The sequence below is a fragment of the Erythrolamprus reginae genome, chromosome 7 (genome assembly GCF_031021105.1).
Source record: "Erythrolamprus reginae isolate rEryReg1 chromosome 7, rEryReg1.hap1, whole genome shotgun sequence".
Classification (NCBI taxonomy): Eukaryota; Metazoa; Chordata; class Lepidosauria; order Squamata; family Dipsadidae; genus Erythrolamprus; species Erythrolamprus reginae.
The window spans coordinates 71,379,730-71,451,818 of record NC_091956.1 but is presented as its reverse complement, the minus strand read 5'-3'; positions in this window follow the sequence as shown (position 1 = coordinate 71,451,818).

Below are 72,089 nucleotides of genomic sequence, written 5' to 3'. Positions count from 1 at the left end.
CTATTGCAACAAAGTCACAGAGCGATGCTAAATCACTGCCATCCGAATAACTTCACAGAATTCTAATTGTGGTTTTAAAATGACATCAAGACTGCTTCAGTTCTGTAAGAAGTTTAAAACCTCTGCTTAGGAATTTCAAGCAGCTTAACCAAACATTTTCAATAATTCTTTGAATTCCAGAGAAAATAAGTAGAAATAGTATTCTTAATCTGAAATAAAAAGAACATGATAGTCATAAGCAATATTTGAAAAGCAAGACAACAGAATTTTTAGAACTATTAATGACAAAGGATTAAATTGTCATCTAACAATAAAAATAATCATTAGCCCAAAATATCAGCCACACAGTAGTTGCACATTCCCTATATTTCAATAGAACGTAACATGTCGAAGCATCTTGTGAATTAGCTTGGCAATAAGTCGGTACTCAGAAGGCGGTTCTTTCTACTTATTCTTGGCCAGAAGATCTCGGTTTTGCCATAATCTTCCCAGCACTTCCTCTATGGGGTTATTCAGGTTCAAACAAAACATTACTTTAAAGACATAACTAGCAGTATGCCTTTTTATTCCCCTGTTGAAAAAGAAATATAGGGGACTTACTCAAAAATATGTGTGGGAGAATAAATGTGGGAATAGGGAGCTTTAATTCTTTGCCTCCTACTGCTATTCAAACCTAGATCACGGGTGGGCTTCCAATTTGTATTATTCTTCCCAAATCTATTCAAACTTATATTCCATTCCCTCTTCCATTGTCTTCATTCTGCATAAAAGGGTAGCAATTGAAAGACTGTGACAGGCAAAAAATTCAGAAAGACATACCATCCACAAATGCAAGACATCTAGCTTGTTCATAGCAGGGAGTTGTGCAAAATTAAATGAACCTAATATGAATAAAGACAAAGTTGGAGAAATAGATCGTTAGAAGATCATGTATGAATGCATGGATTATTAATTCCATTTGGTTTCTCTGGTTATTCATATTCTCAGCAAGAGATTTCCCAAAAATCATTGCTCTGGCTGGCATATCAATTTATGGAATGCATGTTTGTTAGTGATTTTATTTAACGAGAAAGCACTTAGCTTTCCTTTAAATTCAGATGTACATACAATTAACTTTTCTTCATGAACCTGAGGCTAGGCTGTGATTGTGCCATATACATAGATCTTTCTCACAGGGTGGGATAAACATTATTGACAATTGGCAACTACACAGTGATCAAAATCTACAACTTAAGCTGGCCAACTCTGATGTTTTGATGATCATGCACTAAAGCAGTGTTTCCCAACCTTGGCAACTTGAAAATATTTGGACTTCAACTCCCAGAATTCCCCAACCAGCAAATGCTGGCTGGGGACTTCTGGGAGTTGAAGTCCAGATATCTTCAAGTTGCCAAAGTTGGGAAACACTGCACTAAAGTATTTGAATGAAGATTTACTATTTTATCATTAAATATGCTAGATAGGACAGATATGAATCAATGTTGATGCACTTTAAACATCCAAATGATAATAAAAGTTAATAATATTATAAAATCAGATCTTTCTATAAATAAATATAAAACCTTTTCTTTCAACTGCAACATTTTCTAAGTCTTTTTCATACTTTCATGGGGAAAATCAGAAAGCAGGAATGTGCATTCTTTGAAGGTTGTAGCACTGATAATGTTATCTAGTTTGGATAATAGAATAGAATAGAATATGTTAAAGGGTCAAATAAGGTCCAGGAGGGAAGTGTTTTTAATAGGAAAGTGAACACAAGAACAAGGGGACACAATCTGAAGTTAGTTGGGGGAAAGATCAAAAGCAACATGAGAAAATATTATTTTACTGAAAGAGTAGTAGATCCTTGGAACAAACTTCCAGCAGACGTGGTTGGTAAATCCACAGTAACTGAATTTAAACAAGCCTGGGATAAACATATATCCATTGTAAGATAAAATACAGGAAATAGTGTAAGAGCAGACTAGATGGACCATGAGGTCTTTTTCTGCCGTCAGTCTTCTATGTTTCTATGTTTCTAGAATAGAATAGAATTCTTTATTGGCCAAGTATGATTGAGCACACAAGGAATTTGTCTTTGGTGCATTTGTCTTTGGTGCTTTGATAATGAAATGTCTGTAAGAAAACAAACAAACTCAGAAAGTTTCAACTCTGAGTTACAAATATTCCCCTTTAGAGTTTCGATCTTTTCTTCAACGTGTATTGTTGAACACTGTTCATGCTACTAACTTACTTACGTTACTTAACTTGGGTTAGTTGTTAACCTGATATATCTAATCCTACGTAGCTTCTGCTCTGGCAATCTCACACTACTTACCAGAGTTTACAAAACTTTTGCCAGACCCATCCTCGAATACAGCTCATCCGTTTGGAACCCATATCGCATCTCTGACATCAACACCCTTGAAAATGTCCAAAGATACCAGAAGAGCCCTTCACTCCTCCACTCGAAACAGAATACCCTACGAGACTAGACTTTCAATCCTGGGCCTAGAAAGCCTAGAACTAAGACGCCTTAAACAAGATCTAAGTATTGCCCACAAGATCATATGCTGCAACGTCCTGCCTGTCGGCGACTACTTCAGCTTCAACCACAATAACACAAGGTTGACTCAGCCTTCCATCCTTCTGAGGTGGGTAAAATGAGGACCCGGATTGTGGGGGCAATAGGCTGGCTCTGTTAAAAAGTGCTATTGCTAACATGTTGTAAGCCGCCCTGAGTCTAAGGAGAAGGGCGGCATAAAAATCGAATAAATAAATAAAATAAATATAACAGGTGTAGTGCAATCCTTTGCATAACTATTTAAAACTAAGTTTGTGTTCAGACTGTATAGCAGTCTGGGTTCAGAGTGTAAAGCCGTTTTTCCTTATGTAGAGACTTCTAGCCTCTATCAGCTCTAAGCTTGGTTATTTCCTGCAGTTACACTATAATCCAAATCCATTGAAGGACATTTGGTGAATAACTGTATAAATATTGAATGGAAACCCAAAAAAAGCAATCCAAAACAGAGGTGGGTTCCTACCAGTTCTAACTGGATTTTTAGAACCATTAGTAGTTCGGTGATGACACCACGGACCCAGTTCTGTCGATTTCTCTGTGAGTGCTGCCATGTTGGATTTTGCTTCTGCACATGTGCAGAAGCTATTTTTTATTGCTGTAGCTGCGCGACCATGCACAAAGCACAAACGCACACACGACACGACCCTTAGCAAACCGGCAGCAAAAAGATCCAGAACCCACCCCTGAATCCAAAGCACAGGTTTTAAAAAGTAATTTTCACCTATTTTGCTACTACAGTGGTATAGCATAGGAGACTCAAAAGTTTATTATGTGTAACTTTAGTCTGTAGGCAAGGCTGATGGTAGATTATTACCAGTCTTTTAACATACTATCAATATGTTAATATATTTTCCTGCAATATTGATTTTAAGGCATACTTCCTTGTGTTGATATTTTTGGAGAGATATTATAAGTAATTTTAATATCCAAGGTGTTCTGCCAGTGTGTCCCAACCACCCGTAATTACAGGGTAATTAGTCCAGAAAAACAGACACCACATGATAGAAGGAAAAACCAAAAGTCTTTATCAACAGAAAAGCAGAACAAACTCCCTTTTTAAATGTCAAAGGGATTTTCTGGTACACACAAGGCACAGGTTAAATGTAATCCAATTTCTCACCCAGTAACTGGGAAATTGAGTCCAAATTCCAAAGTCCAGAAAGTCCACACACAGTCTTGAACAGGGAAACAGCAAAACCACGATCTTGATGAACTATGAATCAGTTAAACTTCCACAAGGCTAAACCAGCACGCTGTTCTTTTTATCTGTAGCACTAATTACAGCAACCCCACCCAACCCAGGTGGCCTCACTTATCTCCTGTAATAATCCTTCAGTTGTTCTCTCCTATGCATCACTCTACGCATGCATGGGTCTGTCATAAGTTCTTGTTCAGAATCCAGGGATGATAAGGATGATTGATCTCCTCCTGGGCTTTCTGCCAAACTCCCCCTTCCCTGCTACTCACACTTCCTTCGTCAGAGGAGCCTTCGTTGGGAGATTCTATCGGAAGCAAAACAGACCTGGGGCATGTGGATATTTCCCCCACATCCACCTCCACATTCCTTGGGGCAGGAGCTGGGCCAGAGCCAACCACAACACCAAGGATTGTTAATGTATTGTTTGTTTCATAGAATTGTACCACAGATCCCTTATGACTTTAGTAGAGATATTTAGGACAATTGTATACTGATCATTGACTTTAAAAAAAAAAAATCTAGCTTTCATGAGAGAATTCTTAAACCAGCTCAGTGGTCACAAAACTTGTGCAAATCTGGCTGCAGGATGGTAAACAAAAACAAACACAGAGATTGATGTAATGGCTGTGTCTCCATTTTTAAAATAAAAACCCATCTGTTTCTTAAATGAATGTTTTTAAATATAAAGGTTGAAGAGAATGTTATTTTAGTTTATTTATAAAAATGAACATGGTAAACTTAATCTAAATTTCTGTCATTCCCCTTCCTCATCTTCAGCTCATCTGTAGTATCATCCCCTAACCCCCAACTCTTTACCCTTAGACTATCCACGGTTGACCTCACCAAGTTCCTAAGAGGTCAGTAAGGGGCGTACATAAGTGCACCAGAGTGCCTACCGTCCCCTGTCCTATAGTCTCTCCCATATCTCATATACCTTCTATACCTATATCTTTCTCTGCTATTCTCTCATAGTTATTGTCCTGCGGGGCTCTCTGGTAGGAGCCTCCCGAAAATCCAAGAGTACAAATTTCAGACACACACACACACGTTTGAAAATTCAAAACAATGTTCTTTATCACAAAATTAAAAATAAACTAAGCACTCTTTTTGTATTGCAAAGAGCACTCATCCCAAAACAACCAGGTAGTCTGTACAATTTCCCTTAAGCAGTCATTAAATACTTAGCTAGCAGCTGTGAAGAAACTTCACACCCCTTCTTCTTCCAACGAAGTGAGACACACACACACGTTGCTCTGCTTTGGTTTCAAAGGTGTGAAAAATCAACAAAGTCCAGAAAACAGCAACACATGATTCCTGAAGAACTGCGATCAGATACTCTTTCACAACGGCCAAACCCACACGCTTCTATTTATAGCAGCAGCCCTAATTATTGGAGCCCCACCCAACCACAGGTGGCCTCATTTTCTCTTGTAATAATCCTTCAGTTGTTGTCTCCTATGCATCACTCTACGCATGCATGGATGTGTCATTAATTCTTGTTCAGAATCCAAGGATGATACAGATGATTGATCTCCTCCTGAGATTTCTGCCAAACTCCCTTCTTCCCTGTCACTCATGCTTCCTTGGTCAGAGGAAGCTTTGTCGACAGATTCCATCGGGAGCAAAACAGGCCTGCGGCATGTGGACGTTTCCCCCACATCCACCTGCACATTCCTTGGGGCAGGAGATGGGCCAGAGCTAACCACAACTGTTATATTTTACACCTTTATTTTCTCCTCTATTCTCCCTTTACATTCTACCTAATTATATCCTCTATAACCCTCATTGTGTATTATTGTGGATTGGACAAAACAAATAAATAATTAAAATAAAAACCATTTGTTTCTTTTTTGCTTGATAAATTCTAGAGAATTCAAAAAGATCCTGTCACCACTGAGCTGATTTAAGAAAAGAATTTTCTAATCTGAAAATATCAGTACCTATATTTTCTTAGATAGATGGGCATATCCTTCTAGATTTTCCCTTTAGTAAAAGCTAGTCAGAGTAGGAAAGTATTTGCTTGCCAGCTGCCCAGACTACCTAGCTTATTGTGTTTCCATATTTGCTGACCTTGAAGATAACAAATAGGTGTAAAGGACATTCCGTCCTTTCCATTGCTATCGCTATGGTTCTTTGTTATATTGCAGGAGAAGCATTAACATTATAATGTGAGAACAGTAGAACTGGTAAAAGAGATGCCCAAATCTCCTGGATATATTAAAACATTGCCTATTAAAGCTTTGGCTTTTACTTGCTGTCTTAAATAAAGAACAAGATTTTAACCCCATCCAGGCCATAACTATGCATACGGCATCCACTATTAGAGAGCACTCGTTAAGCAGCTTTTTTCATCTTCTAGTACTGCTATGTAAGTAAAGAGAATACAGAATGTAGTAGAAACCCTTCCAGCGCACAAAATGTTTCCACATGAATTGCTAAACTGTGTGCAATTTTACTTATATCTTGCCCATATTTAGAGGAGTAAAAATGCTATTCATCAGTGCTTGCTGCTTGGAATTTATAGCTGAAGGTTTTACCTGAACAGATTAACTCATGACTCTGTTTCAAGTTTTAGAAAAGCAAATTTTATTTTTATTTATTTATCTATTCATTTTTACAATACACAAATACATAGGAAGAAAAATAGACATGTGGTAATATATATAAGGGTAAAAGTGAACTTAGAGGAGAGGATATATGAAAGGAAGATAATATATAAGATAGGTGAAAGAAAGGAAAGACAATTGGACAGGGGACGAAAGACACACCAGTGCACTTATGTACGCCCCTTACTGGCCTCTTAGGAACCTGGAGAAGTCAATCGTGGAGAGTCTAAGGGAGAAATGTTGGGGGTTAGGGGTTGACACTATTGAGTCCGGTAATGAGTTCCACGCTTCGATAACTCGGTTGTTGAAATCATATTTTTTACAGTCAAGTTTGGAGCGGTTCGTATTAAGTTTGGATCTGTTGCGTGCTCTTGTGTTGTTGCGGTTGAAGCTGAAGTAGTCATTGACCGGTAGGACGTTGCAGCATATGATCTTGTGGGCAATACTCAAATCGTGTTTTAGGCGCCGTAGTTCTAGGCTTTCTAGGCCCAGGATTGTTAGTCTATTTTCGTAGGATATTCTGTTTTGAGTGGAGGAGTGAAGGGCTCTTCTGGTGAAATATCTTTGGACATTTTCAAGGGTGTTGATGTCTGAGATGTGTTATGGGTTCCAGACAGATGAGCAGTAGTCTAGGATGGGTCTGGCAAAAGTTTTGTAGGCTCTTGTGATTAGTGTGAGATTGCCTGAGCAGAAGCTGCGTAGGATCAGGTTAACAACTCTAGAAGCTTTTTTTGGTGATATTGTTGCAGTGGGCTTTAGCACTTAGGTCATTCGATATTAGTATTCCAAGGTCTTTTACTGAGTGTGGGTTAGCAGTGAGAGATTGTTTATTCAGTTTGTATGTGCGGTTTGGATTCTTTTTGCCGATGTGGCAATGAAGAGTAGAGGCTTAGCCAAAAGAAAGCATGGCGGGTAGGGGTGGGCTACTAGCTGGAACGCCTAATTGGACTCACCTCTGTGGCTCTGGAGGTACCGTGATTTCAAGAGGAATTATGCTTTGCACCTGTGCAGATAGCAAAATTGTGCACAGAGACACACGTGTGCCCATGTTCCATTGAATTTATTTGCTTCCGCTCGAACTCATGGTATCTCCAGAGCCCGGAGGTGAGCCAATTAAGTGTTCTGGCTAGCAGCCTTAAGAAGTAGTTTGGCTTGACAAAAAGTGACCAGCTCCAAATCACTAACTGGGGTTCTGGAATTGAAATTAGATCTGAATTTAGGCCTCCCTAGTGCCAGTCTTACACTTTAGCCACTATATAATCATCACACTGGTTCCCTTATTTCTGATTGAGGTGAGCATCCCAGGATGTACTTACATGAGCCCCTTATGAGACGAAATATAAATCCTTTATTACCAATTTTTTAAATACAGCATACTTACAAAAGAGGTTTTTATTTTTATAAATTTTCAAAAATAAAATTTATATAATCAGCTATTGAAAATTACCATGGAAATTGGCTACTAAATCACATGTAGAGAAGAATAATGGCCAGCTGGCATTGTATACCTAATCCAACAACACTGTTAGACAATCTCCATTAATCAAAAGGTACAAAAAAAAACCTGATTAAGTTTTTTTTTCAATGTGCTTACTTGATGTGGTTATATAAAAGCCATGGGATCAGGACAAGGGAGATAAAATTTGGATAAACATCAATCAAATACCAAATAATATTTTTGTTTTATATTTTTATTAAGCATCATGAAGAAATCCAAAAGCAAACTGGAGGGGTGGGAAGTAGGACAAAAATAAATGTTCAGTAAGTGAATAAAGAAAATGTTAGAAGCATCATAGAATTAGATAATTTTCATTTATTTTATTAATTTTTACATAGCAATAACACTTATGTACTGCGTCATCTGCACCTCTATAACTGTCTAGTTTGGTGCTGCAACCCAACAGGACCGACACAGACTTCAGAGGATAATCAGAACTGCAGAAAAAGCAATTGCTGCCAACCTGCCTTCCATTGAGAACCTGTATATTGCACGAGTCAAAAAGAGGGCGGGGAAAATATTTACTGACCCCTCACATCCTGGACACAAACTGTTTCAACTCCTACCCTCAAAACGTCGCTACAGAGCACTGCACACCAAGACAACTAGACACAAGAACAGTTTTTTTCCGAACGCCATCACTCTACTAAACAAATAATTCCCTCAACACTGTCAGACTTTCTACTAAATCTGCACTTCTATTCTACTAGTTTTTCTCATCATTCCTATCACCCATCTCCTCCCTTGTTGACTGTATGACTGTAACTTGTTGCTTATATCCTAAGATTTTTATTAATATTGCCTCTTCATTGCTTATTTGACCCCTATGACAATCATTAAGTGTCGTACCACATGATTCTTGACAAATGTATATTTTATTTTATGTACGCTGAGAGCATATGCACCAAGACAAATTCTTTGTGTGTCCAATCACACTTGGCCAATAAAATTCTATTCTATTCTATTCTATTCTATTCTAGTGCTTTTAACAGTCTTCTCTAAGTGGTTTACAGAGTCAGCATATTGCCCCCATATTGCCCTGGGGTTCTCATTTTACCAACCTCAGAACAATGGAAGGCTGAGTCAACTTTGAGCCAGTGGGATTTGAACTGCCGAACTGCAGCTAGAAGTCAGCTGAAGTAGCCTGCAGTGCTGCACTCTAACCACTGTGGCACTTCAGCAATAATGACTGCATATATTATTTCATTTTTAAAGCCAATGCTGATTTGTTGTTCAGAGCTAAGTAAATATCTTCTGTAAGAAAACATGAGACCTATTATGAAATAAGTTTAGGAATTACAGTGATTGGTACAGTAAATTGAATCCCAAATAATATTTCATGCCTTAGTTTAGGAATCCACATAAATTCATGGGGAAAAAATTAAGCATTTACATAATTTTTTCCTGCAATTATTTTTATGAATAAAATACAATGCAGTGTTATTAGTCATACATCACATGATGATGTGTGACTAACAACAAAGAGCTGTAGTGGTTAGAATGATGTACTGCAGGCTAATGTTGGGAAATGTTAGTAGTTTGATCCTAACCCGCTGAAGGTTGACACAGCCTTCCATCCTTCCAAGATCAGTAAAATAAGGACCCAGATTGTTGGGGAAAATAGGTTGACTCTGTAAACCAGGGGTCCCCAAACTTTTTACACAGGGGGCCAGTTCACTGTCCCTCAGACTGTTGGAGGGCCGGACTATAAAAAAAAACCTATGAACAAATCCCTATGCACACTGCACATACCTTATTTAAAGTAAAAAACAAAATGGGAACAAATACAATATTTAAAATAAAGAAGAATAAGTAATTACATAATTAATAATTAAGTAATAAAGTAATTTATACTTCTTTATTAACAAGTAAATTTAAACTTAAATCAACAAACTCCATTTCTCCTTCCTTCCTTCTCTCCTTCCTCTCCACTTCTCTCTTCCCTCTTCCTTTTCTCTCATTTGTTTCATTTTCCTCTCCCTCGTTCTTTCCCGCCATCATTTTCTCATTTTTCTCTTTTTCTCTCTCTCTTTCCATCTCTCCCTCTTCCTTTCTCTCTCCCTCTCTATCTCTCCCTCTTTCTCTCTCTCTCTCTTCTCTCTTTCTCTCACTCACTCTCTTTCTAACTCTCCCTCTTTGTATCTCTCACACTTTCTCTCTCTCCCCCTCTCTCTGTTTCTCCCTTTCTATCTCTCCTCTTCATTTCTCTCTCCCTCTCTATTTCTCCCTCTTATTATATCGATCAGTAAAATCTCGTGTGCTGCCGCGGGCTGGTTAAAAGACCTCAGCGGGCCGCATCCGGCCCACGGGCCGTAGTTTGGGGACCGCTGCTGTAAACTGCTTAGAGAGGGTTGTAAAGCACTATCAAGCAGTATATAAGTGCTTTTGCTATGATAGCAGCCATTAGTGCAAGAGCAAATTAAATGGGGTAGTGGGATTCCTTCTTCTTAATTGCAGATGGATAATTTCCTTAGATCAGTGTTGGCGAACCTATGGCATGGGTTCCATAGGTGGCACGTAGAGCCATATCTGCTGGAACTGTGCACCTGACCGTTCCGGCTGCATCCCAATACCCCTCCTAACCTAGCTACTAATTTCTGTTCACATCCAATCTTCTGTGGGGAAAATGCTTGCAGTTTTGATACGTAGCATCATAGAATCTGCTTTCTCTATACCTCTTATGCTTTTGTGTTTAAAATCTCTTTTTCATACGGATGCTTTTAATAGTTCCTTTTCTTAACCTTGTCAATAGCCATACTTAGAAACAGTCCATTCACAGAGCAGGGAAGTACTTGGTTTTTATGATTATATAAATGCTAGGCTTCATTTTGTTTCATAGCACAAAAAGTCTAGGGACTACTGAACAGTATTTTTAGTGGACATGGCCACCCTGAAAATATACAAATGTTTCTCATTGAGTTGTTTCTTATTGGGACTAGCAGCCACAGATGTTGCACAGATGATCCGAGTGTCTTCTACTTGGGAGGCACTTGCTTCTACAAACACCAGATGCTTCTAAATTTTTAAATCATGCAACAAGGTCAATATTTTATAAATACAACCAGGGAATTTTTCCAGTCAATTGTATCATTTTCCCCTCATGTTTTTCATTTTTATATTAAAGGGTGATCCTCATAATTGTGTTAATGTGCTTTACTGTAGTCTGTGGGACAGCCCAAAAATATGCTGGCACAGTTTACGCTACCTCATTTTGAATTTCCATGCTACCTTTGCAAATATACCACTGTCTAGTACTGTCCTCATAGATATAGTGTAAAGCTTAAGGAAAATGATTCATAGAATATCTGGCATTACTGACTAGTGAGTCTATGCTATCCCTCCATAGCTGGATTACAACATTCCTGTCAAACAGACAACAAGTGGTCAAAATAGGAACCACCATATCCACCCCCGTCCCAGTTAAAAGCGGTGTTCCCTAAGGTAGTGTACTGGGACCAACGCTCTTTATTCTCTACATCAATGACCTTTGTGATTACATCACAAGCAACTGTGTCCTCTTCGCCGACAATGTAAAACTCTTCAACACCACCAATAACACAACTACTCTCCGAAAAGACCTTGACGCTGTTTCTGAGTGGTCTAACACATGGCAACTCCAAATCTCAACTAGCAAATGCTCTGTCCTACACATTGGGAAGAAGAATCTGAACTCCAAATACGAACTGAATAATCAAATTATCACAGATAATCCCCACTGGGTTAAAGACCTTGGTATACTAATAACAAAAGATTTAAGTGCCAAAGCCCACTACAGCAATATAGCCAAGAAGGCTTCAAGAGTTGTAAACCTAATCCTACGTAGCTTCTTCTCTGACAATCTCACACTACTTACCAGAGCTTACAAAACTTTTGCCAGACCCATCCTCGAATATAGCTCATCTGTTTGGAACCCATATCGCATCTCAGACATTAACGCCCTTGAAAATGTCCAAAGATACTTCACCGGAAGAGCCCTTGGTTGATGCAGGCAGGATTCCCTTGGATACCATTTGTTGGAGGTCAAGGGAAAGGGAGGGTTTTGCCTTGTCTTTCTGTTCAAGTTCCCCATGTACAATTGGTAGGCAAACATGTGATACAGAATGCTGGGCTTTGGTCTGATTCAGCATGGCTCTGCTTATGTTCTTAAATATAACTTTGAAAATGAGGAGTTAAGACATATATCAAGATATTTGGTATATAATAAAAGCTTCAGTTTTAAATTAAAATAAAAGATATTAAATCTCCACTGCATTGTCACTTGGGGGGAGGCGTGTGTGTTTGTAGAAAAAAAGCTGTGAATTTTGGACTTCCCTTAAAAATCAAACATGTATATGTGTGTGTGTGTGTGTGTGTGTGTCACTTTTTTTTTTTTTGCTGAATTTGAAAATTAAGGGAGACTAGGATAGATCTATTTTGGCCTTATTTCAGCTAGCCATACCCACTGGGACTTGAACCTGCAACCTTTGCCTTGTAGGGCAGAGAATTATCCTGTAGGCTACAGTATCCAATCCCTTCAGCTCTGCACCAGGGAAGGGTTACATATTTTTGTGTCGAATCACCCTGGTGTATTGAAGGAACATCACAGCTCCTTTATTTGCCTCTCGGCCCAACCCAGGGCCATTTCCAAGGCAGTTAATTTAATTGATAGCCGATAATTCTATCTGTATGTGTCACATGTTTTTTTGCTGAATTTGAAAATTAAGGGAGACTAGGATATATATATATATATATATATATATATATATATATATATATATATATATATATATATATATACACATACATACATGCATATGTACATACACTTTTTGCTTGAATATACAAGTACCTTTGTGTATACAGCCATTTAAATTCCCAATCAAGTATGATTAGTATTGTGTCTTTCTTTCAATAATGACTTTCCCCCCCTCATTACTGTAAGCATCCCTGTTTTTTTTAAACTAACATACTGATCGGATATATGGGCTGAATCTCCAAAAATATGAGATATTGTTTCCAGTATGCCACTTCCGTATGTAGGGCTTTTTGCTTATCATGATATTTAGTTGCTTTCTTAAGGCAAGAATGCAAATATTCAATATTATATATTATATAAAATAAGGGAAGGTAAAATAAGCCGTTCACATAAGGGCCAATGAGGTCAACACTTAAGTCTATGTTTTGTAAAAGTCCAGGTGGGTTTTGTACGTGTCAAGAGAAAAGACATCATCATGTTCTTTTCCAGGTGATCAAATATTTGGGGGTAGGTCTGATATTTACCTTAGGAAGAATTTCATCTTATAGCTGGGGACTTAAATGGCATATGATTGATGGTGTCTCATAGTTCTTCATGTTCTCATTCTATCTCTCAAAGCCAAGCCATGCAGACAATGAAAGTTATTGTCTAGAAGGCCTTGACTAACTCACATAAATCTTAAAAATGCACTATGAAACCTAAGCTGGGTAATTAATGTCAAAGAAATTTATGAACAAAAATTTAAACTTATACTCACCAATATTCTGTTTGTTTCTTCCAATAGACATGATTGATAATCCAGGTCTGTAGATCGTCAGATCAAAGTGTGTGTTTGTTTGTTTGTTTGTTTGTTTGTTTTTCATTCATTCATTCATTCATTCATTCATTCATTCAAATTTTATGCCATCCAACTCCCTAGGGACTCTAGGCAGTTCACAGCAAAAATAAAAAACATCAATAATAGTACAAAAATCTCTTAAAAGAGTTAATCTATTAGTGCAGAATGTAGCTGCGAGAGCAGTCATTTATTTATTTATTTATTTATTTATTTATTATTTGGATTTGTATGCCGCCCTCTCCGAAGACTCGGGGCGGCTCACAACAAGTGAAAACAAATAATAAATAATCCAATTAATTAAAATATTTAAAGATTTAAAAAACCCCATATCCTAACAGACACACACACAAGCATACCATGTATAAATTAAACGTGCCCAGGGGGAGATGTTTAATTCCCCATGCCTGACGGCAAAGGTGGGTTTTGAGGAGTTTACGGAAGGCAGGAAGAGTAAGGGCAGTTCTGATCTCCGGGGGGAGTTGGTTCCAGAGAGCCGGTGCTGCCACAGAGAGGGCTCTTCCTCTGGGGCCCGCCAACCGACATTGTTTAGTTGACGGGACCCGGAGGAGGCCCACTCTGTGGGACCTAATCGGTCGCTGGGATTCGTGCGGCAGAAGGTGGTCTCGGAGATATTCTGGTCCGATGCCATGAAGGGCTTTAAAGGTCATAACCAACACTTTGAATTGTGACCGGAAACTGATCGGCAGCCAATGCAGACTGCGGAGTGATGATGAAACATGGGCATACCTAGGTAAGCCCATGACTGCTCTCGCAGCTGCATTCTGCACGATCTGAAGCTTCCAAACACTTTTCAAAGGTAGCCCCATGTAGAGAGCGTTACAGTAGTCGAACCTCGAGGTGATGAGGGCATGAGTGACTGTGAGCAATGAGTCCCGGTCCAGATAGGGCCGCAACTGGTGCACCAGGCGAACCTGGGCAAATGCCCCCCTCGCCACAGCTGAGAGATGGTTTTCTAATGTGAGCTGTGGATCGAGGAGGACGCCCAAGTTGCGGACCAGGTATGCCCATGTTACACCAACACTCCGCAGTCTGCATTGGTTGCCAATCAATTTCCGGTCACAATGCAAAGTGTTGGTTATGACCTATAAAGCCCTTCATGGCATCGGACCAGAATATCTCCGAGACCGCCTTCTGCTGCACGAATCCCAGCGACCAATTAGGTCCCACAGAGTGGGCCTTCTCTGGGTCCTGTCAACTAAACAATGTCAGTTGGCGGGCCCCAGGGGAAGAGCCTTCTCTGTGGCGGCCCTGACTCTCTGGAACCAGCTCCCCCCAGAGATTAGAACTGCCCCTACCCTCCTTGCCTTTCGTAAACTTCTCAAAACCCACCTTTGTCATCATGCATTGGGGAACTGAGATATTTCCCCCGGGCCTATATAATTTATGTATGGTATGTTTGTATGTATGTGTTTTTAATAATGGGGTTTTAAAATGTTTTAAATTGTAAATTATTAGATTTGTCATGAACTGTTTTATTGTGTTGTGAGCCGCCACGAGGCTACGGAGAGGGGCGGCATACATATCTAATAGATTGATAGATAGATAGATAGATAGATAGATAGATAGATAGATAGATAGATAGATAGATAGATAGATAGATAGATAGACATGCCCTCTTTTCAAAAGTCAGGATAATAATAAGAAGTTATTTTCCCATCCTTTCTTAGTTATTGATAATCAAAAATTATGTGATTACCCCACAATGGCATTACTTTTATTTTAGGATAGTTATACAATGTTCATATATACTTTAGGAAAAATTTCATCTTCTTGTTAGTGACTTTTAAATGGCACATGTATACACCTGAACTCTTCCATGATAGTCATTAAAAATTTGATGTTCTCCAAAAACATGTTTCATGCCAATCTGACTAACAGTTAGTCTGTTAGTGAGATTAGTCAATTATCAGTTAGTCAAATTGGCAGGAAACATGGAATTTGTATTTGAACATGTTTTGGAGGACATCAAATAAGTATTGACTATCATGGGAAAGCTCAGGTTTATATTTGACAGATGTAAATAATGGACTATTAAACCATTTTATTTTAGGTTATTTGTAGTTCTCAGTTATTTGAAGAAAATAACAAAGAAATTATTGTTCATTAAATAAATACAAGAAGCATGATAAATTTATCCAGTAAAAAGTTGTGTAAAATTAAGAGGATCTTACTTCTAATTAACTTGATTTGGTGCAACTTATATAAACTTGTGCAGTTACCTGTTGTGGTTAGCTCTGGCCCAGCTCCTGCCCCAAGGACTGTGGATGTGGGGGAGACATCCACATGCTGCAGGCCTGTTTTGCCCCCGGTGGAATCTGCTGATGAAGGCTCCTCTGACCAAGAAGACATGAGTGACAGGGAGGAGGAGAGTGTGGCAGACAGCTCAGAAGGAGATCAATTATCTATCTCCTCCTTGGATTCAGAACAAGAGTTAATGATACAGCCACGCATGCGGAGAGTGATGCATAGGCAACAACAACTGAGAGATTATTATCAAAGAAAAGGAGGCCACCTGTGGTTGGGTGGGGCTGTGGTAATTAGTGAGGCTGCTATAAATAGCAGCCGGTGGATTTGGCCATTGTGGAGGATTATCTGATCCTTGTGTTTCATGACTGCTTTACTGACTTTGACCTTTTGTGTGCTGATTTTTCCCCGCTTGGAAACTAAACCAGAGCAAAGTGTGTTTCACTTTGTGAAAAAAGAAGGACTGTGAATTGCCTCACAGCTGCAAGCTAAGTATCACAGAACTGATAAGGGACTTGTACAAATTACCCATTTGTTTGGAGACCAGTGCTCTTTGTTATACCAAAAGAGGGCTTAGGTTAAGTGAATTTTCATTATAAAGAACATTGTTTTGAATTTTCAAACGTGTGTGTGTCTGAAATTTGCACCTGTGAATTTTGGGGAGGATTCTACCAGAGAGCCCGACAGAACAGTTACCATTACCAAATAGCTATATAGCAGTTAAAACTGGGAGGATTGGATGGTCCAGAAATTTCATCCCTACATCTCCATCTGAAAATTCAGTATCATCCTGATACTAGCAAACAAAAACACATTTAAGTAAATTATTTAAATGGAAGACAATAATGATGGCCATATGGTATAATCAAAACAGGTACAAAAATGGAGCAAGGAAGAAAAAATTAACAATCTTAGCCAGAAATAAATCACGTATTAGACATTTCCACAATAGTTTTTTTTACAATTATCTCAGAGCCCTAAAGAAAAAAATTAATTTGAGAAAGAGAAGGGTGCAGCAGTTCAAAGTAGAAGCTTCTTTTTAGTGTTATTTCTGAAGTATTTTCCATTTTGTATATTTTACATACTTTCCTGATCTGTGAAGGTTGTTATCTTGGATTTATTCCACAGTTTTCTCTGTTGCTTTAGAAATTGTGTTTTTCTCATTAACACAGTCATGTTTCCATTGTTACTAAATAGGCCTCTGTAGACCATTTAATGAAACATGTATCTAGATTACGAGCTCTTCAAGGAAAGCATGTTCAATGACTTCCAGTCACATACAGAGCTCATGAAATCCTCACAACAGCTGGAACTTTGAAAAGCCTTTGAAAAGTAGAGATAATGATGAATGGTGAATGCTTTGCAGATTTAGGAGCCCTACTGGTGCAGTGCTTAGAATGCAGTGTTGCAGGTTAAATCTGCTCACAATCTGGAGTTCAATTCTGATGAATTCAAGGTTGAGTCATCCTTCTATCCTTCCAAAGTCGCTAAAATGAGGACCCAGATTGTTGGAGGCAATATGCTGATGCTGTAAATTGCTGAGAGAGTGCTACAAAGCATTATGAAGTGGTATATAAGTGCTATTGCTACTGATCTTACTCTACTTTTTCTTTTTCACTACCCTATCAATATATAAGTATTACATGACAAGTTTAATTATTGCGCTCATGTTCCAATTTCTAAATGGATCCTTAGCTTCCAAATTCTTTTTCAATTTTTTAAAATTATTTTTCTTTATTGGAATTCCTTATATACTGTTCACAGGTAGTTCACAGACAATTAAAAATGCAATTATTATTTTTTGCTCCACCTGTTCCCCCCTCCCTTCTAATTATGTAGTAGTAACTACATCTCTAGTCTTTTTTTTCCAAAATCTGCCCAGTGCCTGCAAGACTGAAGGTTCAATTGCCATTCCAATACGTGGAATGGAAGAGGAACTTTTGTTTGTTTGTTTAATTAAGGTAGCAAAATTTATCGGGAGTGTTCATTTTCCCTGCAATATTTAGGCTGTTGCTTTTCTAAACAGAGATGGTTCAGCTAGAGGCTAAAGGCTGGATAACATTTACGGGACAATTAGGCTATCCACATCTCCATATCCTGAGATTATGCCCCAATTACTATGATCTAATGATCTAATGATGATCTAATGAGATAAGAAAGATTCACATAGGGAGAAATGCATGAACTTACTGTGCTAATTTACTACTAATGTCTGAAAAGCTATGAAAAAATAATACCTATATTACTTTTTCATAGCTTTTCAGACATTAGTAGTAAATTAGCACAGAAATACAATGATGCCTAATGCGTCCGCTTCTTTTTTCATGTTTATCTTTTTATGTCACTGTAACATGACATCATGGGAAAAGAATTTTGCTATTGTCTTCATGATTTTGACAGGTAGCTTGCTTATTTATTCAATTTACATGTCTGCTCCCCTCAAACACATGGTTCTGGAGGGACAGCAAAAAATAAAAACATAATAATAACACAATAGAGTTCTTACATAACTAAGACATGACCTATGCAAAAACTAATACAGTGATACCTCATCTTACAAACCCCTCATCATACAAACTTTTCGAGATACAAACCCGGGGTTTAAGGGGTTTTTGCCTCTTCTTCCAAACTATTTTCACCTTACAAACCCAAGCTGCCGCCAGTGGGATGCCCTGCCTCCGGAATTCTGTTGCCAGCGAAGCGCCTGTTTTTGCACTGCTGGGATTCCCCTGAGGCTCCCCTCCATGGGAAACACCACCTCCGGACTTCCATGTTTTTGTGATGCTGAAGGGGAATACCAGCAGTGCAAAAACAGGTGCTTTGCTGGCAAGGGAAGTCTGGAAATGGGGTTTTCCAGCGAGGGGAGCCTCAGTGAAATTGCAGCATCACAAAAACATGGAGGTTCAGAGATGGGGTTTCGAGGACTTCCGTGTTTTTGTGATGCTGCAATTTCACTGAGGCTCCCCTCGCTGGGAAACCCCACCTCCATTTTTGCGCTGCTGGGATTCCCCTGCTTGGATTCCCCTGCAGCATCACAAAAACACAGAAGTCCGGAGGTGGGGTTTCCCATGGAGGGGAGCCTCAGGGGAATCCCAGCAGTGCAAAAACGGGAGCTTCGACTGGCAAAAGGGGTGAGTTTTGGGCTTGCACGCATTAATCACTTTTCCATTGATTCCTATGGGAAACATTGTTTTGTCTTACAAACTTTTCACCTTACAAACCTTGTCCCGGAACCAATTAAGTTCGTAAGACCAGGTATCACTGTACTTTGTTTTACTCATGTAAATGGTGGACTGATCCAAACTGGGCCCATTATATATGTACGATAGGCTTAGACCTTGTTTAAGATTTTATCCCCTCAAACTATCATAACCCACCCACCCTCAAAACAATTTTTCTCTAGAAATGGGGCACTGCTACAATCCTACATATTTAATGTAACATATACAGTTGGATACGACTATCACAACCTATATGTAATTTAATTATTTCTACATTTTCTCAGTGGCAATGTGATATGAATGATTTGATCACCTGAGAACAAAACAAAACCAGGTGTGTTTTTTGCAGATAGTATCAAGAGACTTTATTTTTGCACCGCACAGATTGATAAAAGTTTATATGTCCCTATTTAAATTAATGCATTTGCCTGATACTAAGTATCCCACAGATATATTATAAATTAGAAAACGAACAAAATATAAAACCAAGAACATATGGAATCTCGAGGGAAGTTTTCTCCTCCTTCTATATTGCCTACAAAACTCACTGTTGATAATACACGCCAACACTCCATATGACATTTTATTTCATCTTCAACAGTCTCTGGAAAGCAATATGCAGTGCAACTTAAATACATTCCCATATGCCAAGCTTTAATGGTGACCTCAGCAATATTCAGGAAAAAAAGGAATTCCATATCAGTGGACTGCTTAGAATATATCAATATGCAAATATGAGAGCAGCTGTGAATGAGAAAGAAATTGGGAAATTGAGTAAAATTGGGATCTAGTAATATTAAGGGTAATTGAGAAGATTGGACTTCAGATTGAGTTGCTAACACTATAAATTCACATGCATTTTGATCAAGGACATAAGTAATTCATACTGAATTTAGGCATGTTGAAACGCAAGATTGAATGTGTCCTAAAATTCTATTGGTGAAAAGAGTAAAAAAAAAAGAAGTGTTATGCTTCATATAATCTAATAATCTAACAAACCTAATTCTACGTAGCTTCTGCTCTGGCAATCTCACACTACTTACCAGAGCTTACAAAACTTTTGCCAGACCCATCCTCGAATACAGCTCATCTGTTTGGAACCCATATCGCATCTCAGACATTAACACCCTTGAAAATGTCCAAAGATACTTCACCAGAAGAGCCCTTCACTCCTCCACTCGAAACAGAATACCCTACGAGACTAGACTTTCAATCCTGGGCCTAGAAAGTTTAGAACTAAGACGCCTTAAACAAGATGTAAGTAATGCCCACAAGATCATATGCTGCAACGTCCTGCCTATCGGCGACTACTTCAGCTTCAACCACAACAACACAAGAGCACACAACAGATTTAAACTTAATATTAACCGCTCCAAACTTGACTGTAAAAAATATGACTTCAGTAACCGAGTTGTCGAAGCGTGGAACTCATTACCGGACTCTATAGTGTCGTCCCCAAACCCCCAACACTTTACACTTAGATTATCTACGGTTGACCTATCCAGATTCCTAAGAGGTCAGTAAGGGGCGAGTCCAAGTGCACTAGAGTGCCTTCCGTCCCCTGTCCTATTGCTCTCCTATATCTCCTATACCTGTCTTCTATTCCTATATCTCTTCTTCTATTCTTTCATTGATATGTTCTATTACTATATCTTCTTTTCTATTCTTTCTTAGATATATCTTACTATGAGTATCTCCTCTATAACCTTCATCATGTATTTTACTATGTGTATATAGATATATACTCACTAAACCCTCTTTGTGTATTGGACAAAATAAATAAATAAATAAAATAAAATATACAAAGTAACATTTTTGAAAATTGTAGCTGCACTGGTTTTGATGATGCACCACATCATATTCACATTACTTACTTGCAAAACTTTGACCTGACTACTCAAATTGATGCTGTCTTGAAAATGTCTTTTTTGATTGTTCTGGGTTTCCTGAGATATTGGCTTTAGGATGAATTTCCTATAGGGAAAGACTAATTGACAAGTGAGTAGCCTTGCCTGGAAGATAATGAAATGTCCTTTAATAGGAGTTAAGTGGAGCATTTTGGTAATTGACTTTTTGTAATAATAGAGGTTGGGTTACCTGATCTTTGACCTCCTTTCAAACTCAGCGATTATAAACTCAAAATATAAAAATGTCTTCTAAAAATGTGGAAGAATTCTAATGCTACCAATTAACAGGACTATAGGAAAGAGCAACATTTGCTGTTTATTCTGCCTTTATATATTTTTTTTCTTTTAGATAACTTGTCTCTAAAATATTTTAAATTTTATTGGTTTTTAGGACCTTTCTGGTATTAAAAGTGCCCAACATTAAAAATTAAAGAAAAAGTATTTCCTTATTTATTAGCTTTCTATCCTTCTTTTTCTAAAAAAGCTAAAGATAATAGATGGTAAGAGGTGCAGCCAAATTAAAAACAAAAGTAATGGGAAGATTATATGATATAAAATTTAAGAAAAACTGGAAAAAAGAGGAAAGCCTGCTATTTTAAGTTTGGCTCTATAGCAACGTCTAGGTAATATTACTGACTTCTGTAAAAGCAGAGGTGGCTGTAGCTATTTGTTTTTGTCAAAATGAAGAAAGCATCACGCTATACCTCTTTCTTTATGTTATCCGGGGGTGGGCTACTACCCGGACGGCGGAGGACAGTTGGGTAGTGAAAATGGAGCTCCATCCCAGAGCACCCAATGGGCCATATTTATTAATTGGATTTATATTTATTAATTGGATGAATATGCCACCCCTTACAACATATCTGACCCTTTGACTGTCCCTGTTCAGCTCTTGTTTGTTTGTTTGTTTGTTTGTTTGTTTGTTTGTTTGTTTAGATTTGTATGCCGCCCCTCTCCGCAGATTCTTGGCTACTGCCCTATTGCTTTTGGGCCCTGGGGGAACCTGACACCTCCAGAACATAGAATGGGCCACCCGGAAGACCCACAGAACCTCCAAGTTCTTTCTTTTGTGACATTTGAATTTTCCTGTCTGTAATCAGCTCATATTAGAGCCCTCCATTTTGGGAGGCAGCTCCCAAATAGCCCAGATGTTGAAAGAAAATGCAGGGCATCCTGCATAAGCCACGTCCACAGTGTGGTAGTAAAACGTTTGGTAGCCCTTCACTTATGTTATCATAATACACATACTTATTTATTTTTTAAATTTTATTTTATTTTTTTGTCAAAAAAGTACAAGATAGTACATATTGGTATAAACATAAACAAAGTAGATACAGGTAAATTTGGACAATAGGACAGTAAGACAGGGATGGTTATGACCTATAAAGCCCTTCATGGCATTGGACCAGAATATCTCCAAGACCGCCTTCTGCCACACTGCCATCGTTTACCTCTGACATTAGAATATTTAGACCTCTTCACCATAACAAAGTGAAGAAGCCTACATATTCTGAAGATGATCCATAATCTTGCTGTACTATAATTGTATAATAGCCAGCTGATGAAACCATAGTTCCCTCTAAGCTGAGCAGTGAGCAATCGCTCACTTAAAAATCATCATCAACTCAGAGTTTTCCAAACCTGCCCAGAAGCCAAGAGGGAAAGAGTGAGAGGGAAGGAGAGAGAGAGGAAGAGAGGAAGAGAGAGAAACAGATAGAAAAAAGAGAGGAAGGAAAAGAGAAAGAAAAAGAATGGGAGTAAGGAAGAGAGAAAGAAAATCAAAATCTAGTTTGAAACTAGCTCAACTATTTAAGTGGCATTTTGATATTGATAGAGTTGCCTTATTATGAGCTCACTGTTATAGACACACAGTACAATATTTTATTTTGAAATTCTCTGAGGCAAAACAGGGTGGGTTTTTTATTTGTTTGCTTGTTAGTTAGTTAGTTAGTTAGTTAGTTAGTTAGTTAGTTAGTTAGTTAGTTAGTTAGTTAGTTCGTTCATTCATTCATTTATTTATTTATTATTTCTGTGCCGCCCAGTCCCAAAGGGACTGCCGCTCAGACACTACACTTTTCCGCCCCCCCCCAAAAGAAATTAGAGGGAACACTGGATGAAACCCAGGTTCAAATTTCTCCTCTAGATGAAGCTAACATATTGTTTGGAATAGAAAACAATAGCAAGAAAAGCAAAGTCTTCCATAGTGAGCATCTCAAAATGGTTAAGATGATTTCACCATGAGAGTGAAATGGGTGGCATCTAATTTTTCTAAATAAATACAATGAAAGTTTGTTGTATTTATGGAGCTCTATGTAGGTCATCTTGTCCTATTTCCTCCAAATCTGAAATCGGTACTGCAGCTATTTCTACAAAGCTAAATCGTACTAAATCATAAATAAAAATCTATCTATGGTGTCAGAATCTTTGATGCTGACTTTTTATCGGCTGCCATAGTAACAGGGAGTGGGGAAGATTGGCATTTGGGTGGGGAAATGATGGCTGGTGTGTGAACCAAAATGGAGAGATGCTTTCATGATCCACTGCCTAGCTGAATGGACTTGTTTACACCTAGTCAAGGCTAACTGTCTTGGCATACCAGATGGGTGAAAACACCTGAAGATGTGCCCCACATGATGCCATATGTATGGACATTCAGCCTGGGTCACTGGGGGGATTTGGGGAAACTTCCAATATGTAAATTTCATGGCTTTTTACTCAGATTTTGCTTTTCTTCCATTGCTATCAATTCAAACTCAATAAAAGTCCTTCTCTACAAACATGGAGTCAGGAGTTTTCTTTCTTGAGTTTTAAATGGAGGCACAACCGACATATGGGGTCACTAAGAATTGACTTGATAACTTGATAGCACAGAATCAATCAATCAATCAATCAATCAATCAGGCAAATCATATTCCGCGCATCCTTGATGCATTTCCCTGAAACAAATATTATATAATACCTGAACTCTGAGCAATTCTTTATTCCTTAACCCTGTTCTGCCGGGCTCTCTGATAGGAGCCTCCCTACAAATTTCAGACACACACACATTTGAAAATTCAAAAGAATGTTTTTTATCACAAAAGTCAAAAGAAACTAAGCACTCTTTTTGTATTGCAAAGAGCACTCTTCCCAAAACAACCGGGTAGTCTGTACAATTTTCCCTTAAGTAGTCATTAAGTACTTAGCCAGCAGCTGTGGAGAAACTCCACACCCCTTCTTCTTCCAACAAAGGGAGACACACACACACACGTTGCTCTTGCTTTGGTTTCAAAGGCGTGAAAAAGCAACAAAGTCCAGCACACAAGATTCCCGACAAAACTGCGAACAGATATTCTTCCACAATGGCCAAACCCACATGCTGCTATTTATAGCAGCAGCCCTAATTACTGGAGCCCCACCCAAACACAGGTGGCCTCCCTTATTTCCTGTAACTTGGTCTCTTCTACACATAATTCTGCGCTTGCGTGGGTCCAAAACGTCATCATCCGAATCAAAGGAAGATAAGGAAGATTGACTGCCTGGGCTGTGTGCCATGCCCTCCTCTGCCGAGTCACTCCCACCTTCTTCTTCGTCCAAGGAAACTAAACTCTGAACTGATTCTGTCGGCAATAACACAGGCCTGTGACATGTTGAAGTTTCCCCTGCATCCACCTCCCCATTCCCTGGGGCAGGAGCTGGGCCAGAGCCAACCACAACAAACCCAAGGTTTTGTATGTGTTGCCTACCACCATGCAAAGCTAGGTCTTTACCACTTTCCAGAAAACCAGTAGGATGGCGGCAGTCTGGATCTCAAGAGCTAACTGGTTTCAGAGAGTCAGAGCAGCCATAGAGAAGGCCCTCCTCCATCGACCCGCCAGCTGACACTGTTTAGCTGATGGGAACCAGATAAGACCAATTTTTTGGGCCCTTACCAGTCGCTGGGTGTTATGTGGTAGAAGGCGGTGTCAGAGATAGACTGTCCCTAAGCCTTGCAGGGAATTATGTAGGACCTTGCTTGCAGGTCCTAACCTCATAAGGAATAATTGCCAAGTGCCAGAAATAGGTGGGATGTTGTTGTTTTTTATTAATTTCCACTGATAAACTAAAAAAATTAACATATAAAACTAAGAAACCAACTTTAGAATAGAATAGAATTCTTCACTGACCACATGTGATTGAAATAGAAGGAATTTGTCATTGGTGAAGGTAAAACAATAATAATATCCTAAATAAGAATAAGAATAATAAACCAATAATAATATCATAAACCTATCCAGATTCCTAAGAGGTCAGTAAGGGGCGAGTACAAGTGCACTAGAATGCCTTCCGTCCCCTGTCCTATTGCTCTCCTATATCTCCTATACCTTTCTTCTATTCCTATATCTCTTCTTCTATTCTTTCATTGATATTTTCAATTACTATATCTTCTTTTCTATTATTTTTTAGATATATTTTACTATGAGTATCTCCTCTATAACCTTCATCATGTATTTTACTATATGTATATATATATACCCACTAAAACCCTCATTATGTATTGGACAAAATAAATAAGTAAGTAAGTAAGTAAGTAAGTAAGTAAGTAAGTAAGTAAGTAAGTAAGTAAGTAAGTAAGTAAAATGAATAGAACTATCCACTTGCATATGTCCTATAATTACTGGTTCACCTTATTATTGCCCTAAACTGCCAAAGATGATTTAAAAATTACTGTCTACAGCTGGGGGGAAAGAAACAATTTCTTATGTGTCCTATACCTCTCTCTAGCTTGTGAGAATTGGATCCAGAGAAAGAGATTTATTCTTGCTTTATGTGTGTGTGTGAGTGTGTGTGTGTGTGTGTGTGTGTGTGTGTGTTGTAAAATTGCATTTGGTGCTGTAAAACCGCTTTTGCCTTGCAGGTACAATTACATTTTAACATTGTTCCATTGACATGTAGTTCAAAGAAATTTCATAATTTCCTCTTCTGACTTTAGTGAGGAAGGGTTCTGCAACAGAATTAATCCCTTAATATAAAATTCTGTTATACAAAATGCATTGTCAGATTTCATACCTGCCTTCTGCAAGTGTAGCCTGTAAGGGACTGAATGTGTAGACTCTAAAGTTCGAACCCAAACAGGTATGTAATTATATTGAAATTGAGAATTTTTATCTCATGTATTATTTTCATTGGAGAAAGTAGACTTATCTAATTCCAAAAGGAGCCATAGAGATTCCTGTCAAGTTCTTACTGAAGCTTGCTTCGGCTACATTGTTCAATGTATTATGACATAATTTCTTCACACTCCTATTATGTTTTCAAGACAATACAAAGGTAAAAGGTTTCCCTGATTCTAAGGGACAGTACTTATCTCAGTTTCTTAATTGAGGGTGCCAGCATTGTCCAAAGACATTTCATGGTTGTTGGCTTGTCTTGGTTAGCTAGGCTATGAAACCTTCGACAACACCGAGCAGAGGATTTTAACAGAGCGTGGATGTGTGATAAAGCCAAGACACAGACTTAGTTAAATAAGTATTATTTACATATAAACAAAATATAAACAATCCAGAAGAAGCACGTAGTGAATACAGAATAATAAGCACTGAGCAATCACAAGATAGAAGCACAAAGCAAAATACAATATAGATAATAAGCATGAAGCTTATACAAGCACGGAGCATAAACACAACTCCCCCCCTCTCAGGCAAAAGTAAAGGAAGTGACTGAGCAGAATAATGAGCTTTTATAGCTTCAATGAGGAAGTGACGAAACAGCCTTGAATATTAACTCTTCAAGAACAAGTTAACTCTTTGAGTGCACATTAACTCTTTAAGTACAAGTTTGGTACAAGTGTACAATTAATGCAGTTTACAATGGCAATCCCTAACAACTATGTACCCTGTACTAACAATGGTCATGGGGACAGCATGACTATACACTGAGGCACATGAAATGCTGTTACTTCCCACCGAAGTGGTACCTATTTATCTACTCACAGGAGCTTTCTCCATTCCTCAACATTCGGGTTTCAAACCCAGACTGTCAGCTTTCCAGCTGAAAAGCTCAGCATCATTACCTCCTGAGCCATTGTACTTCCCAAAACAATAGATATAGAATAAAATTGCTGTATTTACCTATGATTTCATATGTTTCATATATGTATGTATGTATGTATGTATGTATGTATCTATGTATCTATGTATTTATTTATATTTGTCAGGCAATTATAGGGAGGTAATTTGTATAAACATCACATTAGAAAAGTAATGATAAAAAGTAATGATAAAAGACAATAGAACAGTAGGAGAGGGACGGTAAGCAGAATGGTGCGCTTATGCACGCCCCTTACAGACCTCTTAGAAAGAGGGAGAGGTCAACTGTAGATAATGTAAGGTTAAAAAGTTTTGGGGATAGGAGTAAAAACCGCAGAGTCAAGTAGTATATTCCAAGCATAGATTACTCTATTGCTGAAGTTGTACTTTTTGCAGTCTAGTTTAGAGCGGTTGGCATTTAGTTTAAATCTATTACATGATCGTGTATTGTTGCAGTTGAAGGTGAAGTAGTCACTAACAGGAAGGACATTTTGGTATATGATTTTATGGACTATAGTTAAGTCAGAATGGAGGCAACGGAATTGCAAGTTGTCTAATCAAAGAATTTCAAGTCTGGCGGATTAAGTTATTTTGTTGCGGGAAGAGGAGTGAAGGACTCCTGTGTATGTGTTTATATATACATATACATAGATATGATCTTTTACAATAATAGTATTAAATAAATTATATTTGTAATGCTTAGATGTACCTTCATACAGGTAATTGCAACATAATATCTATACAATTTGATGTAAATAGGGGATGTTTTCCAGAACAGAAGACAGAGTAAACCTAAGCATTAAATAATATTAAAGAATTGCTTTGGGCTGAAGTTCCAAAGGTTATATAGCCAAAGCTTTTTATTTTTATTTTTTGTGCAACATTTATAAAAACTGAGAATGGGTTTCGTTTTAACTTATTGGTTATATTGCAATATGTCTGATCTTACCTCTATGAAAAAAATCGTGCCTTCCTGTTGGTCCTTAATCTTTTAGTTAAACACATCACAATGAGCAGAAATAATTACCCAGATGATAAAACAAATCTACTAAGTATTAATATCTCTACAACAAGTCTAGTAAATAGATATGTTGTAGAAAAATTAAAGATACCGTTGTGAAAGAATTCTAATGCCATTTGTTTATCAGTTACAACTCCTATTATTAGTGACGTCAACGTTCAAGTTCCTGCATCTCTTTCTTCTGCCCACATAATGTAATGGGATAAAAGCCACTCTCATTTATGTGGGAGTGACACTTTCAATTCCTTCTTGGTTCAGTAACAGATTAATACAATATCAGTCTTTTCCTTGAAACCTCTTCTCTTTTGCTTTCCCATCTTAACACATCAAAGCAATGCCCATAAAAACACACAAGAAAGTGTTAATTTTAAGAAATAACCAATCTACAACTAAAAGTTATAATTACCCTTATTCTCAATATTACAACTACTTGACTGGAGTAGATTTCTTTGTAGTTACTATCATGTCTTATAATATTGCAACATACAGTATCTCCTTCCTGAAATCCCTAGTTTTCTGAACAGTTACAAGATCTCAGTACAGTGGTACCTCGTGATACGAACCCTTCGTGATACGAACCCGGGGTTCGGAAATTTTTTGCCTCTTCTTACGAACTTTTTTCAGCTTATGAACCCACTGCAGATCTCAAAATGGTGCTCCACTGGGCGCCGCCACCCGGCTGTCACCTTTTAAAACAGCCGGGGGGCTTATCGGCGTTCTCCCGAACCCGAACTTTTCAGGTTCAGGTTCGGGAGGCTGCTGAGAAGTGCCACCGCCCGGCTGTCACCTTTTGAAACAGCCGGGGGGCTTCTCGGCGTTCTCCTGAACACCGAACCTGGATGTTCGGGTTTGGGTTCCGGAGGCCGCCGAGAAGTGCCCGGCTGTTTCAGAAGGTTACAGCTGGGCGGCGGCGCCTGGCGGAGTGCCGTTTTTCCAATCGGCGGTGGCATTTTCTGCCGATCTGGAGGCTGGAAAGGAGGTGGGGAATCCCAATAGGGAATTCCAAGGGCGGAGCTTTGACGCCACGAAGACGTCCTTCCTGGAGGCCGAAAAGTTTGTAAGACAAAACATTGTTTCCCATAGGAAACAATGTAAAAGCGATTAATGCGTGCAAAGGGGGAAAAATCACAAAATAACGCTCCGCTGGGCGCTGCCGCCCGGCTGTCACCTTTTAAAATAGCCGGGGGGCTTCTCGGCATTCTCCCGAACCCGAACCCAAACCCGAACTTTTCCTTACGAACCTACTTCCGGAACCAATTAAGTTTGTAAGACGAGGTATTACTGTATTAGTAAATGCCTCCCCTTATGGGTGGAGACTAAGACACTGTTTTGCTGAATTAGGTAAACTACTACACTATACATTTTTTAAAGTCATAGAACAACTATGCATTTTAATGCAGTTTTTACTCAGCTGCCTAACCAACCTGTATGTATTTACTTTCCCTTTCATGTAAACTAGTTGTGTATTCTTCAATTAATGTAATCTGTTTCTGCTTGGATTCCCTAATTGCTAAACATTCGGATTCCTTTTTTTCTGGCTCAAAGCCCTCGAAAACCTATTATCAAATTGCCTTTTGTAATAATGCTGTGGCCTATAATTAATTCATGTGTGTCTATAGGAGATGGTTGATAAAGGCATTATGTAGGGCTTAAATCCAGCTTTAAATAAGTTAACCCAATTAAATCAAGATCCATCAGTCAAAGTGTTGGAAAATGGGTGTTGCTAGATTGCAAATAATATCAAACAATTGTGTGATAAAATATTCTACTATTCAATCAGTATAGAGCTTAGGATTCTTTTTGGAAGGCTCCAATTAAATATGACACTGTAACTTGGAATAAAGAGTTAAAGCCCTCTGACGTATTTGAAAATAAAATTTATGTTGGTTGATCCGTGAAATACTGTGTCTTTTTTCCCCCTTTTTTTCCCTTTTTTCTTTCCCAAATCTTTTTATTGTTTTACAGATACATATATCACAATTTGTTTATACAGTTTACAGGTCTTATCCAACTTTTTTACCGGTTACAGTTGTTATATAGATAATATTAACTTAATACTGTGTCTTAAGCTGGAATTGGAATGTCTAATTGTTTGCCTTTAAATGTGTAGCAACATTGGAAATGCATAAATAATGAAATATTTGTATAACTGACCTGACTGCATAATTTGTGGGCTCTACTTTATTTTAATTCATATTAATGAAATTCAATAGCAATTTATGGTCCAAAGAAAACAATCCTTATCAACTGGGTCTTAAACAAGATCTAAGTATTGCCCACAAGATCATATGCTGCAACGTCCTGCCTGTCGGCGATTACTTCAGCTTCAACCACAACAACACAAGAGCACACAACAAATTTAAACTTAATATTAACCGCTCCAAACTTGACTGTAAAAAATATGACTTCAGTAACCGAGTTGTTGAAGCGTGGAACTCATTACCGGACTCCATAGTGTAATCCCCAAACCCCCAACACTTTACCCTTAGATTATCCACAACTGACCTATCCAGATTCCTAAGAGGTCAGTAAGGGGCGAGTACAAGTGCACTAGAGTGCCTTCCGTCCCCTATCCTATTGCTCTCCTATATCTCCTATACCTTTCTTCTATTCCTATATCTCTTCTTCTATTCTTTCATTGATATGTTCTATTACTATACCTTCTTTTCTATTATTTCTCAGATATATTTTACTATGAGTATCTCCTCTATAACCTTCATCATGCATTTTACTATGTGTATATAAATATATACCCACTAAAACCCTCATTGTGTATTGGACAAAATAAATAAATAAACAAATAAACAAATAAATAAATGGTTATCTGTAAGAAAATTGGTAAAGAGAAAGACAGGATGTACAGGATTAAAACAAACATCAGAATAATACTCTATCTGATGAAATATGTCCTCTCTTGTAAGTACAAAAAAAGGAGTGAACAGTAAGTTTTTAGAAAAAACAATCCACTAAGAAGGAAACAAGGATACAGGTAGGGAATTCATCTTCTGTTGAACAAAGCAGATTAAGAATTATACTACACATGTGCATTTCGGAGGGATTATTATTTGGACACCTAGAGAATTGCATTTATAATCTCTTCTCTCGGAGATTTTAAATGGAGTTCAAAGATCATTGGAGGAAATTTTCCATCTCGAGGAAAATGTGTCTATGCTGGGAAGAGTTTTGCAGACGACAGAGTTTCACCAGCATCTCAGAAAAAGATGGCTGCTTTTCTGCCATGCATTTCTATGAGCCGGGGTGGCGCAGCAGGTAGAGTGCTGTACTGCAGGCCACTGAAGCTGACTTGTAGATCTGAAGGTCAGCGGTTCAAATCTCATCACCGGCTCAAGGTTGACTCAGCCTTCCATCCTTTTGAGGTGGCTAAAATGAGGACCCGGATTGTGGGGGCAATAGCCTAGCTCTGTTAAAAAAGTGATATTGCTAACATGTTGTAAGCCGCCCTGAGTCTAAGGAGAAGGGCGGCATAAAAATCGAATGAATGAATGAATGAATGAATGAATGAATGAATGAATAAATGAATGAATGAATAAATAAATAAATAAATAAATAAATAAATTTCTGTCAATGTAGCGGTCGGTCTTCCTTTCCTACCCGAGTATTCTGAGTTCTGAAGATCTTAATGGGTCATAAGTACTTCTGGGGACTGTTGTAACTTTGAACCATTACTAAGAGACCTGTCATAATTAAAAAACTACTGTAATTCAAAGCAACGTTTTAGTCTTCTCACATCTGATTGGTTTTGCTCATTTGCCTTAACTGATTTATTTACAGGCAAGAGAAAATGTACTATTTTTTTTAAAAGTGCAAGTTGGCCAGCGCTTTCAACTTTTTATTTCTTTTTTCAGCAAAATATTTTATTATTTCAGCTGTTCCTTTGCAACACTTTCTATCAATTGACCATTTGACATCATATCTTCTGACAGCCTTCTCTGTGGCGGCCCTGACTCTCTGGAACCAGCTCCCCCCAGAGATTAGAACTGCCCCTACCCTCCTTGCCTTTCGTAAACTCCTTAAAACCCACCTTTGTCGTCAGGCATGGGGGAACTGAGATATCTCCCCCAGGCCTATACAATTTATGTATGGTATGCTTGTATGTATGTCTGTTTAATAATGGGGTTTTAAAATATTTCAAATTGTAAATTATTAGATTTGTCATGAACTGTTTCTATTGTGTTGTGAGCCACCCTGAGTCTACGGAAAGGGGCGGCATACAAATCTAATAAATAAAAATAAAATAAAATAAAATATGGTCAACTCAATGAAAATCAATTTCTAGGTAGAACCACACATTCCTATGAACATGGATATATATTTTCCAAAGTAGGAGAGGGATTTTTTTTTAATGAGAAATAAAAATATAGCTCTGAAGCTTAAAAGTATGGGAAGGGTGTTTGGAAGGAATACTAAAATTAACCTTTGTAGACATAAAAAAAATATTGACAAATAACAACCAGTAGCTTTATCCTAGTAGGTAATAAACCCCCTAATATATTTTCCAAAATCGTAGGAATCAATTATTTACAGATTCACAAAGTACTATTCATTGAAACGATGATAGTGTCTTTCATTCATGGGATACAGCAGTTCAGATATTTAATATTAGGAGCCACTTCCAGGAACTTCAGAGGTTATGAAGCCTTAGAGATTGTAGTTTTTATAGAAGAAGTGGACTAGAATTTTTTTAATGTATCATTAAAACTTTAATAATTTATTCTCTAATGGAATATATTTCAGAATGGGAATAACAGGACTGTAGCACTACATTATTACCATTGCCCTCTTTGTGTTCTGTCGAGCTCTCTGGTAGAATCCTCCCAAAAATGCACAGATACAATTTCAGACACACACACGTTTGAAAATTCAAAACAATGTTCTTTATACCGAAAATGCAAATAAACAGAGCACTCTTTTTGTATAGCAAAGAGCACTTGTCTCCAAACAAACTGGTAATTTGTACAAGTCCCTTATCAGTTCTGTGATACTTAGCTTGCAGCTGTGAGGCAATTCACAGTCCTTCTTCTTTCACAAAGTGAAACACACTTTGCTCTGGGTTAGTTTCAAAGCAGGGAAAAATCAGCACACAAAGATCAAAGTCAGCAAAGCAGTCATGAAACACAACGATCAGATAATCCTCCACAATGGCCAAACCCACAGGCTGCTATTTATAGCAGCCTCACTAATTACCACAGCCCCACCCAACCACAGGTGGCCTCATTTTCTTTGATAATAATCTCTCAGTTGTTGTTGCCTATGCATCGCTCTCCGCATGCGTGGCTGTATCATTAACTCTTGTTCCGAATCCAAGGAGGAGCTAGATAATTGATCTCCTTCTGAGCTGTCTGCCACACTCTCCTCCTCCCTGTCACTCATGTCTTCTTGGTCAGAGGAGCCTTCATCATCAGATTCCACCGGGGGCAAAACAGGCCTGCAGCACGTGGATGTCTCCCCCACATCCACAGTCCTTGGGGCAGGAGCAGGGCCAGAGCTAACCACAACACTTTGGGGCATACATAGAATGCCGCAGTTCATTTAGGTGGAGTTTGCAGAATGATGCTCTTTTGCCCAAGGACACAATGATTCAAGCTGCTATTACATTTTCAAATGAAAGCAATGATAATACTACTACAACAAAGAATTGTCTTTAAATGTAATCAACCCTGAGGATAAACAAAATGACTGATGTCTGTGCTGATATGCGATGTGGAGTGATCAAAGCAGGTTCTACACTTAATGACTAGAAACTGAAATGAAAGATCATCTTAAATGAATGGTTAAAGCGTTATTTCTTTTGTTTGCTCCAATGCTTCTCAGGATCATTGGAAAGAAGCTGTTTAAAAAGGAGTAAGCTCTGAAAGCTTTGTTTGCTTTCATTTATTTTCTATAACTTGAAATAGCAATCTACGCAATGTTGGCAGAAATGATAATTTATACTCCAGTGACAACTGGAATTAAAAGATTTGTGGTCTACTTCTTACCCAATTTTTCTTATCACTCAGCTTCTCTAATAGCCTTAACAACCATCCCAATTATAGATTCCAGAAACTATTCATAATGAACAAATAGAAATGCTCTATCATCAGATTTATGCCCTTTTTGTTTTAGTGACTAAACCCACCTAATTCATAATAAAACAGGAAGCTTAAAAATACAGTGGCACCTCTACTTAAGAAGGCCACTACTTAAGAACTTTTCTAGATAAGCGAGGAATATAGCTTTCTTCCTATCGTCATCGGCGTCATGTAGATTGCTCGCTTTCAGGAAAAATGTGAATTTGGACATGTACGAGGTCCAAGCTTCCGTCTCGGAGTTGAATACAGGCGGCGGTGGAGCCATGGCCGAGTTCATGGCTGCGTTAGCGGGAGTTCGACCTCCTCGTCGCCACTGAAAAGTCAGGACTCCGGTAGTTTAAATCAAACAGGTTTATTCATAGCAGGAGAATCACAAGCTCTGGAACAGTAGATTTCCCGGCTAACCCGTTGCCCTTTTATACTCTTTAAAACGGCGGGCTTTCTTTCAACTGACACACATTTAACTTTCGCGGCTATTTTCTGAATAGCCGCGTCTTAACCAATCACAGATTTTCTGCGATTATTTTTAAACAAACACAACAAACCGGGTGTTCAAGATTTTTTCGCCTCTACTTAAGAACCATTTTCTACTTGAGAACCCGAGTCTGGAAAAATTTCCCAGGAAATTTGAGAGCGGCACGAAGGCCTGACCAGTTTCCTGCCATTTCCCCCTTTAATCCTGGCCATCAAGGCTTTTCTGGGCTGCCAGAGGAGCCTTTCAGTGGCGCTTAAGGAGGCTTTGGCAGTTTAGAGCGAACAAAGCATTTTCCTTTCTCTGGGCGCTTGGAGAGGGAATAAACCTCCGCCAGCGCCCAGAGAAAAGAAATGCTCCCATCGCTCTGGGTGTTGCCTCAGAGTCCCTCTTTTTTTTTAAGCCTTAAAGTTTTGGATTTTTTTGATTCCCCTCACCTCACCTTCTTCCTTCAGCAGCGACTGTCCTCCTCCTCTTCGTCCTCCTCCTCCCACCCAAATTCTGAACTTTTATTTCTTTCCTAATGGGTTTGCACACACTATTTGCTTTTACATTGATTCCTATGGGAAAAATTGCTTCTATTTACAAACTTTTCTACTTAAGAACCTGGTCATGGAACGGATTAAGTTCTTAAGTAGAGGTACCACTGTAATAGCATATCAAGATAAAACAAACCAAATACCTTCAAAATCTTTTTAAAAAGAATAGTTTTGTTTGAAATATATAAATTGCATTTAACTGAGAATTTAATCTGAATGTAAGTATGTAGAACAGATACTTCATCACTGAGTTAAGACACCTATACATTTTTATACATTTCTTTTTTTATATATTTATTTATTTTGTCAAGTACATATTGATAGTATACAAAGATATAATAATGTTTAAATATATGATACTAGTGAGAGAGAAACACTAGCACAGGGGACGGTGGGCACACTGGTGCACTTATGCACACCCCTTGGGTGAAGTCAACAGTGGATAGTCTAAGGGTAAAGTTTTTGGGGTTAGGTGATGATACTACAGAATCAGCTAGTGAGCTCCATCGCAGGGGTGGGCTACTGCCTGGATGAGGGGAAACGCAGTGAGGTACTTCAGTAACCGAGTTGTCGAAGCGTGGAACTTATTACCGGACTCCATAGTGTCATCCCCAAACCCCCAACACTTTACCCTTAGATTATCTACAGTTGACCTATCCAGATTCCTAAGAGGTCAGTAAGGGGCGAGTACAAGTGCACTAGAGTGCCTTCTGTCCCCTGTCCTATTGCTCTCCTATATCTCCTATACCTTTCTTCTATTCCTATATCTCTTCTTCTATTATTTCATTGATATGTTCTATTACCTTCTTTTCTATTATTCTTAGATATATTTGACTATGAGTATCTCCTCTATAGCCTTCATCATGTATTTCACTATGTATGTATAGATATATACCCACTAAAACCCTCATTGTGTATTGGACTAACTAACTAACTAACTAACTAACTAACTAACTAAATAAATAAATAAATAAACAAACAAACAAACAAACAAATAAACAAACAAACAAATGGAGCTCCACCCCAGAGCACCCAATTTGCACTGAAAGATGTTGAATAAAATGCAGGGCGTGATGCATAAGCCATGCCCACAGTGTGGTAGCCCTTCCATGCATTAAAATTTTTTGGTAGCCCTTCCATGCATTAACTTTAGTACAACGGTTGGATAGTACAGTAAAACCTATGTTCAGCCCCAAAATCCTGGTAAATAATGTGTTGGATTATACAACAATAGTACATTTTTCTGTACAAAATGTTCTTATATCTGTCTATGCCTCCAGGAATTTCCTGTGTCCTATATTTCATATACATTTGATGCTGGTTCAACCACCAAGCCGTCATGTCATTAGCATGCGCTAGAAATCTAACGTTCCGTTTTATATTTACATTTTAGTCCCTGTGAAATATATCTTCCATCTGGTTGGCTTCTCTAATAAACATTGTTTTAAATGAAAAAGAGCTGTGTTGCCTTTTGCTTTGCTGGAAATGTTTTTCTTTTATTATGAATATTTGTTTCAGTGGACTTGAGTGATCACGCCAACTGGCACTGGTTGTTCATTCAGTACCAAGGATTGGTGGAGAATACAGAAAAGTATAGGACAAAAGAGACGCTTGCAAATGCCAGTTGTGCTGAAAACTCAAATGGACAATATCATCACTTTGGAAGCAGTTTTAGCTTTTAATCTTTACTTTCTGCGACCAATGCAAAGCTTTTGGCCAGATGTTTTGCCAGTGAAGTAGCAAGAAAATATTTGGCCCAGATCCATCAAACGCAAGACAAGGTCAGAAACATTTGGAATAGCTTCGCTTATGATGTAATTGATCAACAATTACATTAGTATTTATGATTCAGTGAGCTGAAGGATGCTATGCCTATTATTGGAAACAATTAAATGTGTAATCCATATTGGTTCTGGTTGGGATGAACGGAAAGGGCAAAGCGGGCAGAAGAAGGCAGGCCAAAAACTGGAAAGTTAGGATGCGAAATTCCAGAAGGCTAAAGAAAAAGGTGATCCAAGGTGGTAAAGTGTTCTGTCTGGGTCACTCCGGAAGCCAAAACCAACCCAAAAAGAGAAGTCAGACACACCGGTAAAAGGCAAAGGGAGTTTATAAAATTCAAGAAAAAACACAGGTAACAGAAAATGTCCTTACAAACAGGAAAACGCTGTATCTTCAAATATATCCATGAAGGCAAAAGTCCATGCAGCAATACAGGATTCTTGCTGCCAAGACGAGGCTGTAGATAGCAGACCTACACCTCCCACGGGTCTTCCAAGCTGCTAGGCCACAAGCCAGGAACAGAGACGTCGAGAACAAAGCAGGACACGGTAACTCCAACTGATAACACTCCACATGGCTTCAAAGGCTTGCCTGCCTTTTAAACCCTGCTAAGGAGGACCACACCCAAGCCCAGCTGTTCCTAATTCAGTGCTGATTATACTTCTTTAATTGCTCCTTTCTTTGATCTGAACGTCTCTGTCGCATGTCAATGACGGCTTGTGCTTCATCACCTAATGACTCCAAACTACTGGATGGGGAGAGCCCCCCCCCCCCGGGGCTCTCATGCTGTTCTCCTTCGTCCCATTCCTGACTTTCCTCTCCCCCGTCCGACTGTTCAGCCCCCTCCTCTTCGCTGTCATCCTCCTCCGGGCATGGAGCCAGCAGAGACCAGCCGGTCCCAGAGCAGCCTCAGGCTGAACCACAACATAAAGAAGGAATATCTAATGAAAGAAAACCAATGCAAATCTCACTTTGAAGATAAAAAAAGACAACATAATCCTAAGCTGCATCAACAGGGGAATACACTCCAAGACCAGGGAAGTGTTAATACCACTCTACTATGCCCTGGTCCAACCACACCTGGAGTACTGTATTCAGTTCTGGTCATCACACTTCAAAAGAGACATTGAAACTCTGGAGAAGGTGCAAAAAAGAGCAACCAAGATGCTTAAGGGATTGGAAACCAAGACTTACGAAGAGAGACTGAGGTAACTGGCATGGATAACCTAGAGAAAAGGAGGGCCAGAGCGGACATGATAGCAGTCTACAAGTATACGAGGGGATGTCACAGAGAGGAGGGGATCACTTTATTCTTCAGGGCACCAGAGGGCTGGACGAGGAACAATGGCTGGAAGCTGACCAAGGAGAGATTCAACATGGAGATAAGGAGGAACTTCCTGACAGTCAGAGCGATCAACCAATGGAACAACCTACCAGCGGATATTGGGAACTCCAACACTCTGGACATTTTAAAGAGAAGATTGAACTGCCACTTGACTGGTGTACTATAGGGTTCCTGCTTGGGCAGGGGGTTGAACTCGATGGCCTTCATGGTCCCTTTCAACTCTAACAATAAATAAATTAAATAAATAAATAAATAAATAATAAATCTGAAGGGGGAAAATACAGAATTCAAGAAAATAAAGTCTAAAAAGAGAAAGTAATTGTAGAAATCCCTTTTAAACCTAATACAGTGGTACCTCTACTTACGAACTTAATTCGTTCCATTACTAGGTTCTTAAGTAGAAAAGTTTGTAAGAAGAAACAATATTTCCCATAGGAATCAATGTAAAAGCAAATAATGCATGCGATTGGGGAAACCACAGGGAGGGCAGAGGCCCTGTTTCCTCCCAGGATATTCCTAGAGAGGCCCCACAGAGGCTTCTCCCCACCTTTTCTGCTCCTGTTTCCTTCCAGGAGTTTCCTAGAAAGGCCCCATGGAGGCTTCTCCCTGCCCTTTCCAGTTATAGTTTCGGAGGTTTGTAAGTGGAAAATGGTTCTTGAGAAGAGGCAAAAAAATCTTGAACACCTGATTCTTATCTAGAAAAATTCGTAAGTAGAGGCATTTGTAGGTAGAGGTAGCACTGTACTAGAGAAATGTGAAATTCTGATAAGATAGAAAACCAAGTGATACTGAAGAGACACTTGGGGCCAAAATATTTTGCAGCTCAAAGGCAAAAGGTGTCAAACCCCCAACCCCTATTTCAAACTAGGGTGTCTCTGCCTTCACCAGTTCAAACCATGAGCTGGGGTGGCGCAGCAGGTAGAGTGCTGTACTGCAGGCCACTGAAGCTGACTTGTAGATCTGAAGGTCAGCAGTTCAAATCTCATCACCGGCTCAAGGTTGACTCAGCCTTCCATCCTTCCCAGGTGGGTAAAATGAGGACCTAGATTGTGGGGGCAATAGCCTAGCTCTGTTTAAAAAAGTGCTTTTGCTAACATGTTGTAAGCTGCCCTGAGTCTAAGGAGATGGGCGGCATAAAAATTGAATTAATTAATTAATTAATTAATTAATTAATTAAAGACAAGTGGGGACAGGTCTTCAGTTTTCTAGCGATTCATAATATTTTAAGGAATATTTTTCCAGAAAGGAACCAGAATTAGACATGATGACTACACGTCTGAATAATCAAACCGAAACAGAATTTTATAAAATATGGGATAAAGTATATGATTGGTGGAATTTTAAAAATAGCATTAAAATTAAATATATAAGAATAACTGACTATTTGAAGAATTATAAGATAGAATGAAATAGTTTATATTATAACTAATTTAGAAGTGTTTATTTTTTCCTTTCTCTGTATTACTAATAATTTCTTTATTTCTCTTTTTATATATATATACATATACAAGTATATAACTTTTTAAAATACAAAGAAATTCAATTAACAAGTTTAATATTAAAAATATAGAATTAAATTCAAAAAGAATGTAATTCACAAGTGTGGTACTTCTGCATAGATCTGGTAACAGTTAGGGTTTTTTATATTCTGTATTAGTTAGACTTCTACGACAAGCGGAGCATTGGCAGCTCCTTAAATGTTTAATGTTGTATGTCTTTGTCCTTTTTTGAAAATAATAAAAAATATTTTTAAAAAATAAATCAATAAATAAATGAATGAATGAATGAATGAATAAAAAAACAAACAAACAAATAAATAACCTAAAATCATTCAAACTATTTTGGATCCTGATATTAGAAAACTCTTACCATCGAGAAAACCCAACAACTACTTCAACCATTCTCCTGACCTATGACATATTGGCCACAATTATCTAAGGGAGTGGAAGACTGGATATATCAAAGACTGAAAAGCAGACACTTGTCAAAGAAGTATTTGATAGAATCAAGAAGGTAAAGAAAGGCGGCACAAGGGAGATGAGCAAAATAGAATTGCATGATAGAAGGAGTTGGCTGCTGGCCAGAAGGAAAGAGATAAGCGGGAGGAAATACAAGAACCAAAACATTAAGAGAAAATGAGAAACAAGGTTATTTATTCTGATATCCTTCTGAAGATTAACTGTTGCACATGTATAAAAGCAAGAGGCTAATTACAAAGCATATTGTTGTTTGCAGAGATCCCATGTTAAAATCTAGAAGGTGTATGATTCTGAAAAGCTGCTATCAGTCTATTCAGACACTGATATAAAGCTGCTTCTTATATACATGGAAGGTCCAACTTTTAACATATGTACCTCTATCCATAATTAAGTGTTATTTATTTATTTGTTTATTTACTTACTTACTTACTTACTTACTTACTTACTTACTTACTTACTTACTTACTTACTTACCTATTGTTAGAGTTGAAAGGGACCATGAAGGCCATCGAGTTCAACCCCTGCCCAAGCAGGAACCCTATAGCACACCAGTCAAGTTCAATCTTCTCTTTAAAATGTCCAGAGTGTTGGAGTTCCCAATGTCCGCTGGTAGATTGTTCCATTGGTTGATCGCTCTGACCGTCAGGAAGTTCCTCCTTATCTCCATGTTGAATCTCTCCTTGGTCAGCTTCCAGCCATTGTTCCTCGTCCGGCCCTCTGGTGCCCTGGAAAATAAAGTGATCCCCTCCTCTCTGTGACATCCCCTCGTATACTTGTAGACTGCTATCATGTCCGCTCTGGCCCTCCTTTTCTCTAGGCTACCATGCCCAGTTCCCTCAGTCTCTCTTCGTAAGTCTTGGTTTCCAGTTCCTTAATCATCTTGGTTATGATTGGAAAGCTTTGCAAAAACTAATGGATGCTTCTTTGGCATGGGATTATGACATTTATTGTCATAGAAACATAGAAGACTGACGGCAGAAAAAGACCTCATGGTCCATCTAGTCTGCCCTTATACTATTTCCTGTATTTTATCTTACAATGGATATATGTTTATCCCAGGCTTGTTTAAATTCAGTTACTGTGGATTTACCAACCAAGTCTGCTGGAAGTTTGTTCCAAGGATCTACTACTCCTTCAGTAAAATAATATTTTCTCACGTTGCTCTTGATCTTTCCCCCAACTAACTTCAGATTGTGTCCCCTTGTTCTTGTGTTCACTTTCCTATTAAAAACACTTCCCTCCTGAACCTTATTTAACCCTTTGACATATTTAAATGTTTTGGTCATGTCCCCCCTTTTCCTTCTGTCCTCCAGACTATACAGATTGAGTTCATTAAGTCTTTCCTGATATGTTTTATGCTTAAGACCTTCCCCCATTCTTGTAACCCGTCTTTGGACCCGTTGTCTGTGTGCATTACTCTATTGATTGGCAGGGCAGCAATCTTTAGATTTCCAGAGTAAGAAATTGAAATTAAAGCTAGACACAGGCTAGGATTTCATTCATTCAATATACTCTGGTGCAATGGCTCAAAAGATAGTTGCTGTTTCTTGCAGTGACAGTGAATCTATGGCACAGGCGCCACAGGAAACACACAGAGCCATATTTGCTGGCATGTGTTGCCCTACCTAAACTCCGACGTGCATGTGTGTGCCGGCCAGCTGATTTTTGGCTCGCACAGAGGCTCTGGGAGGGCTTTTTTGGCTCCCAGAGAGCCTCCAGGGGGATGGAGGAGGACATTTTTACCCTCCCTGGGCTCCAGGGAAGCCTTGAAGCCTGGGGAGGGCAAAACATGAGCCAACTGGGTCCACCAGAAATTGAGAAACAGGCCGTTTCCGGCCTCCAGAGGGCCTCTGGTCAGTGGGGGAAGCTGTTTTTGTCCCTGCCAGGCATTAAATTATGGGTGTAGGCACTTGCACATGTGCAAAAGCATGCACACTTGCTCTTTCAGCACCAAAGTAAAAATAGGTTCGCCATCACTGTTCTATTGTTATAAGGAAGTGAAAAGGCTGATACTAACTGTGGCTAACTTGAATCTGCAGCATACGGGCAGAAAGCTTTGCGCATGCACAGAGGGTTAAAAAAAGAAAATGACGACATCCACAGTAGGTGGGCAGAGCCTCATGCTGCTACTGCTACTGGTTCTCCAAACCACTATAACTGGTACACTTGTAGCAGGCTGAATCAATAGCATTTCACTTCTTGTATGATCTGTCACACAGGTGATACTGGAAAATGTTTCCATATCCATCCTTCTGCAACAAGGTCTTATCAAGAAAAGGAACACAGATGTTATGTTGGCTTGAAGACCACATCGAGCTTCCCAGTGTTGTTTGGGAGCCAAATTGAAGAGGGGAGGCATTGTGGTTAGCTCTGGCCCAGCTCCTGCCCCAAGGACTGTGGATGTGGGGGAGACATCCACATGCCGCAGGCCTGTTTTGCTCCCGGTGGAATCTGCTGATGAAGGCTCCTCTGACCAAGAAGACAGGAGTGACAGGGAAGAGGAGAGTGTGGCAGACAGCTCAAAAGGAGACCAATTATCTAGCTCCTCCTTGGATTCGGAACAAGAGTTAATGATACAGCCACACATGCAGAGAGCGATGCATAGGCAGCAACAACTGAGAGATTATTATCAAAGAAAATGAGGCCACCTGTGGTTGGGTGGGGCTGTGGTAATTAGTGAGGCTGCTATAAATAGCAGCCTGTGGGTTTGGCCATTGTGGAGGATTATCTGATCGTTGTGTTTCATGACTGCATTGCTGACTTCGACCTTTGCGGGCTTCTTTTTCCCCGCTTTGAAACTAAACCAGAGCTAAGTGTGTTTCACTTTGTGAAAGAAGAAGGACTGTGAATTACCTCACAGCTGCAAGCTAAGTATCTCAGAACTGATATGGACTTGTACAAATTACCAGTTTGTTTGGAGACAAGTGCTCTTTGCTTTACAAAAAGAGGGCTTGGTTTATTTGCATTTTTGGTATAAGGAACATTGTTTTGAATGTGTGTCTGACATTTGTATCTGAATTTTCAGGAGGATTCTGCCAGAGAGCTCGACAGGACAGGAGGATAGAGTCTTAAATGATAAAATGGTGTGTCTATATACTTCTAAGTATCATTTTACTCTGAAATTCCTCACCCCAATTCTTTTATTTTTTTTCCTTTTCCTTTTTCCAAATTAGACCAGTCTTTTTCCTCTCACTCTTTTAGGGAATGATAAAACGGATGGGAGGAAGCCTCGTGGGTCTCTGCTCTGCATTTTTTTGCAAACTGATCTGAAAGAGAAGAGCAAATAACAGCAGAGAAAGGCAGAAATACTGGGTCTGAACTGGAAAGGCCGAGCTGCAGCTGAAGCATTGATTTCACATAAAATGTACAGATCAATGCGCCATACTTACTATATATGTCTGATTTTTGTGTGTGGCCAATGTAAAATTTAATCAATATGCTGAGGCTTTACATTTACTTACCTATTGTCAAACTCTGGCTGATAAATAATAAATAAAACACAAGCAATTACAAAATAACTCATACAATAAAATTCCTGTTGAAAACAAACGACAAAAACATTATTATTTAGCTTGGCCTAAGGGATAATAAAAATGTAACTAATTTTCAAAGAGTCAGAAGCCCTTCATGGCACCGGACCAGAATATCTCCGGGACCGCCTTCTGCCGCACGAATCCCAGCGACCGGGTTAGGTCCCACAGAGTTGGCCTTCTCCGGGTCCCGTCGACTAAACAATGTCGTCTGGCGGGACCCAGGGGAAGAGCCTTCTCTGTGGTGGCTCCGACCCTCTGGAACCAGCTCCCCCCTGAGATTAGGATTGCCCCCACCCTCCTTGCCTTTTGTAAACTCCTCAAAATCCACCTCTGCCGTCAGGCATGGGGGAATTGAAACTTCTCCCCCTTGATCATGTTGTTTTGGTGTATGATTGATTGTGTGCTACCAGAATCTGTGGAACAAATTTGAAAGCAGATGTTATTCTGCAGGGTTTGAAATGAGTTTGGCCTGCAAACAGTCTAGATGATATTACAAATCCAAATCAACTCCAAAGATAGCTTCACATCTGTTGTGGTTAGCTCTAGCCCAGCTCCTGCCCCAATGACTGTGGATGTGGGGGAGACATCCACATGCTGCAGGCCTGTTTTGCCCCCCGGTGGAATCTGCTGATGAAGGCTCCTCTGACCAAGAAGACATGAGTGACAGGGAAGAGGAGAGTGTGGCAGACAGCTCAGAAGGAGATCAATTATCTAGCTCCTCCTTGGATTCAGAACAAGAGTTAATGATACAACCACGCATGCAGAGAGCGATGCATAGGCAGCAACAACTGAGAGATTATTATCAAAGAAAATGAGGCCACCTGTGGTTGGGTGGGGCTGTAGTAATTAGTAAGGCTGCTATAAATAGCAGCCTGTGGGTTTGGCCATTGTGGAGGATTATCTGATCGTTGTGTTTCGTGACTGCTTTACTGACTTTGACCTTTTGTGTGCTGCTTTTTCCCCGCTTTGAAACTAAACCAGAGCAAAGTGTGTTTCACTTTGTGAAAGAAGAAGGACTGTGAATTGCCTCACAGCTGCAAGAGAAGTATCACAGAACTGATAAGGGACTTGTACAAATTACCAGTTTGTTTGGAGACAAGTGCTCTTTGCTATACAAAAAGAGTGCTTCGTTTATTTGCATTTTCGGTATAAAGACCATTGTTTTGAATTTTCAAACGTGTGTGTGTGTCTGAAATTGTATCTGTGCATTTTCGGGAGGATTCTACCAGAGAGCTCGACAGAACAACATCGAGCAGATTGTAGACGTCTAACCATGTGGTGAACATGAGTTCTTGGCCAATTTGTTATGGGACATCCAAGTGCAAGGAGAGTTGCAACTGAAGAATGACTAAAAGTCCCTCTCCTTCAGAAGCAACAGCTGGTATTTAAGCAGGAGTATAGAAGGACTCTCAAATCATAGAACCACCCTTTCAAAGATAGTGTGACCCATTCAATACCCAGAAACTTAGATAAATGTTTGGGTGCCAAATGTCAGAATATTGTTACTGTTATAATGGTTGGTCAAAGAGTCAGGCAGGTGTTTAGTGTGGATTTGACATTTGGACTACCAGTCTTTCCATCTGGATAATTTTTATCTACAAAGAAACTTACACACATTTTTGTGTGTGCTTGTTAGTGCTTTGTTTCATCTTCTTTCCTTAATACGACCAATTTTGTTGGCTCCCCCCCCCCATACCCCTAACCCTCTTTTCTATTCCAGGCGACTCTCATCACCTCAAGACTCGACTACTGTAATGCTCTCTACATGGGGCTACCTTTGAAAATTGTTCGGAAACTTCAGATTGTGCAGAATGCAGCTGCGAGAGCAATCATGGGCTTTCATAAATATGCCCATGTCACACCAACACTCTGCAGTCTGCATTGGTTGCTGATCGGTTTCTGGTCACAATTCAAAGTGTTGGTTATGACCTACAAAGCCCTTCATGGCACCGGACCAGAATATCTCCAGGACCGTCTTCTGCCGCACGAATCCCAGCGACCAGTTAGGTCCCACAGAGTTGGCCTTCTCCGGGTCCCATCGACTAAACAATGTCGTTTGGCGGGACCCAGGGGAAGAGCCTTCTCTGTTCCGACCCTCTGGAACCAACTCCCCCCGGATATCAGGGTTGCCCCCATCCCCCTTGCCTTTCGTAAGCTCCTTAAAACCCACCTCTGTCGTCAGGCATGGGGGAATTGAGATATTCCCTTCCCCCTAGGCTTATAAAGTTTATGCATGGTATGTCTGTTTGTAGGATTGGTCTCTTAAATTAGGCTTTTTAAAATTACTTTTTATATTAGATTTGTTATATTTGTCTTTTTTACTGCTGCTAGCCGCCCCGAGTCTGCGGAGAGGGGCGGCGTACAAATCTAATTAATAAAATAAAATAAATAAATAAACTCTACTTCTTTCCATCTTCCATCAATTTTCCACATATTTCCCCTATTGTACTGTCTCCAATTGCGTGCCATCCAAATTGCTTGTCTTTCGTTCACTGTAATCTTTTCTCTTGTTGTTTTCCAACTTTTTCTAATATTTGCACTAAAACTTTCTTGCCTCTTCCTTCCCACCCAATCTGCTAAATCCCAGAGACCTGATTATTCCTTGCCAACAAATCCTGAACCTAAAATTAAATCCCGCACACTGGGCCAATTGTTTAAAAAAGTAAAAGAAATAAATTATAAAGACAATTTAAAATGATCGAACCATTATGTTCCAAAGTGTGAATTTCACTTAAAATTTCATTTCTGTCATTTGCCTAAAGTTCAGGCTGTACAGAAGGAAGAAGTTGGCATTCATTTGTTGTTTTTGTCAAATCTGACAATATCTATTAATAAGACATTTGATTATAACTTGCCTTTTCAGATTCCCAAATGCAGCTGGAACCTGTTTTGTTTTTGTTTATAGCCGAGGCCCTTAATTTGCACTTGATTATACCCAGTCTTTTTAGGCAGTTAGGCCAAATGCTGGAAGATCCTAAATGCTGGCAACTCTCACAGAAATCCTAATTTGTGCACAATGTTATAATTATTGTATTCCAAGAAGATTAGCGTAATAAAAGGAACACGTATGGCAGAATATCAGAAGGAGTCTGGTAGCACCTTTTCGGACTAACAAATTTTTATTAAAGCACATAAGCTTTTGTGAACTACAACTCATTTCATCAGATGCTATAGCTCACAAAAGCGTATGGCTTTTAATAAAATGTGTTAGCATGAGAAAGTGCTACCATGCTCCTTCGGATTTTTGGCTACAAAAATCCTACAATGTCTATTATGGCAAAATAAAACCAGATTGCAAGGAGGAAAAAATTTCGTTTGGTCATAATCAATTTTCATACTATTAAGTGTTCTGTCGGGCTCTCTGGTAGACTTCTCCCAACAATTCACAGGTACAAATTTCAGACACACACACGTTTGAAAATTCAAAACAATGTTCTTTATAATGAAAAGTCACTTAAACTAAGCCCTCTTTTGGTATAGCAAAGAGCACTTGTCTCCAAACAAACTGGTAATTGGTACAAGTCCCTTATCAGTTCTGTGATATTTAGCTTGCAGCTGTGAGGCAATTCACAGTCCTTCTTCTTTCACAAAGTGAAACACACTTTGCTCTGGTTTAGTTTCAAAGCAGGGAAAAATCAGCACACAAAAGGTCTAAGTCAGTAAAGCAGTCACGGAACACAATGATCAGATAATCCTCCACAATTGCCAAACCCACAGGCTGCTATTTATAGCAGCCTCACTAATTACCACAGCCCCACCCAACCACAGGTGGCCTCATTTTCTTTGATAATAATCTCTCAGTTGTTGTTGCCTATGCATCGCTCTCCGCATGCGTGGCTGTATCATTAACTCTTGTTCTGAATCCAAGGAGGAGCTAGATAATTGATCTCCTTCTGAGCTGTCTGACACACTCTCCTCCTCCCTGTCACTCATGTGTTCTTGGTCAGAGGAGCCTTCATCAGCAGATTCCACCGGGGGCAAAACGGGCCTGCAGCATGTGGATGTCTCCCCCACATCCACAGTCCTTGGGGCAGGAGCTGGGCCAGAGCTAACCACAACATTAAGTGGAATAAAGCTTCACAGTTTTGTACTCCTTTTCAGTAAATTTATTTCAGTTCCTCTCTTCTCCAACCTTTTTGTTCTTGTGGGCATTCTTGGGATTGTCAAATATTTCACTGACTCTTTTACAAAATGGTTTGAACATGTCCAGGCAGAAAACTGCACAAAAATCTCAGTACACCAAAATGCTAAGTGACTTCCTTTGTAGCACCCCTTCCTTAGGATGCTCCCTGCTATCTATTTTTTTTAATATTTATTCATTTATTTATCTAGTTAGTTAGTTAGTTAGTTAGTTAGTTAGTTAGTTAGTTAGTTAGTTAGTTAGTTAGTCCAATACACAATGAGGGTTTTAGTGGGTATATATCTATATACACATAGTAAAATACATGATGAAGGTTATAGAGGAGATACTCATAGTAAAATATATCTAAGAAATAATAGAAAAGAAGATATAGTAATAGAACATATCAATGAAAGAATAGAAGAAGAGATATAGGAATAGAAGAAAGGTATAGGAGATATAGGAGAGCAATAGGACAGGGGACGGAAGGCACTCTAGTGCACTTGTACTCGCCCCTTACTGACCTCTTAGGAATCTGGATAGGTCAACCATGGATAATCTAAGGGTAAAGTGTTGGGGGTTTGGGGATGACACTATGGAGTCCGGTAATGAGTTCCACACTTCGACAACTCAGTTACTGAAGTCATATTTTTTTACAGTCAAGTTTGGAGCGGTTAATATCCCTTGGTAGATCAGTATGTAAAATAATTAATTGAATTAAGTCCTATTTGGACTACAGAGGCCATCTTGGAAATAAAGATGGTGCTAAAAGCTAGTACTTTGCTTTACAGCAATGCCACCTTCTTCCTCTTAAAATTAAAAATACCTCCCTCTCTGCCCCAATGTGTTTCCACTGCAAAACTGGAAACATGGAAGTTAGCCATAAGCAAATTGGTGTTCCCAGATGTCATATGAATGAAATCATTCCAAAATTCAGACTGTTCATATGTATGATATGAACATGTTTTAAATCTATGTAGCAATTTTTGTGATATCTTTCTCTCCTTCCCTCTTTCTCTCTCTCTTCCATTCCATTCATTCCATTGTATCCTATATTCAATTCAATCAATATATCCAACTACACTTCACCTTTTTTCCTCATGCTTTCTTTCTGCTCTCTGTATTTAAATTAAGGAGAAGAGTTGTTGGTTTTTTGTCAAACGTGTATATGAATACAAACAAAATATAAACATTAATGTGCATATATAAAACTACAAGTACATGATATTTTACAAAATACAGTGGTACCTCTACTTAAGAACTTAATTTGCTCTGTGACCAGGTTCTTAAATAGAAACGTTTGTAAGAAGAAGCATTTTTCCCATAGGAATCAGTGTAAAAGCAAATAATGCATGCAAACCCATTAGGGAAGAAATAAAAGCTCAGAATTTGAGTGGGAGGAGGAGGAAGAAGAAGAGGAGGAGGGACAGTTGCTGCTGAAGGAAGAAGATGAGATGAGGGGAATAAAAAAAATCCAAAACTTTAAGGCTTAAAAAAAAAAGAGGGACTGAGGCAGCGAGGATGAGCACGTGCCTCCTCTGTTCGCTCTGGGCTGCCAAAGCCTCCTTAAGTGCCACCAAAAGGCTCCTCTGGCAGCCCAGAAAAGCCCGAGATGGTCAGAATTAAAGGGGGAATGGCAGGAAACTGGCTGGGCCTTCGTGCCGCTCTCAAATTTCCTGGGAAATTTTTCCAGGCTTGGGTTCTTAAGTAGAAAATGGTTCTTAAGAAGAGGCAAAAAAAATCTTGAACACCCGGTTCTTATCTGTTCTGTCTGGGTGCCCCCAGACTTCAGCACCAACTGCAAAAAACAGCCAGACACGCTGGTAGAAACAAAAGCACTTTATAATTTGAAAATAAACACAGAGGAAAACCTGTTCTTCCCCACAGGCAGGCTATGAGACTTCACAGCAGACCTCTTGCTGGCACACCCACCTTTTCCCCTCAAGGTTTCAGTATTCAAAGTCACAAGCCAGAATTCCAAGACGCCAAATATCACAGCCAGGTCTCACGACTCCCAAAGATAATTCTCCACAAACCAGGAAGGGTGGGTCTGCCTTTTTAGCCTTTCCGGAGAGCACCACACCCAAACCCAGCTGTTGCCCATTCAGTGCTTGAAGTACCTGGCTAATTGTCCCCTTCGTTGGGTTGCCCTTCTCTGCCGGAAATCTATTATTCCTTGTGCCTGGTCATCTAAAGAATCCAGGCTGCTTGCTGGAGAGAGCTCCCCCTCGGGCTGAGATTCCTCCTCCTCGTCTCCCTCCTGTTCCTCATCCTTCCCCCCTGAGCAGAGAGCCGGCAGAGGGTCAGCCGTTCCCTGAGGGGCCTCAGACGGAATCACAACATTATCTAGAAAAGTTCTTAAGTAGAGGCCTTCTTAAGTAGAGGGACCACTGTACATGGGGACTTTAGGACAGGGACGATAGGCAGCTAGTGCGCTTATGCCATCCCTTAGGAATCTCTTAGGAATGGGGTGAGGACAATGGTAGACAGTTTAAGGTTAAAGTTACAGGGGTTGGGAAAGAAACTACAGAGACAGGTAATATATTGCAGGCATTGATCACTTTGTTGCTGAAGTCGAATTTTTTGCAATAAAGTCTGGAATGGTTTATATTAAGTTTGTGTCTATTGTGAGATTGTATGTTGTTGCTGTTAAAGCTGAAATAGTCATTGACAGGTAGGACATTGTAACATATAATTTTGTGTGCTACACTTAGGTCAGATCGAAAGCGGCGCAGTTCTAAATTTTCTAGGCTCAAAATTTCAAGTCTGGTGGCACTAGACCCCCTGATCAATAAATGTGATGTATGGCTGTGATTGAATTGGTTGGTTGATTTTAATATACTGGTTTTTTAGCTTTGTAGTTTTTTAACTAATTAGATTTGTTTTGTATGCACTGTTTTATATTATATCCCTGAATCTTCGCAGAGGGGTGGCACACAAATCTAATAATAAAATAAATAAAAATAAATAGGGTATTATGTTGCCAGTGTAGTGCTTATCTTGTGAAATATCTCAACATTCTCAATTATACTAATGTCCAATATGTAGTGTGGGTTCCAGACGGATGAGCTGTATTACAGAATTGGTCTGGTAAATGTTTTATTATAGAATAGAATAGAATTTTTATTGGCCAAGTGTAATTGGACACACAAGGAATTTATCTTGGTGCATATGCTCTCAGCGTACATAAAATAAAATAAACATTTGTCAGGAATCATGTGGTACAACACTTAATGATTGTCATAGGGGTCAAATAAGCAATGAAGAAGCAATATTAATAAAAATCTTAGGATATAAGCAACAAGTTACGGTCATACAGTCAACATGGGAGGAAATGAGTGATAGGAATGATGAGAAAAACTAGTAGAACAGAAGTGCAGATTTAGTAGAAAGTCTGACAGTGTTGAGGGAATTATTTGTTTAGTAGAGTGATGGCGTTCGGGGAAAAACTGTTCTTGTGTCTAGTTGTCTTGGTGTGCAGTGCTCTGTAGCGACGTTTTGAGGGTAGGAGTTGAAACAATTTGTGTCCAGGATGTGAGGGGTCAGTAAATATTTTTCCCGCCCTCTTTTTGACTCGTGCAGTATACAGGTCCTCAATGTTCTCCTTAATAGTGCAATGTTACCAGAGAAGAAGCTACGCAGGATTAGGTTGAACCACTCTTAATGCTTTCTTAGCAATGTTGTTGCAGTGGCCTCTGACACTTAGACCATGAGTTGCTCCCTCCCTGTATCCAAAGCTATAACGTTGAGCTTTGAGAACCCTAGCTTGTTGCTTTTCACACACATGTTTTTTCTCCTTGATTGACATCAAGTTTACTTACAAAATGCTGTGAACGAGAAGTAACAATTTCATTGCCTTCTCCAGGTTGTTGCCCTGTACAATTCCTGCAGCAAGAATCCCACTGAATAGAAAGGAACAAAAAGAAAAACCCAGTAGCCTGATGTTTTACATAGGTTGGTTTGTTCTGTAGAAAAGAAGGAACATAACAAAACTCTTGTTAACTTCACCCCAGGTTATGGGAGTGAGAAGGCACTCACGCTAGCGTTTTCTTAAAACTCACAGGAATGAAAAGCACTTAGAAAACAGTTTCTTTGAAAGGGAAACCAGAGCCATGACATCTCAAAACAACAACAAACTTTGCAGCAGTTTCAACTGCAAGCAGATAAAAGGAAATAAATCAGGTCAGCTTTTCAACACTGTTAGTGTGGGAAGAAAGAGATCTGGCACAACTTTTCAAACTGGCACAGACTCCTTATGTAAATTAACCATAGTTAGTGTTAACCCCAGTTTATTGATCCAAGCAAAACTTTAAAGTACATTTTTCCTCAAGTAAGAAAAGGCAAAGTTATGAATCGTTGCAGTAAGCGAGGTTTGTTGCTATCTTAACGATGTAAAATTCTTCAACACCACCGATAACACAACTACTCTCCAAAAAGACCTTGACGCTGTTTCTGAGTGGTCTAACACATGGCAACTCCAAATCTCAACTAGCAAATGCTCTGTCCTACACATTGGGAAGAAGAATCTGAATTCCAAATACGAACTGAATAATCAAATTATCACAGATAATCCCCACTCGGTTAAAGACCTAATAACAAAAGGTTTAAGTGCCAAAGCCCACTGCAACAATATAGCCAAGAAGTCTTCAAGAGTTGTAAACCTAATCCTACGTAGCTTCTGCTATGGCAATCTCACACTACTTACCAGAACTTACAAAACTTTTGCCAGACCCATCCTCGAATACAGCTCATCTGTTTGGAACCCATATCGCATCTCAGACATTAACACCCTTGAAAATGTCCAAAGATACTTCACCAGAAGAGCCCTTCACTCCTCCACTCGAAATAGAATACCCTACGAGACTAGACTTTCAATCCTGGACGTAGAAAGTTTAGAACTAAGACGCCTTAAACAAGATCTAAGTATTGCCCACAAGATCATATGCTGCAACGTCCTGCCTGCCGGCGACTACTTCAGCTTCAACCACAACAACAACACAAGAGCACACAACAGATTTAAATTTAATATTAACCGCTCCAAACCTGACTGTAAAAAATAAAATAAAAAATAAAAAAAAGTAACTGAGTTGTTGAAGCGTGGAACTCATTACCGGACTCCATAGTGTCATCCCCAAACCCCCAACACTTTACCCTTAGATTATCTACGGTTGACCTATCCAGATTCCTATGAGGTCAGTAAGGGGCGAGTACAAGTGCACTAGAGTGCCTTCCGTCCCCTGTCCTATTGCTCTCCTATATCTCCTAGACTTTTCTTCTATTCCTATATCTCTTCTTCTATTCTTTCATTGATATGTTCTATTACTATACCTTCTTTTCTATTATTTCTTAGATATATTTTACAATGAGTATCTCCTCTATAACCTTCATCATGTATTTTACTATGTGTATATAGATATATACCCACTAAAACCCTCATTGTGTATTGGACAAAATAAATAAATAAAATAAAAAGTTTTGTCATGATCTCTAAGTATAGTAACCGTGAAGACTTGTTTTTATTGTATCTGTGTCTTTTTATGTCATTGTAATCCACCCTGAGTCCTTTGGGATTGGGTGGCATAAAAGTCAAATTAAATTTAATTAATTAATTAATTAATAAACAAGCAACAAACAAACAAACAAATAAGCAAGTAAGCATCCCACTCCTAATCCATTACAAAGATTTTGGTAATAAAAACCAGAACATTAAATTTTGATGGGATTTTAATTAGAGGGAAGAGTTGTTTTGGCACTGTGCAACCAAGATATCTGGAATATTGAAGCAGAAGCTACATCTTTCTTCTGAGACTTGGAATTAAGAGGAATAATTAATCATCTTCTCTTTGGTTATGAATGTCTTGTAAGGGACTTTGAATGTCCCAAACAGAACATTGGTTTGAAACTCCAGCCAGACCAAATTCATCATTTTTATCAGGATGTCATGGAAACACAGTGATGAATGATATGAGTAGAATCATGTGTCTGTCTCTATGTGAAATATTCTATTTATATTAAGAATAGAAATACAGTTAGGTGAGACTCTTGGGAATCTGGCTTTTAAGGAGCTCTGTAATGTATCAGACCAAAGAGTAGTGGAATCAATAGTGGGAAATTAAAGCTGGTGGATTTTAAATTCGATATAAGGCAAAAATCTTTAATGGTGAATATAATTAACTATTCAGACTGTTTACCTGGGAAGGGGTTGGATTAAATAATTCATTATTTATTCATTTAACTATGATTAGACACTTTGTTAAAAGATGTGGTTTCATCCATTAGAAAAAAAATCAATGATCTTAATATCATAATGATAGCAAGTTGGTTATCTACGTTCAAGTGATTCTTGTAGAAACAATTCCACTTTGAAGGCAGAACAGCGGCTCAATTGTATAGAGGCACATGTATTCCATCACATCTAGATTGTGCAGCTGAAGTTGTTATAATGCTTATTTGGAAAATACAATCCCTTCTTATTTTGCAGTGCATGGTTCATCAGAGAGAAAAGAATAAAGTTTTACCTTTTATTCCAGTTCATATATTTGATATACAGATGTTTTTGGAATAATAGTGGCTGCAGCACTGATAATGCCCTGGTATGTTGTTTTTGCTAATTAATACTGAATATGGCAACCATGATAATTAATGCACATCTGGAAATCTTCCTGACAAGATCTCCTAATCTTTTTTCCATTAAAATGATTTAAGCTAAGAAGTTGGCATTCTACAAAGGGACATACCAATCACCAGCTGCTACCTTTATTTCTAGTGAGATATATCTCTTCCTCTCTAGATACATTCTTAGAAGATTAAAAATGGCAGGCAGCTGGAGTCAGGGTTTTATTTTGAAAATGTCTTATTATCGCACACCAAAAAGGAAAGGTAATCTCAAACCTAATTTGGAACATTCTGAGAAATCAAAGATGGGGATGTATTGCTAATGGCAGTATTTTTCTGAGCATTTTGCCTTCTGTTAAATTATTGTTCTGTCCTGCTTTATGGGAACAAATATAGGGTTTTGCTTTGGGAATTCAGAACATATCTCTGTATTACTCTCTTAGTCAAGTTATTTATCTCTGAGTTTTGTTTTTTTTAGAATTGAGTCCTTTGTCTTCTATTTGAGTTCTTAGTAATGCTACTTCCCCACCCTCACTTTCTTAATCTTAGAGCTTGCCTTCTGGGAAATCAACATTTTATGACTGCCCATATTTAGCCATCTGTTGAATGGGCAAATCCTGTCCCAAGGAAGTACAGTATCCAAATTTAAAATGTCTCAGCTGGCCCAAACAGTTTGGGAAAAATCTTGCTTTAGCTATCAATATTTGATTTGATTTTGATTTTATTGGATTTGTATGCCGCCCCTCTCCATAGACTCGGGGCGGCTAACAACAGTAGTAAAACAGCATATGACAATCCAATATTAAAACAGTTAAAAACCCTTATTGTAACACCAAACATACAGACAGACATACCATGCATAAAATTTATTTATTTGTTTATTTATTGGATTTGTATGCCGCCCCTCTCTGCAGACTCAGGCTAACAACAGCAATAAAACAATATATAACAAAATCCAATACTAAAAACAGTTAAAAGCCCATTATATAAAAACCAATCATACATTCAGACATACCATGCATAAAATTGTAAAGGCCTAGGGGAAAGTATATCTCAGTTCCCCCATGCCTGGCGGCAGAGGTGGGTTTTAAGCAACTTTCAAAAGGCAAATAGGGTGGGGGCAATTCTAATCTCTGGAGGGAGTTGGTTCCAGAGGGCCAGGGCCGCCACAGAGAAGGCTCTTCTCCTGCGTCCCGCCAAGCGACATTGTTTAGTTGACGGGACCCGGAGAAGACCCACCCTGTGGGACCTAACTGGTTGCTGGGATTTGTGCAGCAGAAGGCGGTCCCTGAGATAGTCTGGTCCGGTGAGAAATCTTGAAATATCCTTATTTATGCAATGCAATGCCCTGAAATAAAGAGCCAGCCTTTTGTGAGCAAGTGAAATCACCTATACCATGAAAGTGCACAGCCCAGTCTTGTGTTATGATTGCTGTGAACCGTATAGGTCAGGTGTAGGCAAAGTTGGCTCTTCTATGACTTGTGGACTTCAAGTCTCAGAATTCCTGAGAAAATCATGCTAGCTCAGGAAAATTCTGGGAGTTGAAGTCCGCATGTCATAGAAGAGCCAACTTTGCCTACCTCTGACCTATACTGTTCACAGCAATCATAACACAAGACTGGGATGTGCATTTTCATGCACAGTTTCTGCATTTCTACTATTCCCAATTTAGTAGTCATAGACGATACTATACTATACAAAACCATCCTGGTTTTGAATTTTATTTTAATTCTGAAAAAATAAATAGGAAGCAAGCACACTGCAAAGCAAAATCTTCAACCTAAACTGTATTTCCAGTTCAATGATTCAGAATCTTAAATGGTTGGCTAGGCAGAAGATAATAATGGTGGATGAAAGCAGTCTAACGCTTTGATTGGAAATAAATCTAAAGTATGCATTTAACATCTCAAGGTAAAAAAAAGATTTATTGCAGTTTATTAAAAGTGCTAATAGTATTGATTTCTGCTGAAATGTGTGTCTACATGTGAAGGCAGAGAGAAAGGACTTACCCATCTAGTAATACACCTCTATGTTTGTTGTGTTTAGCTCTGGCCCAGGTCCTGCCCCAAGGACTGTGGATGTGGGGGAGACATCCACATGCCACAGGCCTGTTTTGCTCCCGGTGGAATCTGCTGATAAGGTTCCTCTGACCAAGAAGACATGAGTGACAGGGAGGAGGAGAGTGTGGCACACAGCTCAGAAGGAGATCAATTATCTAGCTCCTCCTTGGATTCGGAACAAGAGTTAATGATACAGCCACGCATGCGGAGAGCGATGCATAGCCAGCAACAACTGAGAGATTATTATCAAAGAAAATGAGGCCACCTGTGGTTGGGTGGGGCTGTGGTAATTAGTGAGGCTGCTATAAAGAGCAGCCTGTGGGTTTGGCCATTGTGAAGAATTATCTGATCATTGTGTTTCATGGCTGCTTTACTGACTTTGACCTTTTGTGTGCTGATTTTTCCCCGCTTTGAAACTAAACCAGAGCAAAGTGTGTTTCACTTTGTGAAAGAAGAAGGACTGTGAATTGCCTCACAGCTGCAAGCTAAGTATCTCAGAACTGATAAGGGACTTGTACAAATTAGCAGTTTGTTTGGAGACGAGTGCTCTTTGCTATAGAAAAAGAAGGCTTAGTTTATTTGAATTTCCGTTATAAAAAACATTGTTTTGAATTTTCAAACGTGTGTGTGTCTGAAATTTGTACCTTTGAATTTTCAGGAGGATTCTACCAGAATGCCCGACAGAACAATGGATAGATAGATAGATAGATAGATAGATAGATAGATAGATGGATGGATGGATGGATGGATGGATGGATGGATGGATGGATGGATGGATAGATAGATAGGATAGATAGATAGATAGATAGATAGATAGATAGATAGATAGGATAGATAGATAGATAGATAGATAGATAGATAGATAGATAGATAGATAGATAGATAGATAGATAGATAGATAGGGATAGGGATAGGGATAGGGATAGGGATAGGGATAGGGATAGGGATAGGGATAGGGATAGGGATAGGGATAGGGATAGGGATAGGGATAGGGATAGGGATAGGGATAGGGATAGGGATAGGGATAGGGAGATATAGATATAGATATACAGTAGATATAGATATAGATATAGATATAGATATAGGGAGTAACCAACCTCTGGACCACAGACTGGAGATTGGGGACCCTTGTACTACAGGTTTGGCATCTTATCCTTTGATTTGTCCTGTTTCAATGTTGAACTGATTTGTGCTTCAAAAGCCGAAGAGGTAAACATTTAATTATCTTTATAGTGTCACAAAAAATATGTTGGCTGAAAATGAACTCTTATCAACATTTTTGCAATTATTCTATCTTTAAATATTTTGTTTTACTGAGAATTTTTTCATTTGCCAATTACTAACTGCAATTTTAAAAGATTGTTTTGTCTTTATAACCAGCTTGCCTCTAAAATTTAACTAATTTGGCATTTGGCATGATATATTTGGTTGTTGTTTTTTTAAATACTCATTTAAAAAAATGAGTCTTTTGTATTTACACATTATAAATATGAGGATAATAATTTCAGTAAATATTAAAGTGTAGATCGCTTTAAGACTCATAATTTGCAATTTAATGTTTAAATCTATTTATGTAGTAGGCAACATTTATAACTTTTCTTTTGCTACAGAATCTGCTTTTGTTTTTGTAATCTGGAAGATGAACAAAATGTTCATTGCCAAAAAGCAAATAAGCTGAATACCAATTGTAGATTTAATTTGTTCTAATAAGTAGAGTAATAAGTAGTAATTCCATCTAATGGTTTTTATTGTTATGATATATGTGTAACAATCCAAATGTGGACTTTGTAAAACAAAACAATAGAAAGATTGACTCCTTTGAATTTTGGTGTGGCACTTAATGATATGTGAGCATGTACTTGCAAAACAGGAGAAATAACTACAGATTGGTAAATAACTACAGCCATGTAAAAAAGGTTTCAGCCCACAGATGTAGATGCCCCTTACTGACCTCTTATGAATCTGGAGAAGTCAACCGTAGATCATCTAAGGGTAAAATGTTGGGGGTTAGGGGATGACACTACGGAGTCCGGTAATGAGTTCCGCGCTTCGACAACACGATTGCTAAAGTCGTATTTTTTACAGTCAAGTTTGGAGCGGTTAATATTAAGTTTGACTCTGTTGTGTGCTCTTGTGTTGTTGTGGTTGAAGCTGAAGTAGTCGCTGACAGGCAGGACGTTGCAACATATGATCTTGTGAGCAACACTTAGATCATGTTTAAGGCATCGTAGTTCTAAGCTTCCTAGAACCAGGTTTGTAAGTCTAGTTTCATAGGGTTTCTGTTTCTGGTGGAGGAGTGAAGGGCTCTTCTGGTGAAGTATCTTTGGACATTTTCGAGGGTGTTAATGTCTGAGATGCGGTATGGGTTCCAAGCAGATGAGCTATACAGTATATTTCCTCCTTCTATCTGCCCTGTTTTCTTTTCTTCCCTTCTGCCTCTGTGTTCTGCGCTATTTTTTCTCATTCCTCCTTGGAACCAAGTCCAGTTCTGAACTTTCATGCCAAGATTTAGTACATTGTCCATTTTTATAAGAGGCTATCAGGTTCACTGAAACGTCTAATTCTGAAGAGGCAAACACATAAGACAGAGAGCACTTCAAGCATTGTGATCTAAGACTTCGCTTCTAATAACTCTTTTTAACTGGCTAATAACTGATAACTGCCTGTAATGGTTTAAAAATGTCAGTGTAGTTAGTGCTAATGGGAACTTGTCAACATAGAGCTTGTATTGATATTAAAAAGAGTGAATGAACCACAGAGTTAGTATGGCCTAGTGTGAACTTAAATCTAACAATTTAAACCAGAAACTATCATTGTATTGCACGGCCGGTGGCTTACCCCCAGCCCAGATTTGCCGCAGGGCCAGGGAGACACGGCCCTCGGCGTAGCCGCCATCTTGTGGGCTGGGATCTCGCGAGATTTTGCGTGATCCCGGCCATCTTGAGACATCGGCTCAGGTCGATGACGTCGTCGTCGGGGCGGAGCCTGCCAGCCCTATAAAAGGGCTGTGCAGGCTTTTGGGCCTCCTTTTCGCCCTGACGACGAGCAGGCGAACACCCGCCCGCCTTCCCTATCTTTCAGTGTGCTATGGTGGGTCGCCCTTAGGGAGTCAAATAGGAATTTTTTGACATGTCAGCATTTGCTGTGACCGTTTTTTCGCCTATTTCACGGATGGTTGGTTAGGAGGTACTTCTCTCCCCCGATTAGTTTAATTGGCTTACCTTTGGTCATTTGGGTTGGCAGGTTAGGGGCGGAAATTGGGTGGTGTTTAGCCGCCCCGAGTCTTCGGAGAGGGGCGGCATACAAATCTAATAAATTATTATTATTATTATTATTATTATTATTATCATCATTATTATTAACTGCGTGTTCTCCATTGGGCATCTTTGGGGATGATTGGCAGGTTCTTTCCAAGGGCTCATGGTGCCTTTAATTCGATCTGGGCAATTGGGGGGAACTTGCCTGTGGGTCTCGCCCATTTCTATCCCCTTGAAGGGGTTAGACGGCGAGACCTCCCACATGCAGGTGCATGGCTGGGATCCAGGTGAGGGCATGGCCCTTCACCTGGATCAGCATGGAGCTACGCCCATAAGTTGCCCCGGAAGATTTTCTGATGTCATTTTCCGCCCCGGAAGTAATTGTTTGACCCCGCGGGTCCTTGTTAGGCTTGATTAAATTTATGCTAATGTAATTAATAAATTATGCTAATTTAATTAATAAAAATGACCCAGTTTAAATCCAGCTCTCTGTGTCCGTGTCGTTACTCCGCCTCTGCTGCAAATGTCCATATAGTTAATATTTTAAATCTGTTTGGAATTATTGATAAAATAAAATGAGATCCTGGAGCTACTAAAGACATGGAAAAGAACTATAGTTTGGGTAGTAATCATATATTGGTGAAAATAATTGTATATATGAAAATATAACATATTGAAAGAACAAACTGTGAAAATGTAAACAGGTAATTTTCTATTTCCATAGATTTTGAATTCCAGAAAAGTGTTTATCTGCCATATTTTTTATAAAGATAGCATTCTATTTTTTAAAATAATAATAATAAGATAAATATTATCAAAAACTAATATTTAAGATAGGGCAGATGAAAGAAGAAAAGAAAAAAAATCTTACGCCAAAAATGGATAGGAAACAAAATTATTTTCAACATTTTCCCATGAATATAGGAATAAATTTAATTGACTTTAAGGTCACCCTAAATTTCAGTTTTCTATATGTACTAGTTTTTTTTTATAATAATCAAACCTATCCTACAAATATATTATAATGAGATTGAAATGATTGCTTATATCGCTTTTGTTAATGCCTTACCCACCTTTTTACTTCCTTTATCATTAAAAATTAATATGTGATATATTATGTTCTGGTTTTTTTTAAGATTGTAAAGATTGTCTCTTTTATGGGCAGCCATAAAAACTGAAGAAATAAATAACAAATAAATTACATCAGTCCTTATTTCATACAAGTCTTGAGGGCTGTTTGGTATACAGACAGAAAAACAGATCTTAACAAACATACCAGTAAAAATCCAAATTGCTGCTAGATATTCCTACCTACACAATGATTTGAGGGATAAATACATGTAAAGTGGACCTGCTTTCATTTTTGGGAATGTAATACAAATGTTAGTCTGTATGTTTGTGTCTCTATACCACAAACATTTTCTGCAGCTCAATGACTTGGGTGTAGCAGGAACAGTGCTAAAGCCCACTGCAACAATATCGCCAAAAAGGCTTCTAGAGTTGTTAACCTGATCCTACGTAGCTTCTGCTCCGACAATCTCACACTACTCACAAGAGCCTACAAAACTTTTGCCAGACCCATCCTTGAATACAGCTCATCTGTCTGGAACCCATACCACATCTCGGACATCAACACCCTTGAAAATGTCCAAAGATATTTCACCAGAAGAGCCCTTCACTCCTCCACTCGAAGCAGAATACCCTACAAAAATAGACTAATAATCCTGGGTCTAGAAAGCTTAGAACTACGGCGCCTAAAACACGATTTAAGTATTGCCCACAAGATCACATGCTGCAACGTCCTACCGGTCAATGACTACTTCAGCTTCAACCGCAACAACACAAGAGCACGCAACAGATTCAAACTTAATATTAACCGCTCCAAACTTGACTGTAAAAAATATGACTTTAACAATCGAGTTGTCGAAGCGTGGAACTCATTACCGGACTCAATAGTGTCAACCCCAAACCCCCAACATTTCTCCCTTAGACTATCCATGATTGACCTCTCCGGGTTTCCTAAGAGGTCAGTAAGGGGCATACATAAGTGCACTAGCCTGCCTTTCGTCCCCTGTCCAATTGTCTTTCCTTTATCTCATATATCGTATATATTTTCTTCCTTATCATATATCTTCTCCTCTATTTTTACATATTATCTTTATATATACTGTATTACTTCATGTCTATTCTCTTCCATATATATTGTGTATTGGACAAATGAATAAATAAATAAAAATAAAACATTTTGGAGGGAGTCAACAAAGTCAACTCAGCAGCTGGGTCACATGATCAAAACCCATATGCATCACAAATGAAAGGGGTGGGGAATTGATTATGAAGTTGAAGCCCCCTCCTGACATATTAACTCAGTGGAGACATCATTATAGAACATCAACATGTGGTTTTCCAAAGATAAATATGGAAATATAAAACCTTTGTCAGATTTACTGATCGACTATGCTTTTCTTGTTTATGAAGTGCCTTTCAAGACAATCCTCTTTCAACGTAATCTTTTCATCCTTGCCATATTTACAAAACAAGTAGGAAGAATTGTATTATGAATATAGAAGAAAGGTTTGGTAAGACTCCTACAAATATTGCTGTGCATTCCTTCAGGCATAGGTTGTAAGTGTTTGCAAATGAAGTGAAGTTTTCCATGCTGACAATGTCCAAGTACATTCTGAAATGAAAGAAGTGTTTATTCAGTTTCAAGTGCGGCAATTGTTCCTCGTGTGAAGTTCTTGCATTTTGAAAGACCTATTATATTTTGGCTTTTAAAAATCTCGTCTTAATTATGAAATGCTAAAATTAAAATGCATATGCTATTTAACTTCAAGTGTACTTAGAAGAAAATAAATCATGATCTGCAGTTAGCCAGATAAAATTTACAAGATCAGATGTAACTTTTTAAAAGTATGATAATCATATAACTAGCATTCTTTAATCATTGCCATTCTGATAATGGCCATTGCACAGAATCCGGCAAAAGATTCATACATCAAATCATGAACCAACAGCAGATATGTAACTTGCTAGAAGGGTGAGTATATAAATGAACCAGGGTCCCAAAACGTTTGGTTTAAACAATGAACTGACCATTAGTTACCAGAGCTTACAAAACTTTCGCCAGACCCATCCTCGAATACAGCTCACCTGTCTGGAACCCACACCGAATTTCGGACATCAACACCCTAGAAAAGGTCCAACGATACTTCACCAGAAGAGCCCTTCACTCCACCACTCGAAACAGAATACCCTACGAAACTAGACTTACAATCCTGGATCTAGAAAGCTTAGAACTACGACGCCTTAAACATGATCTAAGTATTGCCCACAAGATCATATGCTACAACATCCTGCCTGTCAACAACTACTTCAGCTTCAACCGCAATAACACAGGAGCACGCAACAGGTTCAAACTTAATATCAACCGCTCCAAATTGACTGTAAAAAATATGACTTTAGCAATCGAGTTGTTGAAGCGTGGAACTCATTACCGGAGTCTGTGGTGTCAACCCCCAACCCCCAACATTTTTCCCTTAGACTTTCCACGATTGACTTCTCCAGATTCCTTAGAGGTCAGTAAGGGGTGAGCATAAGTGCACTAGTGTGCCTTCCGTCCCCTGTCCAATTGTCTCTCCTATATTTTTTTTTCTCCCATCCATATATCCTTCCTCTACTCTTCATTGATGTATTCTATTCTCGTATCTCTTCTTCTATCCCTTCCCTGATATTTACTACTACATGTTTTTATTCTCCTTAACTTTCAATTTGTATTGGACAAAATAAATAAATAAATAAATTAGTCAAGCATATATAGATCCATGGCTGGGCTTCAGTTGAAATCAGTCTTGAATGCAAATGCAAAAGATAAAATATACAGTGAGGTGACTGATAAAATTTGGATTGAATAACGTTCAAATTCCTTGAATGAATATAACTTGGGACTAATACAATAAGTGACATTTATTATTTTAGCTTTAAAATCTGCCAGTACTGTCAGCATTTAGTTGCCAGTTCTGACCAGAGCTATACTATGGAAAGTCCTGCAGTTCTTTTTATACTTTACTTCAGAGATATTCAAATATGGCAACTTTAAGACTTGTGGACATCAACTCCCAGAATTCTCCAGACAGCAGAATTCTGGGAGCTGAAGTCCACAAGTCTTAAAGCGTCCATGTTTGAGGATCCCTGCTTTAGTTGTATTTTACAGGGGAATATAAGCATGAAAGACAAATCTTTTATATCAAAATTGAACAGGTATTTTGTGTTCTTTTGAACTTTCTGCATGCGAGGTTGATACTATAGCAAAAGAAAACAAAGTCTACTGGTAACTCTTTTCACTGGTTTTTAATGACTTTTAATGGCGGGAATTTAGCAAATTATGAACGATGCGAAAGGATTCCAATGTGATATTTTTAAGCACTACAATATACAATGGATTCTTCCAAGGATGGGGCAACTCAGGCAGGAATGTCATTAACCCAAGGAGTGGAAGGCTTACATTTAGGGGTTCCAGGCCTTCACTGGCCTTCTAAGGTCCCACCTCTTCCTATACAGTCTAAAATGTTGTAAAGGAATTATAAGTCCCAAAGGTGCTTGGACTTCCTTGGTTTTTCTTTGAAGATGTTTCCCTTCTCATCCAAGAAGCTTCTTCAGCTCTGATTGAATGGTGGGGAATGGAAGGATTTATGCTCCTTGCAGACAAATGGTTATTTGCATTGCAGGCCATCTAGAGGTTTATCTGTGGAGGGGGGGGGAGTTTCTGGAAATTTTTATTTTATTTTTTCTCCATACCAACCACATGTACAATATAATATACCATCAATCTTAAAATACAATACAATAATAAATTTGTTAAATTAGGTATTCATAATCCATCCAGTGCTACCTCCTGTACTTTTAACATCTGGATAAAAGATAATTATTCAAATTGTTATATGCATTTAAAAAGCTATTAACTAATACCGTTTCTTTTAGCTGCTTCTTTTCTTATTACATCTGATCATTTAGGCCGTCATGCTTCAATCTCCTCAATATATCCTTAATATCAATTTCATATATATTTCTTAGCATTACTTTTATTGTAATCGTCCTTTAAAAAAGAAAAGAAAGAAACCAGAATTCCCAACTAAGTCTTAAATTTTATCTGTTACAGGGATCTAACATATATCAATTCAAAAGGGATAAAAAATCCAAATAATTTATCCTAAATATCCCAATTAACCCAATTAATAATAATTCTTTTTAGTAAGTAAATTTTAAAAAATAAAAAAATAAAAAGAAGAAGAGAAGAAGAAAAGAAAAGAAAAAGGAAATTAAAAAAGAGGAAAAATAAGGATAAGCATTTTTTAATGACTCACTAAAAAATACAAAAGGACCAGCTGTCTGCAAGGAATACATATATGTGTGTGTAGATTGTTCTGAGTTCGGGTTTTGCCCCGTGTAATATTTTGTAATCTACGACGGTCTTGGTATATTCGGGTTTCTTCCCGTGTAGGATTTGGAAATTTCTGGCGACGTTTCGACGAGGTCTCACTCGTCATCTTCAGGCTGGTGTTTCTGTCCTTCTTCTCAGGCGATTTGGCCAATAAAAAATTCTATTCTATTCTATTCTATTCTAAAGGTGGCCAACATGGTGTCACTCAAGTCAAGGGTTTGGGTTAGGGTGCCTGGCCTTTCCTTGCCTCAAAGAGATATAATTTCCCTATCTATGTATTATTATTGATCATTCAAAATATAGGAGGGAAAAAAAGAAAAAAAAATCAATTTTTTTTCTACTGGTTCTGCATATCTGACCGTAATGCAGTCCATAGAACTGGTTTGAACCAGAGGAATCCCTCTCTGACCCAAACTGATAAATGCTAACAAATTAAGTAATATTGATTAGTTTGTTTTACTTCCAGATTTGTTTGGTTTGCAATTATTACCAAATGAGAAGTATTTACCAAATGTTCGTTTTTTAAAAAATCATAGGGAGCATTGCTAAAGCACAGTTCTTAAAGTAGTTGAAAATACTTCAACAGTGGACAATTGCTGGTCAGGCATGTTTAAGATAAAAGATGACTGCAATCTCCTCTTTCTTGTGACTAAGCTCATGTTTGATTGGTATACACTATAGTTTTGTCCAACTGGTTGAACAACATTTCTTATCTTTCTAATCTACTTCTTATCTGTAAAGTTTCTGAGTCTCAGTATGTCCATGGCAATAAGGCTGAGCCTCCTCAATTGCCAAAAATGTATCATTAATCATCCTAGTTGCGGCAAGGGTAATGTCACATAGACTGGCACGTGATGTGACTACAAAACATTGCAGTACACGCAGTCAGGCAGGCAGGCAGCAATGAACAGAAGAAAATATCAGATGCAGGGTATTTGTGGTACAACTCAATAGATCATCACTCACAACAAAGCATGAACGTAGCAGCAAAAGAGTTCAGATTCATTTTTTGATAGCTCCACTTTAGAAGACTTCTGACTAAATACCCAACAGAACTTCTATAAAAGTTAGCTAATTGGGGCAAGTATATAAAGCATCTTCCTAATGTATAAGGCAGTGATGGCAAAGTTCGGGGTCGTGTTCGGCGTTCGGAGCTTTGAAGTCACCGGCAGGTTGCTAAGGACACCAAGGTGATCACTTCCTGGATTCCATGCAATCCAGGAAGTGATCACCTTGGCGTCCTTAGCAACCTGCCGGTGACATCAAAGCTCCACCCCTGGAATCTCTTCATGGGAGGGATTCCCCGTTCGGGTTCGATTCGGGTTTGTCTGAATTTTGAGTAAAGTTCATCCAAACTTGCCGAACCCGAGCACTGTTGGGTTCGCCCATCACTACTCGTTAACTTTTATTACTAGAATGTGAAAGATCCTTTGCATGTTTGGCTGTCAATTACCACATTATAATAATCTAACTTCATCTTCTAATACTAGTGGTTCTTGTATGTAGGGGATATTCTCCACAGTATCTTCATTGTTGATATCTCTTTGTTTGATCTCCTTTCAATTAGTTACTCATTAGTGAATTAATTACTACTATTGACATCTTTTTACATACCAATTCCAGGTGGGAACCACCTTTTGAGGTTTTTTCTTGTTTTTCCAGTCTGTTTCCATTTTTAATGTCTTTACCGATGTTGTTATAATAATACTTGTATCTTCTAACAACTCTTGAAATTCTTTGTTTGACTCTTCTGTGAGATTTTTTGTCTTTTCCTTTTCTTTATAATTTATTTATTTTATTTATTTATTATTTAGATTTGTATGCCGTTTGTTCTGACATCCAGTTTTCTTTCTTTTGTTTCTTCATTTTTGGCAGTCTCTCTTCACAATCATTCTGTTTTATTTTATTGTTCATTATGTAGTTTCCTCCTTTTTATTGGTAATAATTTTAGTAATTAAAGATGGTTTTACAACTCATGTTCCTAAATATATGACTGCAGCAGACAGAACTTTCATTTAAACCTTCATCATAAAGTTTTTCATCCTGTTGATTCATTGTTTGTAAATTGTCCAAGAAGTAATGTTTTTTTAAAAGTTTTTGTTCCCAGACATGACATGAACAAATAGAGGGGAAAAATATACCTTAGATTGGCATAGTCATTTTAAGATCTGCTTATGTGTGGAAGATTCTTGCCATGTATATTGGACAGCATAAAAACCAGGATAATAATCTTGTGAGCAACCTAGTCTTAAAACGACATATGCTGCTCTGTAACTTGTTTAGTAGAGAAAAGGGTTAATTTTAAAGTGTTTGGGGGAAAATCCATGTTGTTATTCATCCTGTTTTTAGATCTTAAATCTATCCCCTTGATTGTCCTTCGTTTTCTTTATTTATTCTGATTGGTTTGTATGACTTGCATACTTATTACAAAGTCCTTACTTCTTTGGCTAGAGATCAAAAGTTGCATATCTAAGCTGAGATGACTGCAAGTTCTTTCTCCCAGTCAAATATATAAGCAACCAAAATCTAATGTGAATATTGATAATATCTTCCAAATTGGCTGTAAATATTTTAAATAACTGCCAACATTATAAAATGTTCTGTCGGGCTCTCTGGTGGAATCCTCCCAAAAATTCACAGGTACAAATTTCAGAAACACACACGTTTGAAAATTCAAAACAATGTTCTTTATAACGAAAATTCACTTAAACCAAGCCCTCTTTTGGTATAGCAAAGAGCACTCATCTCCAAACAAACTGATAATTTCTACAAGTCCCTTATCAGTTCTGAGATACTTATCTTGCAGCTGTGAGGCAATTCACAGTCCTTCTTCTTTCACAAAGTGAAACACACTTTGCTCTGGTTTAGTTTCAAAGCGGGGGGAAATCAACACACGAAAAGTCAAAGTCAATAAAGCAGCCACGAAACACAACGATCAGATAATCCTCCACAATGGCCAAACCCACAGGCTGCTATTTATAGCAGCCTCACTAATTACCACAGCCCCACCCAACCACAGGTGGCCTCATTTTCTTTGATAATAATCTCTCAGTTGTTGTTGCCTATGCATCACTCTCCGCATGCGTGGCTGTATCATTAACTCTTGTTCTGAATCCAAGGAGGAGCTAGATAATTGATCTCCTTCTGAGCTGTCTGCCCCACTCTCCTCCTCCATGTCACTCATGTCTTCTTGGTCAGAGTAGCCTTTATCAGCAGATTCCACCGGGGGCAAAACAGGCCTGCAGCATGTGGATGTCTCCCCCACATCCACAGTCCTTCACAATGGCCAGGAGCAGGGCCAGAGCTAACATAAAAAATGAAAATATTGTCAGAAAAATATCTGTATCTAAAAGTATGTGTTCCCAAATGTCTAAACCTGGGGTGTCCAACCTTGGCAACTTGTAGATTTCAACTCCCAGAATTCCCCAACCAGCCACTCTTTTGTGGAGTTGAACTCACAAGTTAACAAGTTGGAACACACTAGTCTAAATGGTGTTAGCACAAGTTGCCATTAGTGAGAAAAGAAATTGATTACTGTACATAAAATTGCAGTTCTGGGCCAGATCTTGCAGAGAAGGTATCTTTATCTAACTTTAGTTCCATAGAATATAAGGTTATTCTAAATAAAGTATGTAATAATTAATATAGCTTTTTAAAAACAGGACATATGAAATCATTGGCTTGGCAGGAAAAGGATTCTGCTGCATTGACAGTTGTAAAATAGCTAACTTTCCTATTCCTCCAAGAAATTCATTCAAATGCACATTTGTAATATAAAGTACACAAATACTGACAATCATTGGGTCAGATTGTTTTATATTATTTATAAGATGTACAGATAGTCCTGACGTATGAGAAGGATTTAGGGGTAGTGATTTCTGACAGTCTCAAAATGGGTGAGCAGTACGGTTGGGCAGTAGGAAAAGCAAGTAGGATGCTTGGCTGCATAGCTAGAGGTATAACAAGCAGGAAGAGGGAGATTGTGATCCCCTTATATAGAGCGCTGGTGAGGCCACATTTGGAATACTGTGTTCAGTTCTGGAAACCTCACCTACAAAAAGATATTGACAAAATTGAACAGGTCCAAAGACGGGCTACAAGAATGGTGGAAGGTCTTAAGCATAAAACGTATCAGGAAAGACTTAATGAATTCAATCTGTATAGTCTGGAGGACAAAAGGAAAAGGGGGAACATGATCAAAACATTTAAATATGTTAAAGGGTTAAATAAGGTTCAGGAGGGAAGTGTTTTTAATAGGAAAGTGAACACAAGAACAAGGGGACACAATCTGAAGTTAGTTGGGGGAAAGATCAAAAGCAAAGTGAGAAAATATTATTTCACTGAAAGTGTAGTAGATCCTTGGAACAAACTTCCAGCAGACGTGGTTGATAAATCCACAGTAACTGAATTTAAACATGTCTGGGATAAACATATATCCATTGTAAGATAAAATACAGGAAATAGTATAAGGGCAGACTATATGGACCATGAGGTCTTTTTCTGCCGTCAGTCGTCTGTGACCACAACTGAGCCCAAAATTTCTGTTCTTGAGTAAGTGAGTTTTATGACTTTTCTTGACACAATTGTTAAGTGAAGCACTGCAGTTGATAAGTTAGTAATCCAATCGCTAAGTGAATCTGGCTTCCACTTTAAGTTGCTTGTCAGAAAGTCACAAAAGGTTCTCACATCACCTTGAGATGCAGCAATGGTCATAAATAAGACCAAGGACCTTAATTTTATATATATGCAAAGGTCATCATTGTGAAAAACGGTCATAAGTCACATTTTCACGGATGTTGTAACTTTGAATAGTCACTAAATGAACTGTTTAATGTCCAGGACTATCTGTATATCTAAGATATTTTAAAATAAAATATATGGCAAAGAGTTCCTTAGCCCAATTCCCATTATACATTTTTTTTACAAACAGCCAGTTAAAACATGAATAATTACAAGTGGATCAGGTAATAAGCAATAGGTTCATGCAATGTATATTTGGGTTTGTAGCAGGCAAACATCAGTAGGAGAGGCGAACCACAGGTGGCACATGGAACTATAGCTGAGGGCACACTAGGTGTTGCCCTATGTCACCTCCAGCTGATTTTAAGCCTTCTTTTCAGCCGTTTTTGCTCTCCCGCCCCCCCCCCCCTGCCCCCCGGCGAAAACAGCCCAAACGGAAGTTCACTCGTGTGCCCACCTTCAGCTTCCTTATCACTGTCAGAGGTCTTCAGGAAATTCTTTGACTTTGGACAGTTGCAGCCAGGCCTCTCACATCTCGGCCCATTTCTTCGGCAGCCAGGAAGGCTTTCCTGAAGGCTTGTGTAGCTGATAACAGAGCTCCAGATCAATCCAGAGCTCTGTTATTGTCTACACAGGCCTTCAGGAAAGCCTTCACCTTCAACCGCAATGATACGCAAGCACACAATAGATTCAAACTCAATATAAACTGCTCCAAACTTGATTGTAGAAAATACGAGTTTAGCAATAGAGTGATTAATTCCTGGAATGCACTACCTGACTCTGTGGTTTCTTCATTAAACCCCCAAAACTTTATTTATTTATTTATTTATTTATTTATTTATTGATTGATTGATTGATTGTTTTTGTCCAATACACAATGAGGGTTTTAGTGGGTATACACATAGTAAAATGCATGATGAAGGTTGTAGAGGATATACTCATAGTAAAATATATCTAAGAAAGAAGAGAAGAGAAGATATAGGAATAAAACATATCAATGAAAGAATGGAAGAAGAGATATAGGAATAGAAGAAAGGTATAGGAGATATAGGAGAGGAATAGGACAGGGGACGGAAGGCACTCTAGTGCACTTGTACTCGCCCCTTACTGACCTCTTAGGAATCTGGTCAAACGTAGATAATCTAAGGGTAAATTATTGGGGGTTTTGGGATGACACTATGGAGTCTGGTAATGAGTTCCATGCTTCAACAACTCGGTTACTGAAGTTGTATTTTTTACAGTCAAGTTTGGAGCGGTTAATATTAAGTTTAAATCTGTTGTGTGCTCTTGTGTTGTTGTGGTTGAAGTTGAAGTAGTTGCCAACAGGCAGGACATTGCAGCATATGATCTTGTGGGCAATACTTAGATCATGTTTAAGGCGTCTTAGTTCTAAGCTTCCTAGGCCCAGGATTGAAAGTCTAGTCTCGTAGGGTAGTAGGGCAGCTCCATTTCCTTTCGTTTCCGAACTTCCAATTGGCCCACTGGACCCTTTTTCGCAATCCCCAGGCTTTAGGAGGCTTTCCTGAACCCTGGGGAGAGCATAAAACAGCCCAACGGGCCTACTGGAAGTCATACCTGTGCGTATGCGCGGGGGGGGAGTTGTGTGGATGCACAGGGTATTGCATTATAGGTGTGGCCACAGGCGTGCGCCCTTTTGGCACCAAGCCGAAAAAGGTTCACCATCTCTAAGATAGCGTACAAATAAAATAAAAAATTTAAAATTACTTTCCAGATCTGTTTAAAATGTACATTTTTTTATATTCATCATTTATAAGTTTGGAAAAACTTCTATTGCTAGGAGAAAAACTTTGAAGCTTTTTAGATTACACAGTATGGCTTTTATTTTACTTTTTAGATTTCTTTTTTATAAGCAATATGTGCAGTATCATTTAAAACCATAGCTATACCTTAACTTTTCATCCACACACCAGCTGGCAAGGAATGGAATACTGATTCTAAGGCTAGCAGACTTATTGCTTTAGAATTGGTGGTTTTTGTGGCATATGTATAATAGAATCCCATATTGAGCAGAATAAAAAATAGATTTCTCGTATTATATAATACACCATGCACCATATTCACAGCTAATTAACATAGAAAGTCCCTTAGCAACTTTTCTGCATTTGAATTTCTTGAAAAATGTAGCAGTAAAACAAAAGTAACTTCATTATCACTATGCTGTGATTCTTTACAAAACAATGTTTCAAAATACTTGTAATTACAAC